Source organism: Monodon monoceros, unplaced genomic scaffold (assembly GCF_005190385.1).
Source record: "Monodon monoceros isolate NGI ecotype Baffin Bay Population unplaced genomic scaffold, NGI_Narwhal_1 Super_Scaffold_7, whole genome shotgun sequence".
NCBI lineage: Eukaryota > Metazoa > Chordata > Mammalia > Artiodactyla > Monodontidae > Monodon > Monodon monoceros.
The window spans coordinates 70,385,891-70,457,979 of record NW_021703784.1 but is presented as its reverse complement, the minus strand read 5'-3'; positions in this window follow the sequence as shown (position 1 = coordinate 70,457,979).

Sequence of the window (72,089 nt, the reverse complement as noted above, 5' to 3'; positions counted from 1 at the left end):
GTTGCGGCGAGCGGGGGCTACTCTTTGTTGCGGTGCGCGGGGCTTCTCATTGCCGTGGCTTCTCTTGTTGTGGAGCAGAGGCTCCAAACGCGCGGGCTTCAGCAGTTGTGGCACGTGGGCTCAGCAGCTGTGGCTCGTGGGCTCTAGAGCGCAGGCTCAGTAGTTGCAGCGCACGGGCTTAGTTGCTCTGTGGCATGTGGGATCCTCCCGGACCAGGGCTCAAACCCATGTCCCCTGCATTGGCAGGCGGATTCTTAACCACTGTGCCACCAGGGAAGCCACCCAGTACTGGTTTTCTTAAGTCTGGCCCCATGTCAGGAGCTGGTTTAGTACAGAGAACTGTAGGGCCCCAGCCCCACGGGTGTCCTCCTTCCAGCAACTCCGGCCTCAGGGAGCGGCAGGCCGAAGCTGAACCCAGGCCTGGGCCTGCACCTTTGCCCTCCCCCTCCTCAGCCGGCTGCCCAACCCATCACCATGGGGTTCACACACACCCTACCCGCCCTGCACTGGCCAAACATGGCAGAGGGAAGCCAGAGAAAACCAGACTGGCAGGCCTCACCAGGTGGCAGCCAGGCCTCACCAGGAATTCGGGGAGGAGAGGGTGACATGGGAGTCACTTGGGTTCCCTGAAGCTAGGAAGCCGTGAAGGGGAACTGCCCTCAGCGGGGACCCAAGGGCCATGAGTCTCATTCTTTTTTTCTTACCCAGTAGCCCTGTAAGAGTTGAGAGAATTATACCAGCTATAACAATGCTTTACACCTGTAGAGGGCTTTACAGTTTACAGCCCATGTTTACACAAGGTATCTACTCTAACAGAGATGCAGCAACAGAAGTGGAAATGGGCTCGCCCTGAAGAGCCAGGTCGGGCCCAATGCTCTGCCCCAAAGACTCACAGGGGCAGACGTGGCCTGAGCAGCTTCAGACCCTGCTGGCCTTGGGGACTTGAATTTCAGGACCAAGATTCAGAGGCTTTGAAGTGTGGGAAAGGAATGGGATAATAAAGATGATGGTGACGAGGATGAGCGCGTTGCTGACAATCCTAGGGCTCTTACCGTGTGCTGAGCACTCACTTGTGTTTGAGGACCTCGAAACAACCCCATAAGCGGGCACCACCATCTCACACGTGACGAAACTGAGGGTCAGTGAGGTTAAGCAACGTAACTGGTAGCAAAGTTAAGTTAGTAATCCTGTTAGATCCAGGATCTGAGACTGGGAATGACCATTCCAGAGGCTGATTTCATAGACACTGCCCTACACTGGCAGGAATAGCTGTCCTTACGACCATCCATGAATAACCACCCAGAAGTAACATGGGTCCCTTTGCTATCCTACTTCAAATTGGATCGCTTTCCAAACTTCACGGACGTCAGCCCCCCGCTGGCCAGTCAAGGGTGACACGAGCCCCACAATAATCATCGACTGCCACCTAGTGGCGCTATGTGGAATGTCACATTTCTTTTTTTTCCCCTCTTCATCCTATGTGATACTTCAAAAACCAGAAACCAAAATGTTAAAAGCTGGCTCTTTGCTTCTCCCTGCTTCGACAGCCTAAGAAGAACTGCAGGTAGATGCTACTCCAATTTTATGAATGGTGAAATGAAGACCCAAGGGAGTTAAGCAGCTTCTTAAAGATAACACAATGAGGATTGTATATAGAAGTTAAGGGTCAGAATCATTTATTGAAAGTGTGACCTTGAGTAAGACATTTTATTATTTGTTTTTGGTGGACACCAAAAAAACCCCTCTGCTACAATAACAATTTTTTCTTGGCTTTATTTAATAAAAAGTTCCTCCTTTACCCGTTTAGCTCCCATGCTAGCTCTACCGTATTTCAGTTTGGTATTTGAGTGAATCTGTTTCTGGGCTGTCTTTTCTAATCTGCTGGTCAATTTGTCTCTCCCTAGGTTTGTACCATATAGTCTTAACTGCTACAGCTTCATAATAAAGTGCAGATCCTCTCTCCTTATGCTTCTTTTTCAGAAGCATATTGTCTATTGTTGATGCTTCTTTGTGAATTTAAAAATCAGTTTATCAAAGCTTCACATAATCCGATTGAGATTTTTATTGGAGTTGCATTGACTATATAATAGAGAAATTGAAGAGAATTCATCTTTATAATGTTAAATTTTCCTATCCATGAACATATGCCATCACTTCATTTACTTAAGTAATCCTTAATGTCATTCAAAAAATTTTTCTTAAGTTTATACATTCTTTCAGATTTTTTCCCAATTACGGTTTTGATATTATAAATGGTTCTTTTTAAAATTATGTTTTTAACATTTTTGTACAACTACAAAAATGCAATAATCAATTTTTTTTTTTTTTTTTTTTTTTGCGGTACGCGGGCGTCTCACTGTTGTGGCCTCTCCTGTTGCGGAGCACAGGCTCTGGACGCGCAGGCTCAGCGGCCATGGCTCACGGGCCCAGCCGCTCCGCGGCATGTGGGATCTTCCCGGACCGGGGCACGAACCTGCGTCCCCTGTATTGGCAGGCGGACTCTCAACCACTGCGCCACCAGGGAAGCCCAATAATCATTTTTATAACTAAAAACTCCTGTGTACATCTTATAACCATAAATATTAATATATCAATAACTACATTTCTTCCTTTTGGTTAGTGTTTGCCTGGTGAATCTTTTTCCATTCCTTTACTTTTAATCTTTTTGTATCCTTAGGTTTTAAATTAATATCTCATAAATAGTATATAGTTGGATCTCAATAGATTGCATTAATGGTGTAAGAGAGCCAGTAAAGAAGTACGGGGGGCACTGCTGTTTACTCAGGACAGAAGATCCCAAGAAAAGACAGATCCTGCTCTCACCACAATAAATATCCATCCACCATACAAGGAATGTAGCCATGCTAAGCGATGGGCCATAGAGGGGTAAGATGGCGACAGAGCAAGGTGGCCATAGAGAGCTTGCCAGGCAGCCACAACTGGGAGCTGTGCTGTACCTCAATGATCAGGCTGAGGCTGGACACACACACACACACACACACACACACACACACACACACAGTGAGCTCCAGTTCTGGGCGCTCCAGTTCAAGGGAGCTGTGCAGATTACAGCTGCCCCTTCTGAAAAGAGCCACCAGTAGGAACAGACACTGAGCAGGACACACAACAGCTAATGTGTTCTGGGCCTGAGTGTTAGGGTTACCAGAGCAGGAGGATGACAGAGATGCAGCACTTGTGGCTGAGAGCCAGCAGGATGCTCAGGTCTAGCATGTAGGAGAAGCAGGTGGCATGGATAACAAGGGGAAGCAGTAGGAGCACAATTTTCATTCAAGACCTCATGGTTAAAGGAGAAGAGAAGCATACAGGAAAGGCGGAGGCTGTCAGCAGAGGAAAGGGATGGAGAAGCCCACTCCATCTGCCGCTTGACCACAGAAGGCAATAAGCTGAGTCAGCGAAATCCAGGCTCAAGACCCCTGGAAAGCCATCAGAAGGGGTCCTCTTTTTTTTTTTTTTTTTTGCAGTACGCGGGCCTCTCACTGCTGTGGCCTCTCCCGTCGTGGAGCATAGGCTCCAGATGCACAGGCTCAGCGGCCATGGCTCACGGGCCCAGCCGCTCTGCGGCATGTGGGATCTTCCCGGACCAGGGCACGAACCCGTGTCCCCTGCATCGGCAGGCGGACTCTCAAACACTGCGCCACCAGGGAAGCCCAAGAAGGGGTCCTCTTTATAGAGCTCCCCTAGGGTTAGAGTAGAAGCCATCAGAAGAACTCCCCTAGGGCCAGGGTGCTCAGGCAGGCTGCAGCGGCTGGGTCCACAGTCAGGGGCCTTCTAGCTATTGCTGGACATCCCTTAGAACACAAAACACATGGAAATGCACTGGAATCTTCTTGTCACTGTCTTCACAAAGTATACAGAGGTATTTACAAACATCAGACTTACTACCATCCTTTACTCATAAACCTCTGGTCCCAACAAGTAGCTCAGGCCCAACTCCAAGCATCCATTCCTCCAGAGTCAGCAAGGCTACTGGGAGCTACTCTCCCCAGCCCTTTCCCTTTTCCTTTGCCTCCACACGCTTGCTACCAAAGGACCAGATGCCCGCTGCCTTTGTTCTGCATGCTCAGTTTCCCTCATAGGGCCTGCCTGCACACCCTGGAGCTGACACCAACTTCAGGGAAGTGCCTGACTCTATGACTCCAGCTCTGGATCCAGCAGAAACTCTCCAGAGACCTTCCAAGTCCTGCCCCTGCTTCTCCCATGGTCCTCACACACCTCCATGGTCCCCAGACTGAGTTGTTAATGAGAAGAATGGGGCCCTAATGAGGACCGGCAGAGATAATCCCCTCAAACTGCTGAAGGTGATGTGAAGGTCTGGAAATGAGGGCATGGATAGGAGTGACATACGGAACCAGGGACAGAAAGAAGAAAAGCAGAAATAGAGGCGGGCAGAGATAAACAGAGAGGGAAGAAAGACGGCAAAAGACCTAGACAGAGTCAGAGACAGGCAGACAGGGAGAACCCATCCGGTGGGCAATGGTATGGGCAAAGAGTCATCACCTTGATAGCGACACAAGAGGCTCCTTGGTCACATGGCCACCAGGGTCAGTCAGAGCAGCAGTTTGGCTGCTGACCGACCCGGGGGCGGTCCTAGTGCCTCCAGTGGTCAGTGACCACATCCTCAGACAGTGCCCCTTTTCTGAAAAAGGTGAGATTATCAGTGCAGTTCCCTCCCCAGCCAGATCACCCAAAGGTGGAGCAAAGAGAGGGCTTTGTGGCGAGGCGGAGGGGGCAGTGCCAGCCCCAGGGAGGAGCCTACAGTTCTGTTCCCTGATCTGTGTCTCACCTTGACATGGCACATGCCCTCCCTGACTCTCAGTTTCCCCAAATGCAGTGTGGCCGCTAATATCCCCTCCCCCTGTGAGATCTGGGCACCTTTGAGCCTTGGAGAGAAACTGACGGAGTGAAAGAAACAAATGTGGGTCAGCACAATGCCGGGAGCTTCAGGAAAGAAAGGAACACCAATGCCTTTCACAGCACAGAGGTTGCTAGCACTGAATTGAATACGACCAGATCAAACAGGAAAAATCAGCCAGAGTTGTACTCAGTTAATCCAAGCCTACTGACTACGCACACACGTGTGTCCAGAATGTAACTTTTAACAGGCACTGGGATTTCTGTCTGTGATGCTCACTCCTTATAATCAGTGACTACCATAGTGCCCTGCACAAAGTAGCCATTCAAGAAATATTTGTGAATGAATTTATGTGATGCTTGGAGGAAAAAGAAATTCCAACGAGGAAAACTAGAGCATTGGTTGTCCCAAGTTTTTCATTCCCAGAATCCCCCCAGACCATGCTCCCTGACAGCAGATCCGAACAGCTGACAGATGGAAGGACACGGTATGAAGGACCAGAGAGGAGCTGGCTCTCCCCACTCAGATGAACCTGGCCGCAGGCTTCCCTGACCACTCAGCTGCTAGGAGCCCTGGAACTTCTGCCTCCACGATCCTCTGACTTTCTGAGGAGCCCCTGTCCGAACAAGAGCAGATTGACCTAAATGACAAAGGATGGGAAGAAAGGAATTCAATAAGCCTTCTTTCTCCTCTACTCCAGTAGAAAGTCAGCTCAGAACTGCCTTGAAGCAGGAGGTCCTTCCTGGAGCCCCTGACTCTGTAGTAAACTTCTGGTCCTCTGGCTGGGAGAGCCCTGGAGAAGTTGCTGCCTTATCTGGTGTTGCCAAGAGTCTGAGAAGCCGTGTGATTTCCTATTCAAGGATCATGGTTGCTCTCACAAGGGAGGCTCCGACCTCTTGCCCTCCTCAACTCTCCCCGGCTTAACTCCTCTTTCCCTCGCTGAAGTCATATAACTGTTTCTCCTTCCATCCAACCAGTTCAGACTAACTTTGATCCAGTCCTCCAGCACCCCATGGCAGGGCCACCATAGATCAACCGTCATTCTGATTACGCACCCTTAGTCTTCCATCCCTGGTCAAGAAGAGACAAGAGGGACTTCCCTGTTGGTCCAGTGGTTAAGACTCTGTGCTCTCAACACAGGGGGCACGGGTTCGATCCCTGGGCAGGGAACTAACATTCCACATGCCGCACCACACAGCCAAAAAAATAAAATAAAATAAGGCTACAATCTTTAAAAAAAAAGAAGAAGAGACAAGAGATTGGTGAAGCCCATTTTCCAAAGGGGTTTTTATAGGAAGGATCCTGCAACCCAGGGACCTTTCTGTCCCCACCTCCAACCCCAGCGTATTCTGCTTCCACTTTCCTGGACCCCCCTGTGACTCTCCATGTCACTGTGGCCTGCTCCCCCACTCTCTCAATACACTGCTTCCCAAAGAGTACGGGCATTGGGAAACTAATCTAAGTCAACTACAGGTACATTCTATTTCCCACAAGGGCTGGGCTTCTTAACTGTTGGGTACATTTTAAAGTGGACTTTAGCCTGTCAAGTTTTCTTTGCCTTCATTTTGTTTTGCTCTTCTATTGGCAGATGTTTCTCACAGTGAAGCTTTAAAAGTTCTCTGCCCAGAATGACTTCCCAACCTTCACCTCTCCAAGTCATCTATTCAATCACTAATTCACTCATGCTTACAGACACAAGTGTATGCACTTCAAAAAAAAATTGCTGAGCATGGGGTCAGGCACTATCCCAGGCCCTGGGACTCAAAGACATGTTCGTTATTCTCAAAGAGCTCGTAGTGCAGTGGGAGAGAAATCATGTCCTCAGGTGCTTCAAGTACTGTGTGATAAATGCTTTGATATGGACACATTTATGGCTGTGTGAGCAAAGGACAGGCCCAAATGAAATTCATTTTGGCAAAAATGGGACATTATTGGTTCAAATAACTGGATGTCTGCAAGAGAACCTGGCTCCAGGCATAGTAGGACCCAAGTTCAAATGACATCATCAGGATACTCCCCCTCTCCTGGTTTCATTGCACCTGCTTGGCTTTCAGTGGCTGGTGATAACTGTACGGAGTGGAATGAGAAGAGGCCCAGATCAGCGATGAGCCACCCACCCCCTTCCAAAATATGTATCTGTGCAAGCTCATGTAGTAAAATCAGCTACACACACACACACACACACATACCCTCCCCGCAACACATACTCCCCAACAAAACTGTCCTTTATAGGGACTTTCTAAATGACACTGCCCTGCATTCTCAATTCTAATGGAAAGAATTCATAACACAAAATTTGGGGCCATGGAGAGGGGCCTACATTGATGAGAATATCACAATGATGAAAAGGGAAGCCTCCAGGAGCCATAAAGGACCTAATGAATGAGAGTCATCCTGGGATCAAGTTTGGCCTCAGAGAGATCCCCATTTGAGGTCTCCACTCTCTTTGGAACAAAACAAATCCAAGGAGAGGGGAGGGTACATGAAGGCAAGAAGCCTCCACAGGTACCAGGGATTTCATTTTAGACTCATCACAGCTGGAAAGCATCTCATTTTAAGGATAAGGAACTATGGCAAAACAGGTTCCACAATTAATAATTATCGAACTGGAAATATATTACATATTACAAAACAGCATAAATAGTTGTATACTTTGTATGTATGTATCATAGTATTCATGCAGTTGTTTCCACGTGACGAGAGAATTATAGTTTCATCTATATTCTATATATTCTCCTCCCAGCAGCCTGAGAGACTCTTCTGAAGTGCAGAGCTGATCAAGTTACTTCCTTGCTTAAATTCCTTAAATGGACCCCCTTTGCTCTCAGAAGGAAACTCATATTTCCTAGTATGACTACTACAAGCCCTGCATGATCTAGCAAGGGTAGAAGATAAAGTTTTAGGACAACCCAAAAGTGGGAAGTCTAACAGGGGTGCCCCATGAAAAACTGAGACCTCAAAGACTAAACCTTGGTGTATTTCTCATTAGTGAGAAATAAAACCACCAAGAAATTGTTTGACCAAGCTTGGATGTAGGTGAAGAGAAATTTTCTCTTGAGAATTTGTAGCCACAAGACACACTGTGGTCCAAACTCACGCAACCTGTTGTCTCCCTAAAACTTCAAACGACAGATGAGGTTTCTGGGGACATCCTGATAGATGAGAGCCATGTTGGGAAGTTTCCCGAGTCAATCAGCAAAAAAAACCCCACAAGTCTTCTCTAGAAGAACTCAACTATAATTCAGACCTCAAGGAATTCCCACAAATAAAGTCCCAAGGAAAGTGAGCAGCTGACAGTCTAAAATTACAAATTCACAAAGAAACAAGGCACCATATGAAAAGATAGAAGAAACAATAGACAGTAAAATCAGACATAGATAGACTTTGGCACTGGAATTTTCAGATGGAGAATTATAATATTGCTATGCTTAAATAGGGTCAAAGACATAAAAGAGAATTGACAATGTGAGCCAGCATCAAGACCAAGCCAAAAGCTGCCCAAGCAAATTTAAAAACAAAATCTCAAGTAGAACTTCTAGAAATTAATAATATAAAAATTGAATTTAAAATTCAGTGGATGAATTAAACAGAAGATTAGACACAGTGGAAAAGAGACCAGAAACTTAGAAGATCCATCTGTAGAAATTACCCAGAAAGCTGCCTAGGAGCCAGAGAGATGGAAAATAAGAAAAAGGTGTTAAGGGATATGGAGAGTAGAAAGAGAAACACTAACATATGTTGAATGAAACTTCTAGAAAGAGATAATAATAAAAATGATCATAGGAGCCAATAAGTATATAGTGCTTACCATGTGTCCCTGTTCTGAACTATTACATAATTAACTCACTAATGTTCACAACAAACCTATAGGTAGGTCATAATGTCATCCCCATTTTTTTTTTTTTTTTTTTTTTTTTTTGCGGTACGCAGGCCTCTCACTGCTGTGGCCTCTCCCGTTGCGGAGCACAGGCTCTGGACGCGCAGGCTCAGCGGCCATGGCTCACGGGCCCAGCCGCTCCGCGGCATGTGGGATCTTCCTGGACTGGGGCACGAACCCGTGTCCCCTGCATCGGCAGGCGGACTCTCAACCACTGCGCCACCAGGGAAGCCCTCATTATGTTTTAATTTGAATTTCCCAAATGACTTATGAAATTGAGCATATTTTCATATGCTTATTGGCTACTTGTTTTTCTTTGAAGTGTCTGTTTACCTTTTGCCTGTTTTCATTCTTTCCCTTTTTCATTATTTATTTGTAGGAGTTTTTATATGCTAAATATAAGTCCTTCGTGAGTTATGTGTATTATAAATATTCATCTAGTTGGTGGTTTGCCTATTCATTTTTAATAGATTTTCTATTTTAAAGCACTTTTAGATTTATAGAAAAATTTTTCAGAAAATACACGGGGTTCCCATATACTCCCTCTCCCCATCCCCACTCCACTACACAGGTTTTCCTGTTACTAACATTTTCCATTAATGTGGCACATCTATTGAAACTGATGAACCAATATTGACACATTATTATAAGCTGAATTCCATAGTTTACGTTAGGGTTCAATTTTTGTGTTGTAAAGTTCAATGGTTTTGACAAATGCAGAATATCATGCATCTACCATTACAGTATCATACAGAATACTTTCTCTGTCCCCAAAATGAATTGAATACCTAGCATATTAATCACAGTAATTTAAAATTCCCAGTCTGATAATTCCAAATATCTCAGCCATATTCTAAATTCTTATATGGAGAATCTTATGTGGGGAATCCTATCTTACATGGGGGATCAATTGATTCTGTTGTTAATACTGATAAATTAAAAATTAGAAATATAAGTTTACTATTCAAATCTATAACCACTACTGATAGAATTTAGAAAAAAAAAAACTAAAACAAGTTGTTTCTTCTGGAGAATAGGATTCAGGAAGACTTTTACTTTTACCGTTTAACTGAAACTGGCAAGAAATTGTAAACCTGTATGCGTTACTACTATGATGAAGAGAAAGGGTGGGACAGGCCATGGAGAACCTTGAATGACAAGGAAGGAGGGTGTGTTTTATTCTTGGCGTTGCTGTCCAAACACACAGTTGGGCAGCAAAAGGCTCCACAACAACAGTCCCTTGCAGGGACCAGCACTGAATGCGGTGGGGATGGGCAAAGGCTGAGAGATAGGAGAAGAGCTGGACCAAATGTTGAGAAACATCTCATGAGGGATCATGACTCAGAGAACTCCACGCTCTCATTTGCCAGCAGGTCTCTCTACAGGAAATCACAGGGACTGTGCAGCATCTTGATAAGTCTCACCCGGGCACCAGGCTTCACCCTTGCCCCTGCTGGCACCTCTCCAAGGCAGAGAAGCATCCTCTAGAGATTGTCAATCCCATGAGACTCTTCCCTACATCACGGGTCAGCATGTCACCTCCAGCAACAAGAATGGAGGAAAGGTACATTTATCAAATATTTATTTCCAAAGCCAGCGTTGGGTTTTTCCTCTTAGTACCCATTCACATAACTCCACCTGGGGGTGGAGTATTCAGGAAGCCACAGGGGCTGCAACAGGAAAAGGCAGGAGACAGGAAGCTCCCTCCTGGCAACTCTGGGTGCTGTCAGCCTCAGCCATGAAGATCTGAATTGATGAACCAACACTGTTTATTAGACTTTATCCCTACTCTCCCCTCCTTCTCAATCATTCAAATGTGCTATCATGGTGAGAAATCTGCTGTTGTCCTTAATTCAGGGAGCAAGATAGGGCACATGCATGCATCCCAAAGCTAAAGTGATGTGAATAACCCAGTCATCTGTTTTACTTCCTTTTCAAATGTTCTTTTCCTTTCTGTATCTCTCAGGCTCCCAGCAGGAAACAGATGGCCAAATATGTAATGATTAAAAAGAGTTTAATTAAAGGACAATTTACTAATATGAGCGGATTAGGGAAAGTTACATGGGATGATGACCTCTCCCCACTGAGGAAAGTAACAGAAGGGAGCCGTAGCATCACCAGGCTTGAAAGACAAGGGAAGGAGAAGTTACTAGAACTCAGGGAGGGCTCTGGGCTGTAGCTGTAGTTGTCACTGTGGCTGTAGGAAAGGGCCACCAGACAGGGGCTACATCCCTGTATGTAGAGTCACATCATCACAGCCTGGCAGGAGAAAGCCAGGAAGCTAAAAGAATCCCCAAATCGCTCTCCTCCTGCCTTCCAATCACTGTTAGTGTCTCCCTTCCACTGAAAGCAACCAGGAGCCAGAGGGAAAGGGAGGCCATCGTGAGACAGAGAGAGATCTCCCAGGATATAGAGAAGGAAACAGAAGATGTAAATGAGAGTTCATGGCAAATGGAGAAAATCCACCTCGTCTTACACCTCATCATAGTTGGTATTTCCTGGGACTTCCTCTATCTCATTGTGATTGGATCAATCTCTCACTGTATCTCCGCAGTTTGTTTCTTTGACTGTTTGTTTGTACCTCTATCTGTGTCACTTCTTTGGAATAATCTCTCACTACCATCATAAATGCCTTGAGAATGGAATGCAGATATGCTTTAAAGAGGAAGGAGTACACAGGGACGTATAAGTATTTTCAGTTTGTGATTTGAGCTTAAAGAAATTCATTGTAAGATTGACTTAAGAGAGAAGTTACTAGGACTGGACTGGTGCCTCCAAGGCCTTAGACACCAAGGCTCTTTTAAATTGCTGCTCCCATCTGTAGAGAGGTTTAGAGAGGTGACTTTGTCCCTGAGGTCCTGCGTAGCTCCTGGACACATCAGCATTCCATCCAGAGGAGAAGAGGAGGGGGAAACGCACAACCCGGGAGCTGGTCACATCACTTCTGCTCACCTCCCATTGGTCAGTGCCTAATCACATGCTGCCATACAGCATTAAGGGAGGCGGGGATAAGGATCCTTTTTCTGATCTAAAAATCCCGGAATTATTATGTGAGAGAAGAAGAAATGGATATTTGGAGCCACCAGCAGTTTCTACACCTCGGAATATCACATTGTGAGCTCACATGAAGATTTTTTCCTGGGGGCTCCTTCCATAATAAATGATGTGGTAAAGAACAGTGGAAAAGCCTCAGGCAGGGCTCAAGGAGCCCAGAGCTGGTGTTGGACCTGCTATTCACTACGTCATCTCAGGGAAATCCCTTGACTCTTTAAGCCTCGGCTTCGTCCTGTGTTAAACGGGAGCATTATAACAGGTGGTCTCTCAGAGAGGGACATGTGCTAGATGCTGAGGATACAATAGTGAACAACAACAACCAAAAAAACCCAGGCAGATCTAGGTGTTACTGAGCACTGACTTTAACAAGGGAGATTAAAAAAACCCCAAAAGACATACACTTAACAATTAGAGCTGCGGGCTTCCCTGGTGGCGCAGTGGTTGAGAGTCCGCCTGCAGATGCAGGGGACACGGGTTCGTGCCCCGGTCTGGGAAGATCCCACATGCTGCGGAGCAGCTGGGCCCGTGAGCCATGGCCGCTGAGCCTGCGCATCCGGAGCCTGTGCTCTGCGACGGGAGAGGCCACAGCAGTGAGAGGCCCACGTACCGCAAAAAAAAAAAAAAAAAAAAATTAGAGCTGCAACCTGTGTTCAGTGCCATGAATAAAAAGTACATAGTGAAGAGCGGCCAAGATGGCAAAGTAGAGAGACCCTGAGCTCACCTCCTCTCACAAGCACACCAAAATCACAATCATCAGTGAAAAAGACTGCAACCTACCCGAAAAAGATCTTCTACAACTAAAGACATAAAGAAGGAACCACAACGAGATGGGTAGGAAGGGGAGACTCACAATGCAGTCTAATCCCATACCCGCCAGGTGGGTGACCCACAGACTGGAGAATAATTATACTGCAGACGTTCTCCCACAGGAGTGAGAGTTCTGCACCCCAAGTCAGGTTCCCCAGCCTGGGGGTCCAGCACTGCGAAGACAAGCCCTCAGAGCATTTGGCTTAATTGCAGGAGCCCCACAGGACTGGGAGAAATAGAGACGTCACTCTTAAAGGGTGAACACAAAATCTTACATGCACCTGGACATAGGGCAAAAGCAGTAATTTGATAGGAGCCTGGGCCAGACCTACCTGCTGGTCTTGGAGAGTCTCCTGGAGAGGTGGGGGGTGACGGGGGGGGGGGGGAATGGCTGTGGCTCACCCTGGGGACATAGACACTGGTGTCAAACATTTTTAGGAACATTCAACTGCATGAACATTGCTGCTGGTGGCTGATATCTTGGCTCATTAGCACCAAGACTGGCCCCACCAAACAGCCTGTAGGCACCAGCGCTGGAACGCCTCAGGCCAAACAACTAATTGGGCTGGGACACAGCCCCACCCATCAGCAGACAGGCTGCTAAAAGACTTCCACAGCCCACAGCTGCCTCTAGACATGCCCCTAAGCACGGCTTGCCCACCAGAGGGCCAAGCCCCAACTCCACCCACCAGTGGGCAGGTACCAGACACAAGAAAACTACAATCCAGCAGCCTATGGACAGAGTCTGCTGACAGTAGGCCAGAGCCTACCCTCGGGCCAGCTGGGCCGTGGCCCCGCCCACTAGCAGACAAATGCAACCTTTGGGATACCCTGGACCCTATACCCATCTGTGTTAGGAACTGGCCCCCTGACATCAACAATCTGAAACAAGCTCTGGGATCCCCGGGTCCAGCAGCCAGACTCCAGGAACCAGCTCTGCCTGCCAGGAGCCTGGCACTAACCCCAGGACCTGCGTCATCTGCCAGTGGGGGGGCAGCAGTGCCAGAGTCTTCAGGACCCTGACTCCCCCCACCAGTGAGGCAGCATTAGCCCCGGGGCCACCTAGGATCCAGCAACTAGCCACCTCATTACCAGGCACCAGTAAACAGTAGCCACAGCAGCATCCACGCAAGGCCCGGCCCGGCAACTAATCAGACGACTGCCCATATAGTCAGCCCACCACAGCAGAAGGACCCCTGCAGCCCTCTTAGGGGAAACCCCTAGAGCATGTAGCTTGGGTGACAAGAGGCGAGTACACTGCTGGGACACATAGGTTGCCTCTTATAGGGGGCCACTTCTCCAAGGTCAAGAAATGTAACTAACCTACCACATACATAAAAACACAAATAGCAACTTAGACAAAATGAAGCAGCAGAGGAATATGTTCCAGACGAAGGAACAAGATAAAACCCCAGAAGAAGAACTAAGTGAAGTGGGGATAGGCAATCTACCTAAGACAGAGTTCAGAGCGATGATGAGTATTATTGGTTGTAGGTTTCTCCCTTTCATCACTTGAAATATATGGTGCCACTCCCTTCTGGCCTGCAGGAGAATGGAGGCACAGAGTGAGAAGTTATAAGTTTTTAACAAAAAGTTAGAAAATATAAAGAACAACCAAACAGAGATGAAGAACACAATAACTGAAATGGAAAACAAACTAGAAGGAATCAATAGTAGACTAAATGATACAGAAGAATGGATGCGTGAGCTGGAAGACTGAGTAGTGGAAATCACTGCTGCTGAACAGAAAAAAGCAAAAAGAGTGAAAAGAAATGAGGACAGTTTAAGAGACCTCTGGGACAACATCAAGTGCACTAATATTCACATTATAGGTATCGCAGAAGGAGAAAAGAGAAAAAAGCAACCTGAGAAAATATTGAAAGAGATAATAACTGAAAACCTCCCTAACCTGGGAAAGGAAACAGTCCCCCAAGTCCGGGAAGCACAGAGGCTCATGCAGGCTTAACCTAAAGAGGAACAGAACAAGATACATTGTAATCAAAATGACAAAAATTAAAGGTAAAGAGAGAATACTAAAAGCAGCAAGGGAAAAGCAACAAATAACATACAATGGAACTCCCATAAGGCTATCAGCTGATTTTTCAGCAGAAACTCTGCAGGCCAGAAGGGAGTGGCACCATATACTTAAAGTGATAAAAGGGAAAAACCTACAACCAATAATGCTCTACCCAACAAGGTTCGCATTCAGATTTGATGGAGAAATCAAAACCCTCACAGACAAGTGAAAGCTAAAAGAATTCGGCACCACCAAAACAGCTTTACAACAAATGTTAAAGGGACTCCTCTAGGCAAGAAAGAAAAGGCCATAACTAGAAACAAGAAAATTGCAAAAGGAGAAAGTTCACCAGTAGGCAAACATACAGTAAAGGCAGGAAATCATCTACACACAAAGTTAGTAAGGAGGTTAAAAGACAAAAGCAGTAAAATCATCTGTACCCACAATAAGCAGTTAAGGTATACACGGAACAATTATATGTAAAATATGGTACTGAAAACAGTAAGCGTGAGGGGAGCAGAATACAAATGCAGGATTTTTTTTTTTTTTTTTTTTTTTTGCGGTACGCGGGCCTCTCACTGTTGTGGCCTCCCCCGTTGTGGAGCACAGGCTCCGGACGTGCAGGCTCAGCGGCCACGGCTCACGGGCCCAGCCGCTCCGCGGCATGTGGGATCTTCCTGGACCGGGGCACGAACCCATGTCCCCTGCATCGGCAGGCAGACTCTCAACCACTGCGCCACCAGGGAAGCCCCAAATGCAGGATTTTTAAAGTGCATTTGAAATTAAGAGATCAGCAACTTAAAACAATCATATATATATAGATATAGATAGATAGATATAGATTTATAGATATATATATAGACTGCTATACAAAAACCTCATGGTAACCACAAACCAAAAATCTATAATAGATACACACACAAAAAAGGAAACAGAATCCAAACATAACACTAAAGATAGTCATCAAATCACAACAGAAGAGAAGAAAAGATGAAAGGGGGAAAAAGACCTACAAAAACAAATCTGAACAATTACCAAAATGGCAATAAGAACTTAGGTATCGATAATTACCTTAAATGTAAGTGAACTAAATGCTCCAACCAAAAGACACAGACTGGCTGAATGGATACAAAAACAGGCCCTGTATACATGCTGCCTGCAAGGACTCACTTCAGATCTAGAGACACATAAAGACTGGAAGGGAGGGGATGGAAAAAGGTATTCCACACAAATGGAAATCAAAAGAAAGCTGGAGTAGCAATACTTGTATCAGCCAAAATAGATTGTAAAATAAAGATTGTTATAAGACGCAAAGGACACTACATAATGCTTAAGGGATCAATCCATGAAGAAGATATAACAATTATAAATATATATGGACCCAACATAGGAGCACATTAAAGTATAAGGCAAATATTAACAGACATAAAAGGAAAAATCAACAATGACACAATAATAGTAGGGGACTTTAACTCCTCACTTACATCAATGGACAGATCATCTAGACAGAAAATCAATAAGGAAAGGTAGACCTTAAATGACACATGAGACCAAATGGTCTATAGAAAGCATTCCATCCAAAAGCAGCAGAATACACATTCTTTTCAAGTGCACATGGAACATTCTCCAGGATAGATCACATCCTAGGCCACAGAACAGGCCTCAGTAAACTTAAGAAAACTGACATTATATCAAGCACCTTTTCTGACCCAACAGCACTATGAGATTAGAAATCAACTACAAGAAAAAAATGCAAAAAACACAACATTTGGAGGCTAAACAGTATGTTACTAAACAACGAATGGATCACTGAAGAAATCAAAGAGGAAATAAATATCTAGAGACAAATGAAAACAAAAAACAAGATGATCCAAAACCTATGGGATGCAGCAAAAGCAGTTCTAAGAGGGAAGTTTATAATGATACAAACTTACCTCAGGAGTGTATCACCTCACACCAGTCAAAATGGCCATCATCAAAAAGTCTACAAACAATAAATGCTGGAAAGGGTGTGGAGAAAAGGGAACACTTCCACACTATTGGTGGGAATGTGAACTGGTACACCCACTATGGAGAACAGTATGGACGTTCCTTAAAAAACTAAAAATAGAGCTACCATATGACCTAGCAATCCCACTCCCGGGCATATATCTGGAGAAAACCATGGTTCGAAAGGATACATGCACCCCAAAGTTCATTGCAGCACTGTTTACGATAGCCAAGACATGGAAACAACCTAAATGTCCATCGACAGATGAATCGATAAAGATGTGGTACACATATACAATGGAATATTACTCAGCCATTAAAAAAATGAAATAATGCCATTTGCAGCAACGTGGATGGACCTGGAGATTATCAAACTAAGTGAAGTAAGTCAGACAGAGAAAGACAAATATCATATATATAGCTTATATGCAGAATCTTAAAAAAAATGATGCAAATGAATTTATTTACACAACAGAAACAGACTCACAGACTTAGAAAACAAACTTATGGTTACCAAAGGAGAAAGGTGGGGGGAGGTATAAGTTGGGAGTTTGGGATAGACATACACACACTACTATATTTAAAATAGATAACAAACAAGGAACTACTGTATAGCACAGGGAACTCTGCTCAATATTCTGTAATAACCTAAATGGGAAAAGAATTTGAAAAAGAATAGCTATGTGTATATGTATAACTGAATTACTTTGCTGTACACCTGAAACTAACACAACATTGTTAAATCAACTATACTCCACCATAAAAATTTTTTTTTAATTTAAAGCACTATATATTGGTCAAAATGCTTTTGGTTGGGAAGGAAGACAAAAAAATAAAATAAAAAACTTACCTCAGGAAAAAAAATCTCAAATAAACAATCTAACTTACACCAAAAGCAACTAAAGAAAGAAGAACAAGAAAAACTCAAAGTTAGCAGAAGGAAAGAAATCATAAAGATCAAAAAAATAGAAAAGATCAATGAAACTAAAAGCTGGTTCTTTGAAAAGATAAACAAAATTGATAAATCTTTAGTCAAAAGGGGAAAGGGCCCAAATCAATAAAATCAGAAATGAAAAAGGAGAAGTTACAACTAACATCACAGAACTACAAAGGATCATAAGAGACTACTACAAACAACTACACACCAATAAAATGGACAACCCAGAAGAAATGGACAAATTCTTAGAAAGGTACAATCTCCCAAGACTGAACCAGGAAGAAATAGAAAATATGAACAGACCAATTACCAGTACTGAAATTGAATCAGTAATTTTAAAACTCCCAACAAACAGAAGTCCAGGATCAGATGGCTTCACAGGTAAATTCTACCAAACATTTAGAGAAGAGTTAACACCCATCCTTCTTAAACTATTCCAAAAAATTGCAGAGGAAGGAACACTTCTGAACTCATTCTATGAGGCTGCCATCATCCTGGTACCAAAACCAGACAAAGATATCACAAAAAAAAGAAAATTACAGGCCAAAGTCACTGATGAACGTAGACGCAAAAATCCTCAACAAAATACTAGCAAATCGAATCCAACAATACATTAAAAGGATCATACACCACGATCAAATGGAACTTATCCCAGGGATGCAAGGATTTTTCAATATCTGCTAATCAATCAATGTGATACACCACATTAACAAACTGAAGAATAAAAACCATATGATCATCTCAATATGTGCAGAAAAAAAGCTTATGATAAAATTCAACATCCATTCACAATAAAAACTCTCCAGAAAGTGGGCATAGAGGGAACATACCTCAACATAATAAAGGTCATATATGACAAACCCAATGCTAACATCATACTCAATGGTGAAAAGCTGAAAGCATTTCCTATAAGATCAGGAACAAGACAAGGATTCCTACTCTCGCCATTTTTATTCAACATAGTTTTGAAAGTCCTAGGCACAGCAATCAGAGAAGAAAAAAAAAATAAAAGGAATCCAAAATGGAAAGAAAGAAGTAAAACTGTTACTGTTTGCAAATGACATTATACTATACATAGAAAGTCCTAAAGATGCCACCAGAAAACTACTAGAGCTCATCAATTAATTTGGTAAAGTTGTAGGATACAAAATTAATATACAGAAATCTGCTGCATTTATACACACTAACAATAAAATATCAGAAAGAGAAATTAAGGAAACAATCCCATTTACCACTGCCTCAAAAAGAATAAAATATCTAGGAATAAACATACCTAAGGAGGCAAAAGACCTGTACTCTGAAAACTATAAGACACTGATGAAAGAAATTGAAGATGACACAAACAAATGTAAAGATACATAATGTTCTTGAATTGAAAGAATCAACATTGTTAAAATGACCATACTACCCAAGGCAATTTAGAGTGAACGCAATCCCTATCAAAATACCAACGGCATTTTTCACAGAACTAGAACATAAAAATTTTAAATTTGTATGGAAATACAAAAGACCCCAAATAGCCAAAACAATCTTGAGAAAGAAGAACAGAGCTGGGGGAATCGCACTCCCTGAATTCAGACTATACTACAAAGCTACAGTCATCAAAACAGAATGGGCTCAATAACAAAAAAAAAACAACCCAATCCAAAAATGGGCAGAAGACCTAAATAGACATTTCTCCAAAGAAGATATACAGATTGCCAACAAACACATGAAAGAATCCTCAACATCATTAATCATTAGAGAAATGCAAATCAAAACTACAATGAGATATCATCTCACACCAGTCAGAATGGCCATCATCAAAAAATCTAGAAACAATAAATGCTGGAGAGGGTGTGGAGAAAAGGGAACACTCTTGCACTGCTGGTGGGAATGTGAATTGATACAGCCACTATGGAGAACAGTATGGAGGTTCCTTAAAAAACTACAAACAGAACTACCATATGACCCAGCAATCCCACTACTGGGCATGTACCCTGAGAAAACCATAATTCAAAAAGAGTCATGTACCAAAATGTTCATTGCAGCTCTATTTAAAATAGCCAGGAGATGGTAACAACCTAAGTGTCCATTATCGGATGAATGGATAAAGAAGATGTGGCACATATATACAATGGAATATTACTCAGCTATAAAAAGAAACGAAATTGAGTTATTTGTAGTGAGGTGGATGGACCTAGAGTCTGTCATACAGAGTGAAGTAAGTCAGAAAGAGAAAGACAAATACCGTATGCTAACACATATATATGGAATCTAAGAAAAAAAAATGTCATGAAGAACCTAGGGGCAGGACAGGAATAAAGACACAGACCTACTAGAGAATGGACTTGAGGATATGGGGAGGGGGAAGGGTAAGCTGTGACAAAGTGAGAGAGTGGCATGGACATATATACACTACCAAACGTAAAATAGATAGCTAGTGGGAAGTAGCTGCATAGCACAGGGAGATCAGTTCGGTGCTTTGTGACCACCTGGATGGGTGGGATAGGGAGGGTGGGAGGGAGGGAGACGCAAGAGGGAGGAGATATGGGAACATATGTATATGTATAACTGATTCACTTTGTTATAAAGCAGAAACTAACACACCATTGTAAAGCAATTATACTCCAATAAAGATGTAAAAAAAAAAACAAAAAAAAAACCAGAATGGTATTGGCACAAAAACAGACACATAAATTAATAGTACAGGATAGAAACCCCAGAAAGAAACCCATCACTATGGTCAATTAATCTATAACAAAGGAGACAAGAATATACAATGGAGAAAAGACTGTCTCTTCAAGAAGTGATACTGGGAAAACTGGACAGTTACAGGTAAAAGAATGAAATTAGAACATTCTCTAACACCATATACAAAAATAAACTCAAAATGTATTAAAGACCTAAAGTAAGTAAGACCAGATACTATCAAACTCCTAGAGGAAAATATAGGCACAACACTCTTTGGCATAAATATTTTACATTGAAGCAATATTTTTTTGGATCCATCTCCTAAAGCAAAGGAAATAAAAGCAAACGTAAAACAAATGGGACCTAATTAAACTTAAAAGCTTTTGCACAGCAAAGGAAACGATTGAAAAAATGAAAACACAACCTACTGAATGGGAGAAAATATTTGCAAATGATATGACCAATAAGGGGTTAATATCCAACACATATAAACAGCTCATACAACTCAACATCAAAAAAACAAACAAACTGATTAAAAAATGGGCAGAAGAACTGAATAGACATTTTCTCATAGAGGAAATGCAGATATCCAACAGGCACATGAAAAGATGCTCAACATCACTAACCATCAGGGAAATGCAAATCAAAACCACAGTGAGGGACTTCCCTGGTGACCCAGTGGCTGGGACTCCGTGCTCCCAAAGCAGGGGGCCCAGGTTCCATCCCTGGTCAGGGAACTAGATCTCGCATGCCATAACTAAAGATCCCGTACGCAGCAACGAAGATCCCGTGTGCCGCAACTAAGACCCAGCGCAGCCAAATAAATAAATAAATAAACAAATAAATAAATTTTGTTTAAAAAACCACAACGAGATATCATCTCACACCTGTCAGAATAGCTGTCATCAAAAAGTCTACAAATAGCAAACGTTGGTGAGGATGTGGAGAAAAGGGAACCCTCATACAATGTTGGTGGTAATGCCTCAATAAATTGGTGCAGCCACTGTGGAAAACAGTACGGAGGTTTCTCAAAAACTAAAAATAGAACTACCACATGACCCAGCAATTTCACTCCTGGGTATATATCCAAAACAAAAACAAAAACAGACACTGATCCAAAAAGATACATGCACCCCAATGTTCATAGCAGCATTATTTATAATTGCCAAGACATGGAAACAAACTGAATGTCTATCAACAGATGAACTGATAAAGAAGATATGGTATGTGTGTGTGTGTGTGTAAATACTATAAGATATCACTTATATGTGGAATCTAAACAGTACAACAAACTAGTGAAGTGAATATAACATAAAGAAAGCAGACTCACAGATATAAAGAACTAGTGGTTACCAGCGGGGAGGGGTGAAGAATCAATATAGGTGTGCGAGAGTGGGAGTACAAAGTACTGGGTGTAAGACAGGCTCAAGGATGTACTGTAAACATTAGGAATGTAGCAAATATTTTGTAGAAACTGTAAATGGAAAGTAACCTTTAAAAACTGTATAAAAATCAAAAAACTTTTTTAATTTAAAACAGAGAGAAAGGAAGGAAGGAAGGAAGGGAAGATGCCATTAAATATGATGCATCATTCATTGTAAAATGAACTGTAGATTCAGAAGCATTAAAATGTTAAAGACGGGCTTCCCTGGTGGCGCAGTGGTTGCGAGTCCACCTGTCGGTGCAGGGGACGTGGGTTCGTTCCCCGGTCCGGGAAGATCCCACATGCTGCGGGGCGGCTGGGCCCGTGAGCCATGGCCGCTGAGCCTGCGCGTCCGGATCCTGTTGCTCCACAACGGGAGAGGCCACAGCAGTGAGAGCCCTGCGTACCGAAAAAACAAAACAAAATAAAACAAAACAAAACGTTAAAGACTTTAAGAAAAAAAAGAGGCACATACAGGCACATCTTATGCTGACAGGATGCTAACATCACTCTGATATTCGTATTTGTGGTTCTCTCTAGTGTCAGCCTGACCCTGCTAATCATATTCCTGTATGGCTCCCATTGGATGCAAATGACTAGGCTGTGTGTGACCAACCTGTGCACAATGGTGATCATATTTTGGTGGCCTGCCTGCTGGCATCCACTCATTCGTTGGATGGGGGATTCAAACTGGTTACAATTCCTTCTTTTGTTTCCTTCATTGCACTGTGTTTATCCTGCTCTGTGTTAATGGCTGTGCCAATCTCATCATTCACTTCTTCACTGGCTTCTTTAGGCAGTGGCAGAGATGGCAAACCCTCAAATTGGTTCCCCAAAGCGCTCTGCAGGATATTTCTGAGGTGGATGGACACGGAGGAAGCCTTCTTCAGGAAACCCTGGAGATGTCCAGAAGCAGTCTAGGGCGGTGCTGAAGAGCCTCTGCCCTGGTCAGTCACAAGTGACTTTGAGAGGGACTTCCCTGGTGGTGCAGTGGTTAAGAATCCACCTGCCAATGCAGGGGACATGGGTTCGAGCCCTGGTCCAGGAAGATCTCACATACCGTGGAGCAACTAAGCCCATGCACCACAACTACTGAGCCTGTGCTCTAGAGCCCGCAAGACACGACTACTGAAGCCTGCACGCCTAGAGCCCATGCTCTGCGACAAACAGAAGCCACCGCAATGAGAAGCCCACGCACCGCAATGAAGAGTAGCCTCCGCTCGCCACAGCTAGAGAAAGCCCACGAGCAGCAATGAAGATTCAGTGCAGCCAAAAATAAATAAATAAATAAAAAGAAGTGACTTTGAGAGGCAATGCTGCCCTGCCAGACTTGGCAATTATCCACTCTTCTCTCAGCCTTATGCCTCTGAAATGCCTCAGTGACTCCCCGGTGCCTTCAAACTGATTTTTTAAAACCTGGCTCTTCTGTTATTCTCAGAAAAGCGTTTTTCTGAAAGTAGAATATCTGTATCTCTCTGTACATTATAAATACATTTCTCACGTTATCTTCTTTGAATCTTTTCTTATTCAAAGCTTTCTACTTCTAGTTTCATTTCAATGGGAAAAAATATTTGTCTAAAATCATAAAACCCTGTCTATAATTGTTTTCTACTTGATGATAGAGAAAAAGAAGAATCCTTATTTTTCTCTGAGACTCTGTTCCTCTAAGATTCATGTTTGGGCCTGTGTTTGGAAGCATGCTGCAGATAAAAAAAAACTTCATTCTAAATGAGTATCTAGAGTTCATTGGATTCTCTGGTCTTTGGGAAAAGAATGTCCTTAGAGTTAGATTCTGCCTGCATAAGAATAGTCCAGGAAATCAGGTTTAGGAAAGGTCCTCTGGAGATATTTGTCCCTGACATGGTGACCAGTTTGCCATGGGTTCTAGGAGTGAAAAACACGGCTTTTACCTTTGAAAACTTATGAGTGGTTATTTAGCTTTTGCTCCAACCAATGGAGAGTCAAAAAATATGCCCACTAGTTCTAATTTGGCCATTGCAACTTCAGTGTCGATTTCAAAATAGAAATTACCTTGGAAACCATTTATTACTGGCTTTTGGAACACTCTGTAAGCCTCAAGGTTTTGTACCAATTGTTCTGGCTGTGACTTTTAGTCAGTTTCATGGCCAGTCCCCAAGAGGAGCGGGATTGAAAACATTTGAACCGTCATGTCAATCGTATTAATAAAAAAACTTGGGTTTGGTACAGAATTCTTAACTGTTCTCGGCCAGTGGTTACTCATTCCTCACAGCATTCGGGCAGACAGGGAGGGGTCGCCATGAGATGGTGTGACAACACCCCCCCAGAAAGGAGAGCTAACAAATAAACTCTTGATACTTAGGAGACAATACAAGGTAGCTAGGAAAATAATACCATTTATAGTTTACAGTTTTTCCAACCCAATATATTGATCATTCCTAGAACACAGCTCAACACTCAGATCTCAGATCCAGATCCAATGGTCTTCCCAGACCAGCACTCAGCTGTATCCTATATGCAACCCTTGATTTCCAAGTGCCACAGCAGGGCTTGGCTGTAGGTGAGGGCTCCTTAGCTGGGGCACAGGGTGGTGGGAGGAGACAGGAAGACAGCGCTGGTGGCCTATGCACCAGGTAGGGTGCCTTGATGCTGTGCCACCAACTTAGACGGGTTCGTATGAGAGTCATTCCTGTGAGTCCTGTGAGTTTATTAATTGTACAGCTTTGGCTGGGTTTTGAACATCACGAGAGCCCTGTGGTGGGAGAGGAAAAAATGGCTCACCTTTAAATTAAATTCAACATTTTAAGCCTTACAGAAAAATTCAGTTCTGAACATTTTTATACCCTGACATGCATGATAGCTTAAGAGTTGTGTAACCAGTGATCAGAAGCTTTACTTTTAAATTCTACAAGTCATGTTGCATTCCTCTTGAAATGCATTTTGTGGAATATCTTGATATTTAGATAAACCTTCTATTTTGACATCCTGTCATGCATATGAGAGAAAAAGACACATCAATTTCAGAAGAACTGAAGAGTGACAGATCCAAGTGAGCTGCAGGCTTGGGCTATAGTTGTATCTTTAGTTTTAGTTTTATTTATTCGTTTTTAAAGAGAGATTGGCAAATATAATAGAACTTCAATATATGCTTGATTTTGAGGTAGGTATGTGAATGTTTATTTTCTGGCCTAAGTACCTGGTTTATAGTCATCTCCAGCACCACCCCAGCCTCACTCTGGGGACTCGAATATCCGTTTAGATGGTTAATCCAACATTCTAACCTCTCAGCTGTCTAAACACCTCCTTCCTTTAACCTTGTCTCCCACTGCATTCTAATCATCCAGTCCTGGATCTCGTCATCACCCACAATAGCATCACCTCCAAATTATGTTTCAAGTTTGCACTGCCTGCCCTTCACCTCTGATCTGCACAATTTATTTTCCCTAGTATCCCAAATCCAATGACCAGCAAATACCATCCTGACCTCCCATCTCTTGACTCAACACATCTCATTGCCCATGATTCCCTCATGCCCTCACTTCCATTCCTGCCATGTTTAGATTCCATGACCTGTTGCTATAATCACTGCTTTGCACACACCCTCCTGGCCCTTATCACACTCCCCTCTGCCACACTCGTCAGAAAAAACCCGATTCTGGTTAAATCTGTCTCTCACTCACTCATGCCATACTAGTTCCTAGAGACCCAAGTATGGCTGGTATGTGTGCTAACTTCTTTACATCTCAAAGGGAAGTCAATTTATCCAGTTTAGCACAGATCAATTTTAAAAACAGAAACCGAATTTTATTGTTCAAAGCTATAATAATAACTAATGAAAGATTTAAGAATAATAACTAACAAAGTGTTGCTTTTGGAGAATAGGATTCAGAAAGACTTTCATCTTTTATTTGATATACTTCTGTGCCATTTGGAAAGAAACTGTAAACATGCACACATTACAACTATGATAAAGAAAAAGGGTGGGACAGGCCATGGAGGGCCTTGAATGATAAGTAAGGAGGGTATGCTTTATTCTTAATAGAAAGTCGCCCAGTGCAGGCTTACTTTGCTTGGCATTGCCGCCCAGACACGCAGTTGGGCAGCAAAAGGCTCCACAACAACAATCCCTCGCAGGGACCAGCACCAAATCGGGTGCGGATGGGCAGAGGCTGAGAGATAGGAGAAGAGTCGGACCAAGTGTTGAGAAACATCTCACGAGGGGTCATGACTCAGAGAACTCCACACGCTCATTTGCTAGCAAGTCCCTGAACAGGAAATCGCAGGGACTGTGCAGCACCTTGATAAGCCTCGCTTGGGCACCAGGCTTCACCCCTCCTCCTGCTGGCACTTCTCAAAGGCAGAGGAGCGTCCTCTAGTGACTGTCAGTCCCAGGAAGCTCTTCCCTTTAGCATGGACCAGCTTGTCAATTCCAGCAAGAAGAATGGAGGAAACATACAATTATCAAGTATTTATTTCCAAAGCCACTGTTGGGTTTTCCCTCTTAGTACCCATTCACATAACTCCACCTGGGGTTGGAGTATTCAGGGAACCACAGGGGCTCCAGCAGGAAAAGACAGGGTAAAAAGACATAAACTCCCTCCTGGCAACTTTGAGTGCTGGCAGCCTCAACTGTGGGAGATCTGAATAGGGAAAACAACACTGTTCCCTCTTCCTGGATACTCTCCCTGTCCTCCCCTCCATCCCAACCATTCAAGTTTGCTGTCATAGTGAGGAATCTGCTGCTTTCCTTAATTTAGGGAGCAGAATAGGGAACACTTATGCTTCCCAAAGCTAATGTGCTGTTAATTACCCAGATTTCACTGCTTTTCAAAAGTCTTCTCCTTTGTGTATCTGGCAGTGTCCTAATATAAAATAAGTGCCCCAAATAGATGGAATAATTGAAGTGAGTTTAATTAAAGAGGTATTTATGAAGATGGGTGGGCTAAGGTAAAGTTTAAAAGGAATGGTGACTGAGAAAACCATAATTCAAAAAGACACATGTACTGGGACTTCCCTGGTGGCGCAGTGGTTAAGAATCCGCCTGCCAATGCAGGGGACAAGGGTTCAAGCCCTGTCCGGGAAGATCCCACATGCCACGGAGCAACTAAGCCCGTGCACCACAACTACTGAGCCTGTGCTCTGGAGCCCGCGAGCCACAGCTACTGAAGCCCATGCACCTAGAGCCCATGCTCTGCAACAAGAGAAGCCACCGCAATAAGAAGCCCACGCACCAGAACAAAGAATAGCCCCCGCTCGCTGCAACAAGAGAAAGAAGAAACACGCCCAGTCGCAAAGATCCAACACAGCCAAAAATTAGTTAATTAATTTTAAAAAAACATTATTGAACTTTATGCTGTCTATAAGAAACTCATTTAACATCCAAAGACACAAATAGGTTGAAAGCAAGAGGATGAAAAAAGATGTTCCAGGGAAACATCCAATTTCCAGTTTTGCATGTAAGGAGCTTAGAAGTCACCACTCTATCCTAAAAACAAGTAAAACCTGATTACATTGAAAAATCAACAACCCTTTGGATCAGTAAGAGAGAGGACAACACAGGGTAAACTATAACCCCCAAGACTGGATAGACAGACAGGCAAATACAGGGAGTCACAAATTACTGGAGCAGAGGCTCATGAGTGGAAACTGCCACAAGATCCCTGTGCCAGGGTAGGAAAACCTGAAGTGTAATTGACAAATGCCTGGAGGCTCAGCCTGGACAAAACTGAGGGTTAAAAATGCCAGGGGGATCCAGTCATAAGTGAGCACCCACACTTTTATGAATTTTACTTCCAGAAGCTTGACCAGGTCTTCACAGTAAATCTCCTTGTGCTTCTAGCAGGGTGAGAGGAAAAGAAACCATTCTGAAATACACCAGAGTCTGTTCTTCTGTCAGGGCCTGGCCTCACGAGAAACTATTTAGCCAGAGCCTAAACTGCTGGGGTATTATCAGAGCCTAACTGACCTGGGAAAAAGGTAATACCCAACTCCAGCCCACTCTAGCCATCCTGTCGCAACCAAGCAAAGGGGGATGACTGAGAAGCACTTGTGAAGTTCAGAGCCCAGAGGCTTGGGCTCACTAAAAGAGGGGACTGGGGCTTCCCTGGTGGTGCATTGGTTGGGAATCTGCCTGCTGATGCAGGGGACGCAGGTTCAAGCCCTGGTCCGGGAGGATTCCACATGCCGTGGAGCGGCTGGGCCCGTGCGCCACAGCTACTGAGCTTGCATTCTGGAGCCTGTGCTCTGCAGCAGGAGAGGCCACCACGATGAGAGGCCCACGCACCGCAGCAAAGAGTAGCCCCCACTCACCGCAACTAGAGAAAGCCCATGCACAGCAATGAAGACCGAACGCAGCCAACAATAAATAAATTAATTAGTTAAAAAAAAACCAAACGGGGACTTAATTGTGGACTATTGACCACTTCTCCTCCCACACCTCACCACCACATTACTAACAGCTTATTTACAGCCATTCATTTTATACAGCACAACATGTCTGGCAATCAAAATAAATAAACTATAATGCATACTAAAAGGAAAAAAAACACAAACTGAAGAGACAAAGCAAGCATCAGAACCAGACATGGCAGGGGTGTTGGAATTATCAGACTAGGAATTTATTTTATTTTTATTTTTATTTTTTTTGTGGTACGCGGGCCTCTCACCATTGTGGCCTCTCCCGTTGCGGAGCACAGGCTCGGGACGCGCAGGGTCAGCGGCCATGGCTCACAGGCCCAGCCGCTCCGTGGCATGTGGGATCTTCCCGGACCGGGGCACGCACCCGTGTCCCCTGCATCAACCACTGCGCCACCAGGGAGGCCCCAGACTAGGAATTTAAAACAACAATGATTAATATGCTAAGAGTTCTAATGGATAAAGTAGACAGTATACAAGAATAGATGGGCAATGTAAGCAGAGAAGTGGAAATTCTAAGAAGGAACTAAAAAGAAAGGCTAGAGATCAAAAACACTGTAACAGAAATGAAGAATGCCTTTCTTTGATAAACCTATTAGTAGACTGAACACGGCTGAGGGGGAAAAAAAATCTCTGACCTTGAGAATATATCAATGGAAACTTCCAAAACTGAAAAGCAAAGAGAACTAAGACAAAACACACACACACACACACACACACACACACACACACAAACAATATCCAAAGACTTTGGGACAACTATAAAACGTGTAATATACAGATAATGGGAAGAACAAAAGGAGAAGAAAGAGAGAAAGGAACAGAAGAAATAGTTGAAACAATAATAACGAGAATTTCCCCAAATTAATGTCAGACACCAAACCACAGATCCAGGAAGCTCAGAGAACACCAAGCAGGAAAATGACAAAAAAAAAAAGCACATCTAGGAATATCGTTTTCAAACTGCAGAAACATCAAAGGCAAAGAAAAAAATCCTGAAAAAAGCCAGAGGAATAAAGAACTTCAGTGCAGAGGAACAAAGATAAGAATCTCATCTGACTTCTCTTCAAAAACCACTGACTTAGAATTCTGTATCCTGTGAAATTATCTTTCAAAAGTGAAGGAGAAATACACTTTCTCAGACAAACAGAAATTGAGGAAATTTCTAACCCATAAACCTGACTTGCAAGATATGTTAAAATAAGTTATTTGGAGAGAAGAAAAATAATATAGGTCAGAAACTTGGATCTTCATTAAGAAAGAAAGAACAATGAAGAGGAATATGTGAAGGCAAAATAAAATCTTTTATTTTTCTTGTTCTGAATTGCTCTAACACAAAACAGCTTGTTCAAAATAATAATACAACGATGTGTTCAATTATGTATGCTTAAGTATGTATCATCATACATACATGTTTATGTATGCTTATAAGTAAGTGAAATGAATGGTAGCAATGTTACAAGGGACGGAGGGAGAAATTGGAATTATTTTGTTATTATAAGCTATTCAAACTATCTGTAAAGTGCTATAGTGTTATTTGAAAGTGGACTCGGATTAGTTGGGACTGTATATTGCAAACTCTATAGTAACCACTATTAAAAAAAAAAAGTTTTTAAAAAAGTAAAGGATAGGGGTGGAGCGCAGGGAGAGGACTGGGGGCGTGAACACAGCCTGAAGGGGTTACTGCACCACGGCTAGCCGGGAATGAGTCCAGGGAAAAGTCTGGACCTGCCGAAGAGGCAACAAACTTTTTCTTCCCTCTTTTTTTCCTGGTGCGCGAGGAGAGGGGGTTAAGAGCGCTGCTTAAAGGAGCTCCCGAGACGGGCGCGAGCCGCGGCTAAGAGCGCGGACCCCAGAGACGGGCATGAGACGCTAAGGCTGCTGCTGCCGCCACCAAGAAGCCTGTGTGCAAGCACAGGTCACTATCCCCACCTCCCCTCCCGGGAACCTGTGCAGCCCGCCATTGCCAGGGTCCCGGGATCCAGGGACAACTTCCCCGGGAGAACGCACGGCGCGCCTCAGGCTGGTGCAACGTCATGCCGGCCTCTGCCACTGCAGGCTCGCCCCACATCGTGCCCCTCTTTCCCCCCGTTCTGAGTGAGCCAGAGCCCCCAAATCGGCGGCTCCTTTAACCCCGTCCTGTCTGAGTGAAGAACAGACGCCCTCCGGCGACCTACACACAGAGGCGGGCCCAAATACAAAGCTGAGCCCCGGGAGCTGTGAGAACAAAGAAGAGAAAGGGAAATCTCTCCCAGCAGCCTCAGAAGCAGCGCATTAAAGCTCCACAATCAACCTGATGTACCCTGCATCTGTGGAATACATGAATAGACAACGAATCATCCCAAATTGAGGAGGTGGACTTTGAGAGCAAGATTTATGATTTTTCCCCCTTTTCCTCTCTTTGTGAGTGTGTATGTGTATGCTTCTGTGTGAGATTTTGTCTGTATAGCTTTGCTTTCACCATTTCTCCTAGGGTTCTATCCGTCCGTTTTTGTTTTTTTTACTTAAAAATTTTTTTTCTTAATAATTATTTTAATAACTTTATTTTATCTTACTTTATTTTATTTTCTTTTATCCTCTTTCTTTCTTTCTACTTTTTCTCCCTTTTATTCTGAGCCGTGTGGATGAAAGGCTCTTGGTGCTGCAGCCAGGAGTCAGTGCTGTGCCTCTGAGGTGGGAGAGCCAACTTCAGGACACTGGTCCACAAGAGACCTCCCAGCTCCACGTAATATCAAACGGTGAAAATCTCCCAGAGATCTCCATCTCAACACCAGCACCCAGCTTCACTCAATGACCAGCAAGCTACAGTGCTGGACATCCTATGCCAAACAACTAGCAAGACAGCAACACAACCCCACACATTAGCAGAGAGGCTGCCTAAAATCATAACAAGTCCACAGACACCCCAAAATACACCACCAGACATGGACCGGCCCACCAGAAAGACAAGATCCAGCCTCATCCACCAGAACACAGGCACTAGTCCCCTCCACCAGGATGCCTACATAACCCACTGAAACAACTTTAGCCACTGGGGACAGACACCAAAAACAACAGGAACTACGAACCTGCAGCCTGCAAAAAGGAGACCCCAAACACAGTAAGATAAGCAAAATGAGAAGACAGAAAAACACACAGCAGATGAAAGAGCAAGATAAAAACCCACCAGACCTAACAAATGAAGAGGAAATAGGCATTCTACCGGAAAAAGAATTCAGAATAATAATAGTAAAGATGATCCAAAATCTTGGAAACAGAATAGAGAAAATGCAAGAAACATTTAACAAGGACCTAGAAGAACTAAAGATGAAACAAGCAACGATGAACAACACAATAAATGAAATTAAAAATACTCTAGAAGGGATCAATAGCAGAATAACTGAGGCAGAAGAACGGATAAGTGACCTGGAAGATAAAATAGTGGAAATAACTACTGCAGAGCAGAATAAAGAAAAAAGAATGAAAAGAACTGAGGACAGTCTCAGAGACCTCTGGGACAACATTAAACGCACCAACATTCGAATTATAGGGGTTCCAGAAGAAGAGAAAAAGAAAGGGACTGAGAAAATATTTGAAGAGATTATAGTTGAAATACTTCCCTAATGTGGGAAAGGAAATAGTTAATCAAGTCCAAGAAGCACAGAGTGTCAGGATAAATCCAAGGAGAAACACGCCAAGACACATATTAATCAAACTGTCAAAAATTAAATACAAAGAAAAAATATTAAAAGCAGCAAGGGAAAAACAACAAATAACACACAAGGGAATCCACATAAGGTGAACAGCTGATCTATCAGCAGAAACTCTGCAAGCCAGAAGGGACTGGCAGGACATATTTAAAGTGATGGAAGAGAAAAACCTACAACCAAGATTAGTCTACCCAGCAAGGATCTCATTCAGATTTGATGGAGAAATTAAAACCTTTACAGACAAGCAAAAGCTGAGAGAGTTCAGCACCACCAAACCAGCTTTACAACAAATGCTAAAGGATCTTCTCTAGGCAAGAAACACAAGAGAAGGAAAAGACCTACAATAACAAACCCAAAACAATTAAGAAAATGGGAATAGGAACATACATATCGATAATTACCTTAAATGTAAATGGATTAAATGCTCCCACCAAAAGACACAGACTGGCTGAATGGATACAAAAACAAGATCCATATATATGCTGTCTATAAGAGACCCACTTCAGACCTAGAGACACATACAGACTGAAAGTGAGGGGATGGAAAAAGATATTCCATGCAAATGGAAACCAAAAGAAAGCTGGAGTAGCAATTCTCATATCAGACCAAACAGACTTTAAAATAAAGACTATTACAAGAGATAGAGAAGGACACTACATAATAATCAAGGGATCAATCCAAGAAGAAGATATAACAAATTGTAAATATTTATGCACCCAACATAGGAGCACCTCAATACATAACGCAAATACTAACAGCCATAAAAGGGGAAATCGACAGTAACATATTCATAGTAGAGGACTTTAACACCCCACTTTCACCAATGGACAGATCATCCAAAATGAAAATAAATAAGGAAACACAAGCTTTAAATGATACATTAAACAAGATGGACTTAATTGATATTTATAGGACATTCCATCCAAAAACAACAGAATACACATTTTTCTCAAGTGCTCATGGAACATTCTCTAGGGTAGATCATATCTTGGGTCACAAATCAAGCCTTGGGAAATTTAAGAAAATTGAAATTGTATCAAGTATCTTTTCCGACCACAACACTATGAGACTAGATATCAATTACAGGAAAAGATCTGTAAAAAATACAATCACATGGAGGCTAAACAATACACTACTTAATAACGAAGTGATCACTGAAGAAATCAAAGAGGAAGTCAAAAAAATACCTAGAAACAAATGACAATGGAGACACGACGAACCAAAACCTATGGGATGCAGCAAAAGCGGTTCTAAGATGGGAAGTTTATAGCAATACAATCCTACCTTAAGAAACAGGAAACATCTTGAATAAACAACCTAACCTTGCACCTAAAGCAATTAGAGAGAGAAGAACAAAAAAACCCCAAAGTTAGCATAAGGAAAGAAATCATAAAGATCAGATCAGAAATAAATGAAGAAGAAATGAAGGAAACGATAGCAAAGATCAATAAAACTAAAAGCTGGTTCTTTAAGAAGATAAACAAAATTGATAAACCATTAGCCAGACTCATCAAGAAAAAAAGGGAGAAGACTCAAATCAATAGATTTAGAAATGAAAAAGGAAGAGTAACAACTGACACTGCAGAAATACAAAAGATCATGAGAGATTACTACAAGCAACTCTATGCCAATAAAATGGACAACCTGGAAGAAATGGACAAATTCTTAGAAATGCACAACCTGCCAAGACTGAATCAGGAAGAAATAGAAAATATGAACAGACCAATCACAAGCACTGAAATTGAAAGTGTGATTAAAAATCTTCCAACAAACAAAAGGCCAGGACCAGATAGCTTCACAGGCGAATTCTATCAAACATTTAGAGAAGAGCTAACGCCTATCCTTCTCAAACTCTTCCAAAATATAGCAGAGGGAGGAACACTCCCAAACTCATTCTACGAGGCCACCATCACCCTGATACCAAAACCAGACAAGGATGTCACAAAGAAAGAAAACTATAGGCCAATATCACTGATGAACATAGATGAAAAAATCCTCAACAAAATACTAGCAAACAGAATCCAACAGCGCTTTAAGAATATCATACACCATGATCAAGTGGGGTTTATTCCAGGAATGCAAGGATTCTTCAATATATGCAAATCAATCAATGTGATACACCATATTAACAAACTGAAGGAGAAAAACCATATGGTCATAATAGATGCAGAGAAAACTTTTGACAAAATTCAACACCCATTTATGATAAAAACCCTCCAGAAAGTAGGCATGGAGGGAACTTTCCTCAACATAATAAAGGCCATATATGAAAAACCCACAGCCAGCATCATCCTCAATGATGAAAAACTGAAAGCATTTCCACTAAGATCAGGAACAAGACAAGGTTGCCCACTCTCACCACTCTTATTCAACATAGTTTTGGAAGTTTTAGCCACAGCAATCAGAGAAGAAAAGGAAATAAAAGGAATCCAAATCAGAAAAGAAGAAGTAAAGCTGTCACTGTTTGCAGATGACATGATACTATACATAGAGAATCCTAAAGATGCTACCAGAAAACTACTAGAGCTAATCAATGAATTTGGCAAGGTAGTAGGATACAAAATTAATGCATAGAAATCTCTGGCATTCCTATACACTAATGATGAAAAATCTGAAAGTGAAATCAAGAAAACACTCCCATTTACCGTTGCAACAAAAGGAATAAAATATCTAGGAATAAACCTACCTAAGAAGACAAAAGACCTGTATGCAGAAAATTATAAGACACTGATGAAAGAAATTAAAGATGATACAAATAGATGGAGAGATATACCGTGTTCTTGGATTGGAAGAATCAACATTGTGAAAATGACTCTACTACCCAAAGCAATCTACAGATTCAATGCAATCCCTATCAAACTACCACTGGCATTTTTCACAGAACTAGAACAAAAATTTTCACAATTTGTATGGAAACACAAAAGACCCCGAATAGCCAAAGCAATCTTGAGAACAAAAAACGGAGCTGGAGGAATCAGGCTCCCTGACTTCAGACTATACTACAAAGCTACAGTAATCAAGACAGTATGGTACTGGCACAAAAACAGAAAGATAGATCAATGGAACAGGATAGAAAGCCCAGAGATAAACCCACGCACATACGGTCACCTTATCTTTGATAAAGGAGGCAGGAATGCACAGTGGAGAAAGGACAGCCTCTTCAATAAGTGGTGCTTGTAAAACTGGACAGGTACATGTAAAAGTATGAGATTAGAACACTCCCTAACACCATACACAAAAATAAGCTCAAAATGGATTAAAGACCTAAATGTAAGGCCAGACACCATCAAACTCTTAGAGGAAAACATAGGCAGAACACTCTATGACATAAATCACAGCAAGATCCTTTTTGACCCACCTCCTAGAGAAATGGAAATAAAAACAAAAATAAACAAATGGGACTTAATGAAACTTCAAAGCTTTTGCACAGCAAAGGAAACCATAAACAAGACCAAAAGACAACACTCAGAATGGGAGAAAATATTTGCAAATGAAGCAACTGACAAAGGATTAATCTCTCCAAAATTTACAAGAGCTCATGCAGCTCAATAACAAAAAAACAAACAACCGAATCCAAAAATGGGCAGAAGACCTAAATAGACATTTCTCCAAAGAACATATTCAGAGTGCCAACAAACACATGAAAGAATGCTCAACATCATTAATCATTAGAAAAATGCAAATCAAAACTACAATGAGATATCATCTCACACTGGTCAGAATGGCCATCATCAAAAAATCTAGAAACAATAAATGCTGGAGAGGGTGTGGAGAAAAGGGAACACTCTTGCACTGCTGGTGGGAATGTGAATTGGTACAGCCACTACAGAGAACAGTATGGAGGTTCCTTAAAAAAGTACAAATAGAACTACCATATGACCCAGCAATCCCACTACTGGGCATATACCCTGAGAAAACCATAATTCAAAAAGAGTCATGTACAATAATGTTCACTGAAGCGCTATTTACAATAGCCAGGACATGGAAACAACCTAAGTGTCCATTATCGGATGAATGGATAAAGAAGATGTGGCACATATATACAATGGAATATTAGCCATAAAAAGAAACGAAAATGAGTTATTTGTAGTGAGGTGGATGGACCTAGAGTCTGTCATACAGAGTGAAGTAAGTCAGAAAGAGAAAGTCAAATACCGTATGCTAAAACATATATATGGAATCTAAGAAAAAAAATGTCATGAAGAACCTAGGGGTAAGACAGGAATAAAGACACAGACCTACTAGAGAATGGACTTGGGGATATGCGGAAGGGGAAGGGGAAGCTGTGACAAAGTGAGAGAGTGGCATGGACATATATACACTACCAAACGTAAAATAGATAGCTAGTGGGAAGCAGCCACAAAGCACAGGGAGATCAGCTCGGTGCTTTGTGACCACCTAGAGCGGTGGGATAGGGAGGGTGGGAGGAAGGGAGACACAAGAGGGAAGAGATATGGGAACATATGTATATGTATAACTGATTCACTTTGTTATAAAGCAGAAACTAACACACCATTGTAAAGCAATTGTACTCCAATAAAGATGTAAAACAAAAAATGGATAAAGTGTAACTTTTATGCTAAGAAAGGAGAGAAAATGCTAAGAAAGGCATGCTAAGTGACATGCTAAGAAAGTACAAATAGAATCACATAAAATGCTCAGTTAAAACCACAAAAGGCTGAAAAAGTAAAAGACAAAAATAGGAACAAAGAATAAGGGCAACAAATAGAAAACAGTAACAAATATGGTAGATATTAATCCAACTACATCAATAATCACTTTGAATGTCAACGGTCCAAATACACAATCAAAAGACAGATTGTCAGATTGAATCAAAAAACAAGACCCAACTATATGCTGTCCATAAGAAATCCACTTTAAATGTGCAGACACATGCAGATTAAAAGTAAATGAATGGAGAAAAATATACCATGCTAACACACATTTTTAAAATCAGGAGTAGCTATATTAATTTCACATCAAGCAGACTTCAAAGCAGGGAAAATTTCAGGGATAAAGAAGGGCATTACATAATTATAAAGGGGTGAATTCTCCAAGAAGATATAAAAATTCTTAATAGCTATATGCCTAAAAACAACATCAAACTACGTGAGGCAAAAGCTGATAAACAGAGGAATCCATTATTATAGTTGGATACTTTCACACCCCTCTATCAGAAATGGAAAGATTCAGTGAGCAGAAAATCAGTAAGGACAGAGTTGAACTCAACAACATCATAAATCAACTTGCTATCATGGACATCTATAGACTGCTTTATCCAACAACTGCAGAATACACATTCTTTTTATGTTCACATGGGACATTCATCAAGATGTGTCACATACTGGGCCATAAAAATACACCTTAACAAATTTAAAAGAATAGAAATCTTTCAGTGTCTGCTCTCAGACCACAATGGAATTAAGCTAGGAGTCAAAAACAGACAGGTAACTGGAAAATCCCAAAACACATAGAGATTAAACAACATACTTCTAAATAACACATGGGCCAAAGAAGAAAACTCAAGATAAATTTTAAAATATTTTCAAGTAAATTAAAATGAAAACACAACTTATCAAAATTTGTGGGATTCAGTGAAAGCAGTGCTTAAAGGGAAATTATAATGCTGAATGCATATATTAGAAAAGCAAAAAAAGAAGAGCAAATTTGGAACTTCCCTGGTGGTCCAGTGGTTAAGAATCCACCTTCCAATACACGGGACTCGGGTTTGATCCCTGGTTGGGGAACTAAAATTCCACATGCCACAGGGCAATTAAGCCCACGCGCCGCAACTACTGAGCCCATGCACTCTAGAGCCCACGCACCACAACTAGAGAGCTCACATGCCGCAACTACTGAGCATGCATGCTCTGACGCCTGCACACCACAACTAGAGAGAAGCCTGTGTGCTGCAATGAAGAGGCTACGTCCTGCAACAGAAGACCCTGTATGCCACAATGAAGATCTCACGTGCTGCAACTAACACCCAATGTAGCCAAATAAATAAATAAATATTTTAAAAAAGAAGAGCAAATTAAATATAAAGTAAGCAAAAGAAAAGGAATAATAAAAAAAGTAGATATCAATGAAACTGAAAATAGAGAATCAATAGAGAAAATCAATGAAACCAAAAGCTGTTTCTCAAACTCAAAGATATAGAGAAAAAACTTGTGGCTGCCCAAGGTGGAGGGGGGTGGTGGAGGGATGGACTGTGACTTTGGGATTAGCAGATGCAAACTATTATATATAGAATGAATAAACAAAAAGGTCTTACTGTATAGCATAGGGAACTATATTAAATATCCTGTGATAAACCATAATGGAAAAGAATATGAAAAAGAATGTATATAAATGTATAACTGAATCACTTTGCTCTACAGCAGAAATTAACACAACATTGTAAATCAACTATACTTGAATAAAATTTAAAAAAATTTAAAGCTATTTCTTTGAAAAGATCCTTAAAATTGATGTCACTAGCCAAGCTAACTAGAAAAAAAAAAGAGAGGACACAAATTACTAATATCAGAAACAAAGGAGGGGACATCATTACAGATCCCATGGACATTAAAAGGACAATAAAGGAATACTATACAACACTATGCCCACAAATTTGATAACCTACATGAAATGGATGAATTCCTTGAAAAACACAGTCTGCCAAAACTCAGATGAGAAGAAACAGACAATATGAATAGACATATATATTAAAGGAATTGAATCAATAATTAATAACCTTTCAAAACAGAAAGTGCCAGGCCCCGATGAGTTCACTGATGAATTCTACCAAACGTTTAAGGAAGAAATGTTACCAATTCTCTACACTCTTATTTGGAGGATAGAAGAAGAGGGACTACTACCTAACTCATCCTATGAAGCCATCATTGCTCTAATACCAAAACGAGACAAAGACATTACAATAAAAGAAAATTACAGACCAATATCTCTAATGAACATAGATGCAAAAATCCTCAACAAAATGTTAGCAAATAGAATCTAAAAAGGGCATTAAAAATTATGCACCGTGACCAAGTGGAATTTATTCCAGATATGCAAGGCTGTTTCAACATTTGAAAATCAGTTAATCTAATCCATAACATCAACAGAGTAAAAAGGAAAAATCACATTATCATTTCTATAGATGCAGAAAAATCATCTGATGAAACCCAACATACATTCATGATAAAAACTCTCAGTAAACTGGAAGTAGAGGGGAATTTTCTCAACTTGATAAGGACTATCTACAAAAATTGTACAGCTAACAGCATACCTGAAACTTTCCCACCAAGAAACTTGAAGCTGTCCCACTAAAATCAGGTACAAGGCAAGGATGTCCCATCTCACCATCCCTTTTCAACACTGCTGAAGTCCTTGCTAATGCAATAAGGTAAGAAAAGTAAATAAAAGTATATAGATTGGGAAGGAAGACATAAATCTGTCTTTGGTTGCAGATGACATGAATGTCTATACAGAAAATCTAAAAGAATTACAAAAAAGAAAACCCTCCCAGAACTTATAAGCAATTATAGTAAGGTTGCAGGATACAAAGTTAATATACAAATGTCAATTGCTTTCCTATACATCAACAATGAACAAGTAGAATTTGAAACTAAAAATATAATATTTACATTAGCATCCTCCAAAATGAAATACTTAGGTATAAATCTAACATAATATGTATAAGATCTATATAAAAAAACTACAAAACTCTGATAAATGAAATCAAAGAACTAAATAAATAGTCCATGTTCATGACTCAATATTGCTAAGGTATCGGTTCTCCCCAAGTTTACCTATAGATTCATCAATCATTTCTATAACACAGGTCAGTACTCAGAACTCAGGTACCCTGACTCCAGATCCAGTGCTTTCCAGCACTCTGTTGTCCAGCACTCTGCTGATTCTGTATCCTACATGCAACCCTTGATTTCTAAATGCTGCAGTGGGGTTTAGCTGTAGGTGAGGGCTTCCTCAGCTAGAATGCAGGGTGGTGGGAGGAGGCAGAAAGACACTGTTGTAGCCTATGCACCAGACAGGGTGCTTTGATGTGATGCCACAAACTTAGACTGAGGGTTCTTATGAGAGTCAGCCCTGTGAGCTGTGATTTCATCAACTGTATAGCTTTGGCTGAAAATGTCCATCATGAGGAGCCTTGCAGAGAAATTTCAAAATAACTTAGAGCTGGATGCTTAATCTCAGTCCCTGCAGCCCACACTGAACACACTTGGCTGCAAAATTCCTCTGTTATAACACTTATAATATTGTACTGTAATGATTCATTTATATGTCTCCCTCCTCCACCACACTGTGAGGTCTTTAGGGAAAAAAAGCACGTCTTTGAATCCATAGTGCATGGGACTGGACCTGCAATTTAGAAGATGCTCGGTGACTATTATTCTCAAGTAGCTCCCACCTGAACCCAGGGTTTTCCAGCATCTTGAAAGAATGGCTCAGTCACCAGGTCTCCTTCAGGCACCTCCCGCTCAAGAGGACAGAGAGTGTCCTCTGGAGTTGGTCAGTGTGAGGAAGGTGCTGCCCTTTCATTGCAGGTCTGCTTGCTGCCTCTGGGGAGAAGAATGGAGGAAAGAAAAGGGTTTGTTCATGAGTTGCCTTCTTTCCGAAGCCAGTGATGGTTTTTCCTCCTAGATTCACCTTAGGGTGGATCATGCATGATATTCAGGAGTTTTCTTCAGGAAGAGAGAAAAGATATGAAAGTCCCTCCTGGCACATTTTGGGAGGTGTCATCCACAACTGCATGAATTCAACAAACATTATCTAAACCTACCTGATAAAGCACTATGCTATTTCTTTGTAGAGAAAACACCTTTTAAGTAAATCTCTGGTTAATAGAATCTATCTGTTTAACCAAGCCTGTCCATTCCATTCAGAAAATATATTGATTGATGTCCAGTAAACACTGAGTCCTCAGGACCATTCACTGATTATCTAGTACACCTGGACATTATAGCACTGTGTTATCTGCTTCACAGGAACCAATTGGGCCTGTTTCCAACCCTCCTTATGCCAGTTGGACTTGTTCGTGTAATTATCTAATTTATCAAAGTACAGTATAAATCAATGAAATATGAATATGTAAAGAGAATTATACTTTTGATGAAAATTAATATGCATGCTTAAAAGGGCAATAAAAGCTAGTCTCAAGATTATTGTAATTTAATTAGGGATGAGCCTAACAACTATACAAGATTGAAAAAAATTAGCCATATTGAAAATTATCATCAAGCGGAATACTATACAATATGACGTTAAGATCTCTAATAAATCCAAACTGCAAATCATAGACAATGCTGAATGAATGTGCTTTCTGCAAGAAAGAGCAGAACTGTACCTTATGATCCATAATCAAAGGAAAATCCTTCTCTCTCCCTTATTTTGGTGAATGAATTCTAGGTTAAAATAAAATATTCCTATTACCAATGTATCCTTTTTTAAATAATTGCCCTTTAACGGACCATTGCAATTAACCTATCTACTGCTACTCTTGAAGATATCATTCAGCAGGCTTCTCATAGCAGACTCACTCAGTCATTCTTCTGTTCTCTTTATAAATAATAACTGAAGATCTTCAATGTTCCAGCCCCTGTACCAGGCACTAGAGGTTCAAAGACAACATATTCATCTTCAGGGAACTCAGTCTGTGGAAGGAAGGAGCCTAGTGTGGGACAGGCTGCCATACAATGTGATCCATGCTATCATAGAGTTGTTTGGGAGTCAAGGGTGCTCAGAAGAGGGGTCATTTAAAAATCCTAAATTGCTTCCATCCTGAAGAAGGATGTCACACCCAACTGCCCAGGTAAAGCATGGCAGTATGGATACAGGTGGCCCCCATGATGGACAACATCCTCAGCAAAAGGTTTACAGTTGATGAAATCATTAGACTCACCGTGCTGAATCTTCTAACAGCCTTCAGTCCACACTCTGACATCACACCAGTGCACAATGCATGAAAACATTTTTCAAGTAGAGTCCCTGCAGGTGCTAAGGCCACAGGCATGACACCTCCACTTATTCCCATTACCCTATATTCCAGCAGAGGAAGCCCTTGCCTCCAGCCAAGTCCACCTCAGCATCCAAATATCCTGGGATAGGCAGGAATGTAGAACCTGCAAGTGCTAGACTGGGAAGAACACTAGACCTGGAGTCAGGGAACCTGGATTCTCACGCTAAATCCATGAGCAACTTGGGTCACAAGCCCATCCTAGGCAACCCAAGCAGATGTTGAGGTAATAGGATTGCACCCGTCTGAGTTTTATGACATTTGTGGTTGGGTACCTGTCTTCAGAATAAGGCAGTAGGGTTTGACTTCACCGTGGACATGGACTGAAGGTAACTTCAGTTGTAAGTCAGGCAGCCTCAGAAGTTCATGTCTCTACACTCTGACTATAATCATGAGCATACACTCTTCTCATGTGAAGGTATATCTGGCAGCTATCTGGAATTCAGGAAGGTTGCTTAATGCTCTCTCTGTATGAGAGTAAGGTGTGTATTAGACACCAATATTGTCAATGTACCAACGCTGGCTGTAAAAATAGATGAGATTTGGTTCTTGTTCTCCAGGAGCTTATAGTAGAATAGGGAAGAAGGGATCTTATACACACCTAACATATTGTTATAATTGGCTCTGAATTCTTCCAGGATACAATCACAGAGATGGGGAGCAGAGAGGGAGAAGGCCTCGTTAATAAGTATGTACGTGGTGGCAAGTGGATCAGGGAAGGCTTCTTGAAATACCTGGAGTTTGAATCAATGATTCTACAGTTTGCCAAGCGAGTAACCTGTGCCCCTTTTGCCAGCCACACCAACCTTTTGAGGCAGGCAAGGAAAGATAAACAGGATCTGGACAGATGGAAATGTGAGAAAAAGCAATTCATAGTGGCATTGCTAGTAAAAGCACAGAGGTTGTTAGAAAATGGTGATCAGTATGTAAATAAGTTTTGTTCCCTGTGACACCCCAAGTATTTGGTCATGGTTGCTAGATCCCTTTTAAGAAGGGTCACAAGACTGGAGAGCTGTAAGCAATGAGCAATGTCTCTCATGGCCTGGAAGTGACAGAGGTTGGCATAAGTTTTGCAAAATTAGTTGGAGTCAATTCTACAATATTGTCAAGTCCAGAAAGAGCCAGCAAAGTTACCCCAGCAGGACAAGCCAAAAAAGCGAGTCCTGCTCTCCTGACCTTCCTCCCTGGAATATGTCCAACCCTCCGGGGTCAGAAATCACAGCTAGAAACAGTAGGAAGGTGGGACAAGGAGAAATGTGGGGAGCAAAAGAGAGAAGCAACAGAATGTACCCTCTTCTCTGCTGCAGACTTTTTGCCTGCAAAGGTCAAATTGGGAGCAGGGGAGATGGTTCATCTTTAAATTGAATTTGATGTTTTATTCCTCATATAAAAATTGAACTCAAAGTTTTAATAACTTTGATATGGATGATGGTGTAAGAGTTGGTAACCAATTATCAGAAATCTCCTACTTAAATTCTGCATGTCACTTGTACCTTTTTCAAAATGTAATGTCTATAGTATCTTGATATTTAGAGCAAAACTCCTGTTTTAATATCCTGTTACACACATGAGAGAATAATGCATGTCATCTTCAGAAGTTCTGAAGAGATCAATGACAGAAGAGATGCAGGTTTGGGCCTCCAGATGAATCTGTAACATTTTAGTTATTCACTTTTAAGGAGAAATTGGAAACAAATATGACAAAATTTTTACATATGCTTAATTTTAATGGTGAGTATGTGAATGCTTATTACATTATATTCTGGCAGTGCACTCGGTTTATAGATTTCTCTCCAGCATAACCCTGTCCTCATTCTGTGTCTTCAGTATCCATGTAGGTAGTCAATCCAACAAACTAACCTTTCAGTTTTTTTAACTTTTCATTCTGAATTAATTATAGACGAATGCGTTGCAAAAATAGTACAGAGAGTCCTGTGTACCAATAACCAAGCCTCTACCAATGGTGAAATCCTCATAAATAAAGTACATTATCAAAACCAAGAAACTTCCCTTGGTACAATAAAATTATCTACACTACAGATCTTACTCAGATTTCACCCATTTTTGCATGACTCATTTTTTATGCCACTATGTTTAATTCTAGAGCATTTTATCACATGCATTATATTGTATAACCACCACCACTTTCAAGATATGAGACTGTTTCTTCACCACAAAAAAACTCCCTTCAGCTATGTATTTATAGTCACACCGACCCCATTCCCCTTCCCAAACCCCTAGCAACCACTGATATGTTCCCCATCTCGATAATTTTGCCATTTCAGAAATGTTATATAAATGGAATAATACACTATCAAACCTTTTGATTTTGGATTTTTTCATTGAGCATAATATCCTCAGGAGGCACCCAAGTGACTGTATGTTTCAACAGTTTGTTGCTGATTTTTTTAAATTGTTGAGTAGTATTCCATGGTATAGATATACTACATTTGGTTTCAATATTCACCAGTGGAAGGATATCTAGTTTGTTTTCAGTTTGGCTATTATAAATAAACCTGTCATGAACATTTGTACATAGGTTTTTATGTGAACAAAAATTTTCCATTCTCTAGGATAAATGCCAGGAATAGATTGCGGGGTTGTATGGTAAGTGTATGTACATTTTTTAAAGAAAATGCAAAAGGGTTTTCCAGTGTGGCTGTACCACCTTACATTCCCACCAGCAACATATGATATGAAAGATCCAGTTTCTCAAATCCTTATCAATATTTGAAACTATCAGTATTTTTTATTTTAGCCAGTCTAAGAAGTGTGTAGTATGTAGTGTCATTGTGGTTTAAATTTGTACTTCCCTAATGGTGAGGAATGCCGAACATCTTTTCACGTGTTTATTTGCCACCCATGTAAGCATCTTCACTTGATGTGCCCATCAAGTCTTTTACCCTGGTTGAATCGGACTCCCACTAACTCCATGCCTGTTGCCAGGGAGCTGAGAATGGGTGAAAAACAACATCCAACTATGCCCAGCGGTTTCAATTTCAATGTATGTCCACACACCTCAGGTATCCACTTGGCTCTGCTGAGTGATTATGTAATGTTTCTATAATTACCCTCTCTCCGAGGGAAATATTTCTCACCATCTCTCCCCTGAAATCTCCTCTTCACTCTTTTATCACTCTCAGATGATGCTCTGCTGAAAATTTCTCCATCTCCTGACACCAAATCTATCAGCCAATCTGCCTCTGAGCTCATTTCTCTGCCTTTCCTGTCATGCCAGGGAACAGTTCTGCACACTCCTATCCTAAGCCGTCCTTTCTACCTGTGTGCCGGTTCCCACCCTGCTCCTACACAGAAACACCTTAGAGAATGATTATCTCTCCCACCTGCATCTTCAGTGATCCTTCTCTATTGGATCATCCCTGCAACATACAAACATGGTATTCTATCTCCTGGCTTAAAAACCACCCAGGTCTCCATTCTCCTCCATCCACAGCCTGATTCCTCTGCTTGCCTTTATAGCAAATCTCTTTTCTCTCTCAATCTATTTCTACATCTCTCTCCTCCTCCTTCTCCTCTTCCCTCAACTCCCTCTTTCTCTCTCTCATCTTTTTATATCTGTCTCCTCTTGGTTATATCATTATATTTATTTTCCTTGTTTCAAAATTTTATTTTTGAAATAGCAATACATTCATAGTTTTAAAAAAATTGTTTAATGCATACATTGAAAATGGTCATTCCATTCCAGGCCTTCAGGGATCTATGCCTTCCCCACAAAGACAAATATAGTTATTATGGTTATTAGTTTTTTTAAACCTTTCCAGAGATGTTTAATCTAAAACAAGTGTGTACCAATATATTTGTATGAGAAGGAATAGTATATGTAACACTTATATTATATATTATACATATATGTATGTGTATGTATAATATTTAGAATTATTCATACATATGAATATATGTATATATTCATACATATACTTATTGTTCTATGTTCTTTTTTTAACTTGCTATATCTTGGAGGTCCTTCCATATCAGGTTTGTTGCTCTTTTATACAGCTATACAGTATTCCATTGTATGCATTGACCATAATTTACACAGTATTGATAGCCATTTTGGCTGTTACTAATCCTTTTTATTGCAAATAATTCTGCATTTATGAACTCTGTACATATGTATCTTGCATATGTACAACTATAATCCTAAAATTAAATTCCTTGATGAGGAATTACAGGTAGAAAAATTATGACACTTCATATGTGTTTATATATGTTGCAAGTTGCCCTTCCTGGAAGCTATATCAATCTTCACTCCCACCAGAAATGTGAGAGTGCCTTGTCCCCAGACTATACACACAGTACACTGCCAAACTACTGGGTCTTTCATATTTCAATGAGTAAAAGATAACCCTGTGCAATTTTAATTTGCATCTCTCTTATTATATGTGTGGTTTCTCATTTTTCTGTATGTTTGAGCCATTTTTATTTTCTAGAAACTGTGAATTTGTAAGCTATAGTCATTTTCTTATTGGTTCACTGGATTCAGAATTATCATTTTACAGGAACTTTTACAAATAGGAGGAACTCTTTTATTTATAATTTATTTTTTTTAATTTTTATTCATTTATTTATTTATTGGCTGCGTTGGGTCTTCGTTGCTGCACCTGGGCTTTCTCTAGTTGCAGCGAGCAGGGGCTACTCTTCGTTGGCACGGGCTTCTCATTGCAGTAGCTTCTCTTGTTGTAGAGCACGGGGCTCTAGGCATGTGGGCTTCAGTAATTGTGGCACGTGGGCTCAGTAGTTGTGGCACACGGGCTTAGTTGCTCTGCGGCATGTGGGATCTTCCCGGACCAGGGCCTGAACCCATGTCCCCTGCATTGGCAGGCGGATTCTTAACCACTGCGCCACCAGGGAAGTCCCGAGGAACTTTTTTTTTTTTTTTTTTTTTGCGGTACGCGGGCCTCTCACAGTTGTGGCCTCTCCCGTTGCGGAGCACAGGCTCCAGACGCGCAGGCTCAGCAGCCATGGCTCACAGGCCCAGCCGCTCCGCGGCATGTGGGATCTTCCCGGACCGGGGCACGAACCCCTGTCCCCTGCATCGACAGGCGGACTCTCAACCACTGCGCCACCAGGGAAGCCCCCCGAGGAACTCATTTTTGATATGAGTTACCAATATTTTCCCAACTTGTTACTTATCTTTTAATTATGATGGTTCATGTCACGGCAAAAATTTTCATTATGTTCTTGTCTTTATTAATCCTTTCCTTAATGTCTTCTGAACTTTGTGCCATACTTTGAAAGTCTTCCCCGCTTGGATTTAAAAAGAATTTTCCTAAGGTTTATCCAAGTACTATCATATTTTCATTATTTATTTTTAAGTATTTAGTATATTTGGACTTAACCAAAAATCATATATAAGTATGTTTCAACTTTATTTTATTTTACGTGACCATCAGTTGCCTCAATCCCATTCATTGAATAGTTCATGTTTTACCCACTACTTTAACATACACCATTTGTCATAAATTTCCATATGCATTTGTGTCTAATTCTGAGACTTCTCCACTTATAAGTTGTTCTATGTATGGATCAGTACTGCAATATTGTACTCATTCAGGCTTTATGCTATGTTTCGGTCATCCTCAGTACTCTTCTCTTTCAGAAGATGTAAATGGGGTTTATATTCTGTTATTTCTTCTAACTGCTTATTTTTGCACAGAGAAACATAGCTGATTGTTTAAACAACAATATGTGGCTCGTCCACCTGTCCCAACACTCCCCTTGTCTGTGGTGGTATTTCAATTGGTGTCTGGGGGGTCCAGGAGTCCCATCCCACACCTGCTCTTCTCTCTTACACTCCCTCCGCTTAGTCCTTCAGGCCACTCTTCCACTACAACCACCTTGGTGAGATTGGCAAGAACTCCAATCTGTTAATCCAAGGTCAGTTTCTTACTTTCCTAGTTTTCCTCCTTCCCCAACACCTGCTCCTTCTCACGTTTTACTTTGAAAGCAACTTTTGTCACACACTAAATTCCCATATGCATTTGTGTCTAATTCTGAGACTTTTGTTCCATTGATCAGTCTCCCTACACATGCTTTGCTGCATCCAATGCCTCTTCCAGATGTCTAATGGATGGAGACCCTTCAGACCTCTTCTCTTTTCAATCTGTATTTACTTTCTGAAGAAGCTCATCTGCCCTTTTGAGGATAAGCTCCAAAAGGTCACGATCTAGTTTTGTTTATTTTTTAATTTTATTTATTTTATTTATTTATTTTTGGCTGTGTTGGGTCTTTGTTGCTGCATGCGGGCTTTCTCTAGTTGCAGCGAGAGAGGGGTCTACTCTTCATTGCATTGTGCGGGCTTCTCATTGAGGTGGCTTCTCTTGTTGCAGAGCACAGGCTCTAGTTGAGCAGGCTTCAGTAGTTGTGGCACGAGAGCTCAGTAGTTGTGGCTTGTGGGCTCTAGAGCGCAGGCTCAGTAGTTGTGGCGCACGGGCTTAGTTGCTCCGCAGCAGGTGGGATCTTCCCGGACCAGGGCTCGAACCCATGTCCCCTGTGTTGGCAGGCGGATTCTTAACCACTGTGCCACCAGGGAAGCCCCATGATCTAGTTTATAGTTGTTGTTCACACTGAAACTCCATTGCCTGAAATCATGCCTGGGACACAGTAGGTCTATATTAGTCTGCTAGGGCTGCCGTAACACAGTACCACTGACTGGGTGGTTTAAACAACCGAAACATATTTTCTCACAATTCTAGAGACTAGAAGTCTGAGATCAAGGTGTTGGGAGGGTTGGTATCTTCTGAGGCCTCTCTTCTTGGCTTGTAGATGGTATCTTCTCCTTGCATCTTCACATGGTCTTCCCTCTGTATGTCTGTGTCCTAATCTCCTCTTCTTATAAGGATGCCAGTCATATTGGATTGCTCACCCTAATGACTTCATGTTAACTAAACTACTTCTTTATAAACCCTATCTCCAAATGCAGTTATATCCTGGGAGATACTAGGAGTTAGGACTTCAGCATATGAATTTGGAAGGACACAATTCAGCCCATAACAATATCCTTATTAAATATTTGCTGAATGAATCCACTGAAGAACTTTTCTGAGTATTGGGAACAGTTCCTAATTCAAACATTTAAAAAAAATGACAAGCAGCTTAACTTGAGGAGTATGAAAGGAAGTCATAAAGACTTAAATTTTTAATATCTACACCAAATGAAAATAAATAAATAAGAATTTCATGAACTGGAGAGAGGAAGATAAAGAATGCTATGTGTGCTGAACTCCTTCCATTTTATAAGGCCTGTCAAATGATTCACTTGTTAATGCTAATAGATTAAAAACAGATATACAAGTTTACTATTCTGGGCCAATAATAATAAAAGAAATAAGAATGGAAAGTGGAATACATGGTAGCCTCTGGAGAATGGGACTCAGGGAAACTGCCACTTTGTATATATTTCTCTACCTTTTGTTAAGAAATTACACATATGAATGCATTACTGCTGTGATAAAGAAAACAAACAAAAAAGTGGGGTCAGGCCATGGTGAACTTTCAACCACCCTAAGATAGACTTTATTCTTTAGTTATAAAGCCTCACCATGCCAGTTCACGTTGCTTGACATTGTTACCCAGGCTCACAGCTATCAATTACAGGCTCCAGAACTGCAGTGACTCACTGGGAGGTAGACCAGACTGGGTAGGATGGGAGAGGCTGATAGGTGAGTGGAAGTGGGGCAAATGCTGAGAAACACCTCGATGAGGGATCATGTCTCAAACAGCCCTGGTCTCTGAAGTTCCCACAGGCCCTGCACAGGAAATTACAGGGTCTGTCCAGCATCTCGATAAGCCTTGCTTGGTCACCAGACTTCATTCCCACTCCTGTGGGCATCTCCCAACTTAGAGGACAGAGAAGTGTCCTCTGGCCTCGCTCTATCTCTGAAAGGCTCTTCTTGTCCAGCACAGGTAAGTTCTCCACCTCTGGCCAGAAGAATGGAAGAAAGGTAAGGATATATACTAAGAACTATCTTATTTCCAAAGCCAGTTATGCGTTTTGCTCTAAGTTTCCATGTCCTGTTTCCAGTTTGGGATGCTACATGCAGGGGTTCACGGTGCTTCCTTCAGGAAAAGGCAGGAGACATGGAGCTCTCTACTAGCATCTCTGGGTGCTGGTAGCTCCAACGGTGGGAGATGCAAATGGGGTCAACCAGAACTTCCCTCCCTTCTGATCCATCTCTCCACATTCTCCCCTTCTCCAACCATTCAAATCTGCTGTCTTGGAGAGAATGTTGCCTCTTACATTAATTTAGGGAGCAAGGGATCATGCAGACATTGCTTCCCGGAGCTGGGCTGCTGGTAACCCAGGTTCCATTGTTTACTGGCTTTTCAAAGTTCTCTTCTCTTGTGGATCTGGCAAAGTCCCAGGAGGAAACAGCCCAAACTGGTATAAGTGAGGAGTGTTTCATGAAGGGGGGCTAATGGCAAAGACAGGCAGGGGTAAGGGAAAGTGACAATGCATGGAGAAGCACCCTAAGGCAAGCAGTAGTGAAACACTGTTTCCACCCCGAGGCTTAAAAGGACCAGGGAAGGAGCAGTTACCCAGATAGTGTGCGACAGAAGAGGAGAACAGATGTTGGGGGCGGCCTGTGCACCCCCTGATTGTCTCTCACATTCTATGCTCACAAGATTTTTTTCCCAGGAGCTCCTCACAAATAATGAACGATGGAGCAGGGAATAGTAGGAAAGGCTGGGACAGGGCTGCAGGAGACCAGGGTGTTGGGCCTGCTCTTCACAGTGACATCTCGAAAATCCTTTGACTCCTTAGGTCTCACTTTCTTCCTCTATTAAATGAGGATATGACCATAGATGGTCTTTAGGGAACATGTTAGATGCTGGGGATACAACAGTTAATAACAACAGGCAAGACTTAGTCCTTATGGAGCTTGCAGTTTGATGAGGAAAAAATATATGTCACACCAAAGAAAACAGATTTACAAACTTTTAAGTGCTTTCAGTGGGGATAGCAGAGGTCCTGGTTTTCCTCTGATATCACTTCATGGTCAGTCAGGGCTGTGGGATCTTGTTCCTCTGAGAGAGCAAAAGATGGATGATTCTGCCCTTGATTCCTCCCTGGGCCACAGCAGAGGACGTACCCTCTTTCCAGTGGGAGGCCTCCTGCCTCTGGATTCCAGAGCAATGGCTGCCTTTGTGAACCAGGAAAGGACTCCTGGATTCTGCTATGTGCTTTTAGTTGGCTTCTACCCTCCTTCTTTGTTCCTTATATGATTGGCTTCTCTACCTCTCTGTGTTTCTAGAGTTTGCTTATGTTCGTTTTTTTTAGTTTTGTTTTTGGTTTTTTAGCCACAATACTGACTGCCATCTTGGATTTAACTTGCGAATCACTTCTCTGCTTTCCCTGCGTCCACATGTAATCAACACCACAGTGGTGGTGGGTTTGGAGGGCTGGTCAGAAGTGTGGACCCTGACGGAGCCCTGCCGGGTTCAGAGCCACACTGTGTGAGACCAGGAGCAAAACACTCATCTTTTTTGTGCTCCAATTCCATCCTCTGTAGAATGAGAACAGTACTAACCTCATAGGGCTCTTGAGAGGATTAAAGAAGACGATACTGATAAACTCTCAATCGGCTCTCACTCCCCCAGAGGTGAGCTAGTGCTCCTTCCCCAGGTGAATTCTGCAGGAGCGTCTCTGTGTTCCAAGCCCTGTGCTTTTTCTGTTTCCCCTCATAGACTCACAGGCTAACACAGAAACTTATTCAGCAAAGCAAACTCTCCGAACAATCCTCCAGGAGAGAGAATGGAGTAGGTTTACATTGCACACACCCAGCACCCCACTTCACAGTCCCCCACAGACATCCCCAAACTTCAAATTCCTCTTTTCAGTGGCACTCAGACCTCCTCCTCACTTACTCTTCCTCCCCCGTAGGCATCCCCGCCCCAAATCCTACCCCCAAATTGTGCACCAAAATGATTCTAGGTGCTCACCAAAGCCATGTGGAGTCCTCACTTCAAAGGTACCTCAGTGGCCAATGTAAGTTATTTGGGCACAAATATGTCATTCTTCCAAACGCATGCGCAGTTCTCCCCAAAAAGAATGAGATTTTCTTCATCTTGTTACACGTGTGTCCTAATGCCCTTAATTATTTATATATATATATATATATATATATATATATATATATATAACTTTTATTCCAAACCTTCCACTTCATTAGACTCCTGATTTACTCATTCATTCATTCATACACTGAATGAATATTTATTGAGAACACACTGCCACACACAGAGCTAGGCACTGGGGATATAAAAAGTGCTCCTGTCTTCACAGAGCTGACACACTGAGCCGTTTCTAACCCACCTGGCCTGGCCATCCTCACACCTGTCCTAGCAAGAGATCACATTCTTCTCACGTCCCTAAAGCTGGGTCTTCTTTCTCCTTAGTGAATGGGTCACTCTTAATGATGAGGGTGGCCCCCTATCATCTCTGTGTCTTCCTGATTTCATGCACCTGAGAGGAAATTTCTGGCCCAGGACAGAAGTAATGTTCTGGCCCATCACCCTCTCCTGGACTCTCAGATTCTATCCCATTTACCTTCGTTCTTCAGGAAATTCTGGGGACATGACATAACCTCTGGACAATGCATTCTGGTGGGGGGACTACAGCACGTTCCTATGTCAGTAGAGGGTCCGTGTTGCAGTAGAGAGAGCCCAGGGATTTGAGTCAGAGAGAACTGGGTTTGAATCCAGGTTCCAGGTCTGCAGGGCTGTGTGGACGTCAGTATCTTAATCTCTGCAAGGCTCCAGTTCCCTCCTCTGTAACACAGGGACAGTAATTCCCACCTAGCAGGGTGGCCGTGAGAATCGGTGATCGCACAGCAGGCGTTGCTATTTTGTGTCAGAAACCCCCAGCAGAGGGTTTCTCAGTTTGGATCCAACCACCCCAGCCTGGGAGACTGAACTCATACTAATGAATCACAGTGACCAGGCCCTTTCTAAATGTGACGTACTGACCCTGACCCTGCTCTTGCTGAATATCATCTCTGCCCTGGGAGGACTGGCAAGAAACTCAGTTGTGCTGTGGCTCCTGGGCTTCCGCCTGTGCAAGATCTTCACCATCTACATCTTCAACCTGACGAAAGCCAACTTCCTCTTCCTCAGCGGCCAGATTACAGGCTCCCCGGAGACACGCATCACATCCTGCCACAACCCTACCCCATCGTTCTCAGCCTTGCGCCTATCTTTGCCTACCTCTCAGGCTGGAGCTTTCTCAGTGCCATTAGCACCAAGTGCCACTTGGCTACCCTGTACCCCAACTGGTGCCGCTGCCGCCGCCCCAAACACATCAGCTGTCGTGTGTGTCCCTCCTGCTGAGCAACCTAGAAGGGAATTACTATGACCTGTTTAGGGATTTTGACGATGACTGGTATGCACTATTTGATTTCATCATTGCTGGGTGGCTGATTTTCTTATTGGTGGTTCTTCCTGATTTCATGCATCCTCTGTGAGTCCCAGCGGATGCAGCTGACCAGGCTCTACGTGGTCATCCTGCTAACAGCGTGGTCTTCCTCCTCTGCAGCCTCCTCTCAGGCATCCAGAAGTTTCTGCCAGACTGGCTTCAGAAGGATTTCAATGTGTCCTTATATTATTTTAATATAGGGATGATCCTGCCTAGCAGTGCCAACCCCACCATTGGCTTTTTCGTCGGCTCCTTCAGGCATCAGAGGCAGTGGCGGCTGCCCCTCAAGTTGGTTCTCCAGAGGGCTCTGGAGGACACAACTGAGGTGAAGCAAAGGGGAGAAAGCCTTCCTCAGGAAACCAGGGAGATGTCAGAAGTGGTTTCATGTAGTGATGCTGTATCAACCAGGGTTCAGTCAGAGAAGTAGTACTTATAGAAGATTCTCTATATAATTGTGTAAATATACATATATTTGACCCTACACAGTTGTAGGTTCTGGTTAAACTGTCTCTATAAGGCTGTTGTTTGTCTGATGCTAGAGCTTGAAGCCTGCAGGACAAGTTAGAACCCAGGAGCGTGAGCTAAAACCCATGAGAACCAACCGGAACTTGTGTCAGCCTCTCTCAGCACCGGCAATTTTACTGAAGTCTGCAGAAGTTGGCTCCCTTCATCATGGAGCTAACCACACACCTGGTCCAGGAGTCAGAGAACCTGCAGGAGTATCCAGGGGAAGGTAGAGCAGCTGCAAGGCCAGCTGCTGCCTTAGGCCAATGAGATGAGCCAACAGAGAAGCAACAACGCACATGAACTTCCTGGAGCCCCAGCACCGACCTTCCACACATAAAAACAATAGGGCTGCTGCCTCCTTTTCAGCCACCACATCTTATGCAAACTGTCTCTTGACGCTCACCCTAAGAGGAAACATACATGGAAGGAAGTTCTGGCAAATGTAGTTCAGCCTAGACAAGTTGACACTTTCAAACCCATCACAGTACATCCCTGTCAACTTGGCACCCATAACCACCTCCCTAAACCATAGTTAATTTTAAATGAAGATAATAAAGCAAAGTGAAGCTTCTCCCTAACATGACATACCTGTCCCACAACACCTGAAACATACTAACCTTTTCCCCAAAAGAGGATACAACTTTTTGTGGATTACTGACCATTTATTTCTCTTTTTTCTTTGAAGTATATTTTCTATCTATTTTTATTGGGTTGTTTATCTCTTTATATTGATTTGCTCAAGTTCTTCATATATTCTAAATAAAATCTTTTGTCAAATTTATGTATTGGAAATATTTTTCCTCAGTCTGGGACTTGCTTATTTATTTTTTAAATATCTTTTTTTGGGCAGTGGATTTTGTTTTTCATGAAATCTAAGTTATCAGTTTTCACGTTTTATGTTTAGTGCTTTATGCTTTCTAAGAAATCTTTGCCTACTCCCAAGGAAACAAAGGTATTCTCCAATACGTTTCTTCTGACAGCATTATAATGTTTGCTCTTATATTTATTAACTTCTGTGCAGAGTTTGAGGCAGGGGTCAAGGTTCATTTTCTCCCATCAGTTAACCAGTTGTTCCAATACTACTTGTTGAAAATACATCCCCCCCCATTTAATTATTTAGCCCCTCTGTCAAAAACTATACTTATAAGTATGGGACTATTTCTGGATGTTCTGATCTGTTCTATTAGTCTACTCCACGAGTCAGCAAACTACAATCTATATGCCAAATAGACAGTTCCTTTTTTTTTGTAAATAAAGTTTCATTGGAACATAACTATGCCTATTCATTTACATATTTCCTGTGGCTGCTTTTGTGCTAAAACAGCAGCGCTGAGTACTTGTGACAGAGACTACATGGCCTCAAAGACTAAAGTATTCACTATCTAGCCCTTTCCAAAATAAGTTTGCTGATCTCTGGTCTATTTTTATTTTATTATTATTTTTTATACAGCAGGTTCTTTTTTAACATCTTTATTGGAGTATAATTGCTTTACATTGTTGTGTTAGTTTCTGCTGTATAACAAAGTGAATCAGCTATGTGTATACATATATCCCCATATCCCCTCCCTCTTGCGTCTCCCTCCCACCCTCCCTATCCCACCCCTCTAGGTGGTCACAAAGCACCGAGCTGATCTCCCTGTGCTATGCGGCTGCTTCCCACTAGCTATCTATCTTATATTTGGTAGTGTATATACGTCCATGCCACTCTCTCACTTCCTCCCAGCTTACCCTTCCCCCTCCCCATGTCCTCAAGTCCATTCGCTATGACTGCATTTTTATTCCTGTCCTGCCCCTAGGTTCTTCAGAAACATTTTTTTTTTTTTTAGATTCCATATATATATGTTAGCATACGGTATTTGTTTTTCTCTTTCTGACCTACTTCACTCTGTATGACAGACTCTAGGTCCATCCACCTCACTACAAATAACTCAATTTCATTTCTTTTTATGGATGAGTAATATTCCATTGTATATATGTGCCACATCTTCTTTATCCATTCATCTGTCGATGGACACTTAGGTTGCTTCCATGTCCTGGCTATTGTAAATAGCTCTTCAGTGAACATTTTGGTACATGACTCTTTTTGAATTATGGTTTTCTCAGGGTATATGCCCAGTAGTGGGATTGCTGGGTCATATGGCAGTTCTATTTGTAGTTTTTTAAGGAACCTCCATACTGTTCTCCACAGTGGCTCTATCAATTTACATTCCCACCAACAGTGCAAGAGGGTTCCCTTTTCTCCACACCCTCTCCGGCATTTATTCTTTGTAGATTTTTTGATGATGGCCATTCTGACTGGCGTGAGGTGATACCTCACTGTAGTTTTGATTTGCATTTCTCTAATGATTAGCGATGTTGAGCATCCTTTCACATGTTTGTTGGCAATCTGTGTGTCTTCTTTGGAGAAATGTCTATTTAGGTCTTCTGCCCATTTTTGGATTGGGTTGTTTGTTTTTTTGATATTGAGCTGCATGAGCTGCTTATATATTTTGGAGATTAATCCTTTGTCAGTTGCTTCATTTGCAAATATTTTCTCCCATTCTGAGGGTTGTTTTTTCATCTTGTTTATGGTTTTCTTTGCTATGCAAAAGCTTTTGTTTCCTTAGGTCCCATTTGTTTATTTTTGTTTCTACTTCCATTTCTCTAGGAGGTGGGTCAAAAAGGATCTTGCTGTGATTTATGTCATGGAGTGTTCTGCCTATGTTTTCCTCTAAGAATTTTATAGTGTCTGGCCTTACATTTAGGTCTTTAATCCATTTTGAGTTTATTTTTGTGTATGGTGTTAGGGAGTGTTCTAATTTCATTCATTTACATATAGCTTTTCTCTGGTCTATTTTTAAACCAACACCCACTGTTCTGATGACTGTAGCTTTGTAGTAAGTCTTTTTTATTTTTTTGTCTGCATTGGGTCTTTGTTGCTGTGTGCAGGCTTTCTCTATTTGTGGCGAGCAGGGGCTACACTGCGTTGCAGTGTGCGGGCTTCTTATCGCGGTGGCTTCTCTTGTTGTGGAGCACGGGCTCTAGGCATGCAGGCTTCAGTAGTTGTGGCACACAGGCTCAGTAGTTGTGGCTCGCGGGCTGTAGAACTCAGGCTCAGTAGTTGTGGTGCATGGGCTTAGTTGCTCTGTGGCATGTGGGATCTTCCCAGACCAGGGCTCGAACCCGTGTCCCAGGGAAGCCCTGTAATAAGACTTAATATCAGGTAGTGTATGGGGGAGGGGGTTATTTTAGCTTTTGCACTTGCATATAAATTTTAGAGAAACTTCTCGATTGCTATAAAAATCCTGATGGGATTTTCGTTGTGTTGAATCAATTAATTTGGGTATAATTGACATCTTAGAATGAAGAGTCTTTGGGGACTTCCCTGGTGGTGCACTGGTTAAGAATCCACCTGCCAATGCAGGGGACATGAGTTCGATCCCTGGTCTGGGAAGATCCCACATGCCGCAGAGTAACTAAGCCTGTACGCTGCAACTACTGAGCCTGTGCTCTAGAGCCCATGAGCCACAACTACTGAGCCTGTGTGCTGCAACTACTGAAGCCCATGCACCTAGAGCCCGTGCTCTGCAACAAGAGAAGCCACTGCAATGAGAAGCCCACGCACCGCAACGAAGAGTAGCCCCCGCTCGCCGCAACTAGAGAAAGCCTGCACACAGCAAGGAAGACCCAATGCAGCCAAAATTAAATAAAATTTCTTTTAAAAGTCTTTGAATTCATAAGAATGGTATATCTTGCTATTTATTCAGATCTTCCTTAATTTTTCTCAGCAACGTTTTGTAGTTTCTACCATACAAGTCTTGCATAGCTTTTATCAAATTAGTATTTTATGTTTTCTGATGCTATTATATACATTATTTTTTACTTGATTTTTCTGATTGTTCATTGCTAGAATATAGGAATACAACTGAGAGCAAACTGACTGGATAGGAGGCTCCTGACTTTGGCTCCTCCCGCAGAGGATCAATTCCCTCTGAGAGAAATCCAGAAGTGAGTTGAGTGACTCCTACACATCAGGCAACTGAGAAAATGTGAAGAATTTATTTTTGCTCATGAAAAAGAAGGAAAGAAAAAGAGAAAAAAGATGAGGAGAGCTAGAAAGATGGCAGATGGCTAGCTGGGTACCAGGAAGCATAAAGGGCCAGTGAGAAGCCTCTAGTGAGGGAGGGCTGAAAGGATACTTTAGAACAAAAATGTATAATATTTACACATAGATGATTCGTTTATGTGATATAACATATGGCCTCTTTCCATGACCTCAAATCTTCAATGACATCTACACCACACTTACAAATATAAATGTGGGTACGGTAGTGAGTAGAGAGGGGAGCTGTGTGTGCGCACGTGTGTGTGGGTGTGTGTAAATCCAGTTAGATGAACCTCCCTATGAGAAGATACACTAGAGAAAAAAAAGAGACCAACTATAAACTAGATCCTAGAGACAGAGGTAATGTAAGAATGCAAGACCCCAGATGACACCTGGGTCATCCATGGCAGTATAAATTAAACATGGGGAAAAAAAAAAAAAAGACACAAAGAGTTGGGGACAAAGTGATACCAGAAATGAAGCTGAAGTGCTGATCATTCAAATCCCTTAGGACCGTCCGTCCAACATGAGGACCAAAGTCTTGTCAGTCACACATTCATGATACATAAATAGGCCATTTCCCAGGGGAACTGCAATTGTACTTTGCACCAAGATCAGATGTACTTTGCCCTCAGGACACTCTCCTAACTCAACATTCTCAACCACATCCTAAGAAAAGACACAAGCATGAGCTTCTGCAATGACTTCTGACACCAACTATCCGGAGTTAGGCCAGGCTTCACAGGTGAAGGGCACCGTCCTCACAAGACTGCTCTCATTTTGGACACCGGCCACAAGTTCAGAGGACCCCTGGCCAACATCACTCTTGGGGCAGCTGGCTAGAAATTCAGTGGTTTGTACTACCCCCTCAGCTTCAATAATTCTCTAGAATAACTCAGAAAACTCAGGGAAGTTCTATGCTTATGATTACATTTTTTTACAGCAAAAGGATACAAATCAGAATCGGCCAAAAGGAGAAGCATATAACGGGAGGTCTGGGACAGTCCCATACATGAAGCTTCCATCCCCCTCGAGAATGCGTCACCATCCTGGCACACCAATGGGTGGTAATATGCAGAGTATTGCCAACTAGGGATGCTCACATGAGCTTCAGAATCCAGAGTTGTCATCGGAGCTACATTATATAGGCAGGATTAATGGACTCATTGGCCATGTGGTTGAACTCAATCCCCAGGCTACTCCCCCATCCCAGGACTCAAAGCCCCAGCCCTCTAATCACATGGCTGGTCTTTCTGGCTTGGCCAGCCCCCATCCTGAGTCATCTAGTTACCATAAATTATCCAGGGCTTACCATGAGTCACCTCATTACCATAAACTATCAAGTATGGTCTAAAAGACCCACCATGAATAATAAATACACTGCTATCACTCTGAAAATTCCAAGCATTTAGATGCTACCTCCCAGGAGCCGGGGACAAAGGCCAGCCAAATTTTTATTACACAGCCTCTCATTGGTTACTTCTAACAACAGCTCTCAATCTAGAATGTTGGCACCAGACTAAAAGCACAAATCAGAAAAAAAAATCACTCTCAATGGAGAACTATAGCTGGCTGTTTATGCTGGAACAACTGAATCCCTCTCTCTAAATTATGGGGACAGGGCCTCAGCCCAGCCCCAGGACGGCATCTGGAAAGTGAAGTAGGAACAGGATTCAAGGTTAGCTCGGAGGAGAGTGTGCTAAGATCAAATATTGGCTATAAAGGTAGGGGATTAAGAGGTACAAACTAATAGGTATAAAATAAGCTACAAGGATATATTGTACAACATAAAGAATATAGCCAATATTTTATAATAACTATAAATGGAGCAAACCTTTACAAATTAAATTGCTATAGTGTACATCAACTATACTTCAATTAAAGGAAAATAGATCTATTGGCCCCTCATGCAACAACCCTTTGTGTAAACTTGGGTTCACCCCTCCCCTCTCTGGCTTCAGCATCCCCTTCCATAGAAGGAACGGCTTGGATGACAGAGCCTCCACATACCTTCCACTCAGGGATTAGATGGTTCCACACTTTCAGTGCTGGCAGAGAGCCGGATCTTAGAATATGTTGGCAGCTTAGACCTTCTGTCCCTTTGCCTGGCATCCAAGGAGTCAGATTTCCTCTTACTTGTTCTCCACTCTTTCAAGGCAGCCCCCTCCTTACACATATACTCACTTCTCCAGTTGTTGAGAGTACCTCTTTCTGGGTGACTACTCCTGGTTCTAGGTTTTATCTGCGAGTTCAAGCTGGACTGTAGATGAAGCACACTCAGAACGCCATTGAAAGCCTCCTTCGGGGCTTCCCTGGTGGCGCAGGGGTTAAGAATCCACCTGCCAATGCAGGGGACACGGGTTCAAGCCCTGGTCTGGGAAGATCCCACATGCAGTGGAGCAACTAAGCCCGTGCACCACAACTACTGAGCCTGCCCTCTGGAGCCCGAGAGCCACAATTACTGAGTCCGTGTGCCACAACTATTGAAGCGCTCACGCCCAGAGCCCGTGCACCACAATCACTGAAGCCAGCACGCCTAGAGCCTGTGCTCCGCAACAAGAGAAGCCACTGCAATGAGAAGCCCGCACACCGCAACGAAGAGGAGCCCCCATTCACCACAACTAGAGAAAGCCCGTGAACAGCAACGAAGACCCAACACAGCCAAAAATAAATTAATTACATTTCTTTTAAAAAAGCCTCCTTCATCTGGTTTCCCCAGCTTCCCTGACCTTAATTTCCCAGGTGATCACAGCCTCCAGTCACTTTATCTGTGCCTCAGCTCAGCCAGCTGTGACCTGTAATAGTTCATCTTCCTCTCTCACCTCTGTGTCAAACTAAGTTTAATGTGTCTTCATCCTTTATTCTAGTGCAGTCATCAACAAACATTTTCTGTAAATGGTCAGATAGAAAATATCTTAGGCTTTGTGGGTCATAGGGTCTCTGTTGAAATTACTCAACTCTGCCACTACAGCATGAAAGCAGCCGTAGACGATAACTAAGAAAAGGGGTGTGGCTGTGTTCCAATAAAACTTTATTTACAAATACAGTTTGTGGGCTGGATCTGGCACCCAGGCTGTCATTTGCCAACCCCTGCTTTAATGAAGCAGGTTCTCTGGGGATCATGGAACACACATTTGTTTGGGGGGGGAAATAATGATAACAGTTACCATTTAGTTGAATCATATGTGTCATCTCATTTCATCCTCATAATCACACTGAGAAATGAGTGGTGGGAACTAGAAAAGGCCTTGAGCTCTATTGCCAGGTTGGTATGAGTGAAAATCGTGAATACAGGGAGATCCAGGAGCCAGAGGGCAAGGGCACAGCTGGCATTTGGGCTGATAATAGACAACAATGATTGTGCAGCCAATATGTGCCAGGCACTAGGTACATTGTTCTCATTTCATGTCAATAATTACCCTAAGAGGTGGATGCTAATATCATCCTCTCTTTTTAGACAAAGAACTAGGCACAAAGCATTAACTGAGATCATACAGCTTTAAGTTTAGAGCCCAGATTTATTCCCAGACAGCCTATGTGCAGAATCCCCAACAGTCAGCACTACGCTCTCCTGCTTCCGCAACTGTCCTTCAGCTGGGCTACACAAAAAGGAAAAAAGTTATAATTTCTAGTCCACAATAAAACAAAATAGACAACCAAAATTATGTGGTGTGTATGTATTTGAGTGTTTATGTGAGTGTCTGTGTGTGAGTGTACGTGAGCACGTGGGGGTGGGGGGGAGGATGTTGAATTGACCAAAATGTCAATTTCAGACACACCATGGAAGAATGGTCAATAGCCTTGAGCTAGAAATAGGTGGATGCAAGTCATTGGGAAAAGGAAACAGTGTCCAGGACTCTTTTCTCCCTAGAAATGCAGCCATGGAGGCAATCAGCAAAGGACTGTCATAGGAAGGAGGCCTTGGGTGGAAAGAACATCACAGAGTCTGAGGACCAACAGTTGGCAGAAACAATGAAGGGCACTTAATGAGACCTTTTGGTGAGACAAGGTCATTCCTTAGAGGACTGGCCTGCTCACTTACAGTCCATGGTGTGAATTTGGGCAGCCAGCCTGAGAGTGTTGTACATATGCTTAGAACTATTCTGATGTCCCTGTGAGCACAAATAATTGTTGGTCATCTGCTGTATGAAATGTCCATTATTGTCCCCATTTCACAGATTTGAATGCTTGGAGGGAACGAAGCCATATAGAAAGGTGGACCAGAAGAGAGAAATGTTCTGGTTACCCTAATCAGATCTGGCACAGTCAAGGTTGCCAGCACCCAAAGCTGTCAGGGGGAAGCTTCCTATCTCCTGTCTCTTCCTGAGGGTGTGCCATGACCCCCACATACCCCACCCCCAGATGGAGTCATAAGGATGTGGACTAATTGCAAAACTATCACTGGCTTTGAAAGCAAGATCATTCTTAAGCAAATTCTTACCTTTCCTCTATTCTTTTCACCAGAGAGGGTGTGCAAACCCTGCTGAAAGGGAAGAACTTTTCTGAGATAGGCAGAGCTAATCTCAGAGGTTAGCTCTTTGCCTTCTCAAAGGGTAACTGTGTTACCAGCCAGGGTTCTTGGACTCCTTAATCAATAGAAACTGATAAGAGGCCAGACAAGAGATTCAGGCAAGGCTGTACTGGGACTCACGCTACGGCACAAGGGATCGAAAACAAGTAACAGGTTCCCTTGCTCGCTCACTGAAAGGGGGCGAGCTGGTCCCTTAAATGGGGTGAGGGTAGGGGTGGACCCATGAATCAGGCTAGAGGGATGGCTTAGGTGGTCTGCCCGCCCCCCTGGTGGTGCTATGTGCAGGGATCATGGGCAGTGCCCTGCTTTTGATCCCAACACCTTAGAAGTGGCAGTTGGGTTTTTGGTCTTTTTGTATATTGTTGTTCATAAGTTGCCCCAGCTACACATGCATGCAGTTATTTTCAGTCCCTCGTAGTTTCTTTGTATTCCGTTGCTCAAGGAGGCATTTGTCCAGGTGTGAGCACTGCGGCAAAGGGTCCCAGGTCCTAGCCTGTCTCAAATGCAGGAGCTGCAGTGGAATCTGGTGCCTGAGGAAGGCTTATCAAGATGCAGGGTAGCCCCTGTAACTTCCTTCCTAGGGCCCCACCGGTCACTAGAGGCCCAGATTTGCTGGACACACAAAACCTCACAAGATGTTAGTCAACTTCTACCTCTGCCCATCCCCGCCCACCCAGTACCCTTCTTGTAGAGAATCACTGTTCTAGAATCTTCAGTAAATAGTGAGTCTAGGCGGCCCTGCCAAGGGATATGAGCCTGTAGCAGGAGGTTCTATAACTAAAGGGTAAGTGCAGTCACCTTTGCTTGGCATTCAAGGCCCTCCATGGCCTGGCCCACACTATCTTTTGCTTTGTTTTGTTTGGACTGTTTTCTTTTTATCATAGAAGTAACATACACACAGATTTGAAATATTTTCTTAAAATGACACAGAATTGCATATAATCAGAGATAAAAGCCCTCCCGTTCCAACCCCCAGGGGGAATCACTGCTTATAGTTTCCATTCTTAATTTTTAGTAGTTATCTTTCTAACTTTAAATGATAATACAAGCTAAGTTCACAGTTCTCAGTATCAAGCACAGCCCACTGACTCTTCTTACAAAGGATAAAGGGTGCAGCACACACATCTTTCAACTCAGGATCCTTATCAGCACCACATTTTCAGTCTGTCAAGGGCCAGGAAACGTTTTCAGTCTTATGTCCTAGGTCTTCCCTTTAAGGACTTCAAGTTGCACCCTAATTAAGCTACTTGCCATTTTTAGAAATTTATTTAATAATTAAATATATCAAACTTTGAGAACTTTAGTCAAGTTTGACACAATAGACCAGGGGTCCCCAACCCCCGGGAACTGGGCCTCGCAGCAGGAGGTGAGTGGCAGGCGAGCAAGCAAAGCTTCATCTGTATTTACAGCCGCTCCCCATCGCTCACATTACCGCCCGAGCTCCACCTCCTGTCAGATCAGCAGCGGCATTAGATTCTCACAGGAGCACGAACCCTACTGTGAACTGCGCATGTGAGGGATCTAGGTTGTGCACTCCTTATGAGAATCTAATGCCTGATGATGTGAGGTGGAGCTGAGGCAGTGATGTTAGTGCTGGCGAGCGGCTGCAAATACAGATTATCATTAGCAGAGAGGTTTGTCTGCACAGAGACCATAATAAATCAATTGCTTGCAGACTCATATCAAAACCCTATCAGTGTGACTTCCCTGGTGGCAGAGTGGTTAAGAATCCACCTGCCAATGCAGGGGACACGGGTTCGATCCCTAGTCCGGGAAGATCCCACATGCTGCAGAGCAACTAAGCCCGTGCGCCACAACTACTGAGCCTGCATTCTGGAACCCACATGCCACAACTACTGAAGCCTGAGCGCCTAGAGCCTGTGCTCCGCAACAAGAGAAGCCACCGCAATGAGAAGCCCACGCACCACAATGAAGAGTAGCCCCCGCTCACTGCAACTAGAGAAAGCCTGTGCACAGTAACGAAGATCCAATGCAGCACGCCCCCCCCCCCAAAAAAAAGCCCTATCAGTGAGTGGCAGGTGACAATTAAGCTGCATCTGGTGGCAGGCTTTAAGTCAGAATCCAACACTTATTTCAGTCTATGCATGGCCCACCCATTGTTTTATTTACCACTTCTGTCCGCGACTCTTTCCTGCACTGCACATTTGTCTCAGTCACAGTTTTGGTAAGCTCACAAGCTAACCCTAGCCAAAATGAGTAAAAAACAAAGAAGCAAATGAGAGCTTCTTTGAAAAGAGGGAAAGACCCAATGATAAGACAGCAGGAGACTCTAATAAGACTGCCAACAAAAAGAAAGCTGCATTTAAAAGAAAATACCAAGAGTCCTACTTAAATTACAGATTCCTTGCAACAGGTGATTCACATTCTCCAAGCCTGCTTTGTATAATATGTGGCGACCGGCTATCCAATGAAGCCATGAAATCTTCAAAACTGATTTGCCACATGGAGACCAAGCACCTTGCATTAAAAGACAAGCCTTTGGAGTTTTTCAAAAGAAAAAAAATGTGAACACGAAGAACAGAAGCAACTACTGAAGGCCACCACTTCATCAAATGTGTCTGCAATGAGAGCATCGTTCTTAGTGGCTAACCGCATTGTTAAAGCTAAGAAGCCCTTTATTATTAGTGAAGAGTTGATCCTGCCTGCTTCTAAGGACATTTGTCGTGAACTTTTAGGAGAGGCTGCAGTTCAGATGGTGGCACGTGTTCCTCTTTCTCTAGCACCATAACTAGATGAATTGATGAAATAGCAGAGGATATTGAGGCACAGTTTTTAGAGAGGATTAATGAGTCACCATGTACGTAATCCAGGTTGACAAATCTACCGATGTTGACAGCAAGGCAACAATGCTTGTTTTTGTGCGATATATTTTTCAGGAGGATGTGCATGAGGATATGTTGTGTGCACTTTTGTTGCCAACCAATACCACAGCTGCAGAACTATTCAAGTCTTTGAATGATTACATATTAGGAAAACTGAATTGGTCATTTTGTGTGGGTATACGCATGGATGGAGCGGCTGCCATGACTGGACAGCTTTCTGGTTTCACTACTCTGGTCAAAGAGGTCGCTTCTGAATGGTGAGTGTATGCACTGAGTCATCCACAGAGAAATGCTGGCTAGCCGAAAAATGTCACCTGAACTTAACAACCTTTTGCAGGATGTGGTTAAAATTATCAACCACATTAAAGTACATGCCCTTAACTCACGTCTGTTCACGCAGCTCTGTGAGGAGATGGACGCAGAGCACACACGTCTTCTCTTATACACAGAAATGAGATGGCTTCTAGAGGTAGATCACTGGCCAGAGTTTCTGAGTTACTAGAGCCGCTCCAGAAGTTTCTTTTAGAAAAACAGTCACCACTGGCAGCACATTTCAGTGACACAGAATGGGTCACAAAACTTGCTTACTTGTGCGACATATTCAACCTGCTCAACGAACTCAATCTGTCACTTCAGGGGAGAATGCCAACTGTGTTCAAGTCGGCAGATAATTTGGCTGCATTCAAAGCCAAGCTGGAATTATGGGGGCGACGAGTGAACATTGGGATTTTTGACATGTTTCAAACATTAGCAGAGATTTTGAAAGGGACTGAGCCAGGGCCTTCTTTCTCCCAACTGGTGCACGATCACCTATCTCAGATTTCAAAGAGTTTGAGCATTACTTCCCAACCACAAAAGACCCCCGAACTGGGAAGGAATGGATCCACAACCCATTTGTGAATAAGCCAGGTGAATTGACTTTGTCCATGCTAGAAGAGGATCAACTGCTTGAGATTGCAAATGATGGTGGCCTTAAAAGTCTGTTTGAGACAACTTCAAATCTCCATACGTTCTGGATTAAAGTCAGGATGGAATATCCTGAGATTGCCACAAAAGCACGGAAAAGCCTGCTTCCATTTCCAACATCCTATCTTTGTGAAGCAGGGTATTCTGCAGTGACAGCAACCAAAACGAGATTACGGAGTAGACTGGACAAAACCAACACACTTCGGCGTCACTGTCTCCCATCACCCCCAGATGGGACCAGCTAGTTGCAGGAAAACAAGCTCAGGGCTCCCATTGATTCTGCATTATGGTGAGTTGTAGAATTATCTCATTATATATTACAATGTAATAATAATAGAAATAAAGTGCACAATAAATGTAATGCGCTTTAATCATCCTGAAACCATCCCCCCACCCCAGGTCTGTAGAAAAATTGTCTTCCACGAAACCAGTCCCTGGTGCCAAAAAGGTTGTGGACCGCTGCAATAGACCATATCCAGGCTCACGATACTTAAAGTCCCAATCAGTTTAAAAGGACTGAAAACTTACAGTGTATTTTCTCTGAACAAAAAAGAATGAAATTAAAAATCAATAACAAAAAGATATGTGGAAATACCCAGTATTTGGAAGTTAACATGGTTCTAAATAACCTATGGTCAAAGAAGAAAAAGTAAGGAAGTAGAAGATGTTCTGAACTAAATGAAAATGAAAACCACATATCAAAATTGCAGTATGCAGCAAAAGCAGAGCTCAGAGGGAAATTTAAATCAGTGAAGTTGAAAACGGATAAGCAATAGAGATAATTGATTAAACCAAAAACTGTTTCTTTTTTTAAAAAATCAATAAAACTGATAAATGTATGACTGATCACGGAAAAAAATAAAGGTACAAATAACCAATATTAGGAATGCAATATCAGTCCAACGTCCCTCGTGAAAAGTGATGCAAAAATCCTAAGAAAAATATTAGCAAATAGAATCCAGCTATATATAAAAGGGATGATATATCACAGTGAGTGTGATTTATTTAAAGGATACAAGGTTGTTTTGTCATTCAGAAAACAATCAATATACAGGGTTGGCCTAAGACCGGAGCTTAAGAAGGTCAACCCAGAACCACCCCAGCCTTCACTACTAGCCTTGAGCTCAGGAGCAAACAACAGTAAGGGGTTGAACAAGGCCATGCATAGTGACACTCCCTGTAGCACAAACATGGATATACATATAGTTTGTTTATATATATATATATATATATATATATATATATATGAAAGCTAAAGGAGTAGCAGGAACATTGAGAAAAAATCCACTGGCACCCCCAGATCCTATCCTTATATACAAGCACAAAGCAACAGCAGCCCATCATTACAGAAATTTGAAGCCTACCATGCAGTGAAGGTAACAATTACAAACATCACCACTGAAACTTAACTACTGTCCGCGTTGACTCAACCCCCAGATGCTAATGACAAGACAGAAGAAGAGAACACTTAATACTATTACCTTGGTCTCTACTGTTCTACACTAGAAGTCCAGCATTGAATCAAAAATTGTAAGAGGCATAATAAAGCAAATAAAAATACTCCAATATCTATACAGGCAGACTCAAACAGGACCCACATGTTGGAACTAACAGACAGTAACTTTAAATATATTAAATGATATAGACAGAAAGACATCCTGCATGGACACATGGAGAATTTCAGCAAGGAGATGGAAACTATCATATGAAAGGGTCAAATGGAAATGCTAGAAATAGAACATAAATGTCAGAGGTAAAGAATTCCTTTGACAGGCTCATCAATAGACTTGACACATCAGAGCAAAGAATCCGTGAATTTGAAGATGGGTCAATAGAAATTATCCAAACTGAAACACCAAGAGATAAGAGTGAAAATTAAAACAGAACATCTATGAACTGGAGGATAATATCAAATAGTCTAAATACATGCACCTGCAGTCTCATTAGAAGGAGAGGGACAACAACCAAAAGAAATATTTGAAGAGATGGTGGTTAAGAATTTTCCAAAAATGATTAAAGATGCCAAAGCTAAGATCCAAGAATCTCATAGAACCCCAATGAGGATAAATAAAATTTAAAATACCTAGAGATACCACACTGTCTTAGTCAGCGTGGGCTACCATAACATAATACCATAAACTGGGTGACAAACCACAGAACTTTATTTCTCACAGTTCTGGAGGCTGGGAAGTCCAAGATCAAGGTGCCACCTGATTTGGTTCTTGGTGAGAACTCTCTTCCTGGCTCACAGATAGCTGCCTTCTCACTGTGTCCTCACATGACCTTTCCTTGGTGCATGTACATGGAGACAGAGATCTCTCTCTTCTTCTTATAAGGCCAACAATACTATCAGATTAAGACCCCCCCACCAACCCTTATGACCTCATTGAACTTGAATTACCTCCTAAAAGCCCTGTCTCCAAATACAATCCCCTTGGAGGTTAGAACTTCAACTTATAAATTTGGGGGACACAATTCAGACCTTAACACCTACTATGCTGAAAATCAAAGATAAAGAGAAAATCTTGAAGGCAGCCAGGGAATACAGAAAGATTATATATAGAGAAACAAAGCCAAAGGTAAAATTTACAAGTCTTCTCCTCAGAAACTATGAGGACCAGCAGACAATGGAGTGACACTCTAAAGGACTGAATTCTGCACCCTATGAAAATATCTTTCAAGGAAGAAAGTAAAAAAAAAGACTTTTTCAAACACTTGAAAGCCGAAATAATTAATTGCCAGCAGATTTGCACTACAAGACATATTAGCCAGAGTTCATATAACAGTTCTATGACCCTAAATGGAAATTTTGATCTAAAGAGATCTAGAAATAGTAAAAATGAAAGTAAATGTAAAATACATGTTTTTATAATTTTTAATCACTCTTTAAATTTATCAATATAATTATCACATTAACAGATTAGAGGAGAAAATCATATAATCATCTTAATGCAGAAAGAGCATTTGGCAAAATTCAATGCCCATTCATAGTAATAATAATTATATATATATATTTTAACACAAAAACAGTAATGGAACATAACATCTAAATCTGATAAAGGACATTTATGTAAAATCTACAGCTAACATTATACTTTGTGGTGATATACTCAATGAATATTCACTTCTAATTTCAGAGATAAGACAAGAATATCCACTCTCATGACTTTTATTAACAATGTTCTAGAGATGCTAGCCAGTGAAATAAGGGGAAAAAATAAATGAATAGTATACAAATGGAAAGGAAGAAGTAAAGTTCTCTTTATTACAGACAATGTGCTATTGAGGTAGAAAGTCCTAAGAAAACTCCAATAGGCCACAAGAATTAATAATTGAATTTAGTAAGATAACATGCTATATGGCCAAAGAGGAAAAAAATCAATTGTATTTCTATATTCTAGCAACAAACAACTGGAAAATAAAATTAAAATACAATGCCATTCTCTCACCCATTGACACTCAGGAAAAAAGTGTGGCAGTTTCTTAATAAACAAAGCATACCTTTTTCACATAACCCAGCAATTTCACTCTCGGGGACTTATCCTACAAAAATTAAAGCTATGACCATACAAAAACATGTACACAACATATTTATAATTGCCCAAAACTGGAAACAACCCAAATGTCCTTCAGTGGGTGAATACTTACAAACTATAGTACATCCATACTCAGAAATAAAAAGAATGAACTACTGATACACACAATAATTTGCATGAATCTCAATGTGATTATACTGAGTAAAAAAAGGCAATCTCAAGGAGTTTTATGGTTTCCAGTCTTATATTTAGATTTTAACCCATTTTTAGTTTATTTTTGTATATGGTGTTAGGGAATGTTCTAATTTCATTCTTTTACATGTAGCTGTCCAGTTTTCCCAGCACCACTTATTGAAGAGACTGTCTTTTTTTCATTGTATATTCTTGCCTCCTGACTACAGTGCCTGGGTTTATTTCTGGGCTCTCTATTCTGTTACACTGATCTATGTGTTTTTGTGCCTGTACCATATTGTTTTGATTACTGTAGCTTTGTAGTATAGTCTGAAGTCAGGGAGTGTGATTTCTCCAGCGCTATTCTTCTTTCTCAAGATTGTTTTGGCTATTCAGGGTATTTTGTGTTTCCATACAAATTTTATAATTATTTGTTCTAGTTCAGTGAAAAATGCCATTGGTATTTTGATAGGGATTGCATAAAACTCCTAGAGGAAAACATAGGCAGAACACCCTTTGACATAAATCACAGCAATATTTTTTTGGCTCTGTCTCCTAAAGCAAAGGAAATAAAAGCAAAAATAAACAAACGGGACCTAATCAAACTTATGAGGTTTTGCACAGCAAAGGAAACCAAAAACAAAACAAAGAGACAACCCACAGAATGGGAGAAAATATTTCAAATGATATGACCAATAAGGGGTTAATATCCAACATATATAAACAGCTCATACAACTCAGCATGAAAAACAAACAAACAACCTGATTAATACTGGGCAGGAGAACTGAATAGACATTTTTCCAAAGAGGAAATGCAGACAGCCAACAGGCACATGAAAAGATGCTCAACATCACCAATAATCAGGGCAACGCAAATCAAAGCCACAATGAGATATCACCTTACACCTGTCAGAATGGCTATCCTCAAAAAGAACACAAAAAACAAATGTTGGCAAGGATGTGGAGGAAAGGGAACCCTCATACATTGAGGGTGGGAAGGTAAATTGGTGCAGCCAATGTGGAAAACAGTATGGAGGTTTCTCAAAAAACTAAAAATAGAACTACCATATGACCCAGCAATTCCACTCCTGGGTATGTATCTGAAAAACCAAAAACGCTAATTCAAAAAGATACGTGCACCCCAATGTTCATAGCAGCATTATTTACAACTGCCAAGATATGGAAGAACCTAAGTGTCCATCAACAGAAGAATGGATAAAGATGATGTGGTATATATATGCAATGGAATACTACTCAGCCATATAAAAGAATGAAATTTTGCCATTTGCAGCAACACGGATGGACTTGGAGGGTATTATGGTAAGTGAAACAAGTCGAACAGAGAAAGACAAATACTGTACAATAACACTTATATGTGGAATCTAAGAAATACAACAAACTAATGAATATAGAAAAAAAGAAGCAGACTCACAGATATAGAGAACAAACTATGGTTACCAGTGATGAGAGGGAAGGGGGAAGGGCAATGTAGGAGTAGGGGAGTAAGAGGTACAAACTATTATGTATAAAATAAGCTACAAGGATATATTGTACAACACAGGGAATATAGTCAATATTCTATAATAACTATAAAAGGAGTATAAACTTTAAAAATTGTAAATCACTATATTTTATACCTGTAACTTATATAATATTGTACATCAACTATACTTCAATTTAAAAAAAATTTAAAGCCAATCTCAGATGGCTATTTATGATACCATCTATATAATGTTCTTGAAATGACAAAATTATATAGGTGGAGGAGAGATCTGTGGTTACCAAGAATAAGGCAGAGGGAAGAGAAGGGGAGAATTGTGACTATAAGGATAGCACAAGGGATCTTTGTGATGATGGAATAGATCTGTATCTTGATTAAGGGGTGTTTTGACTCTTTTGTTGTACTTTTAATTTCTGAGTCATGCTGGGGTTTTGTTTTCATGGTCACTTCTGTCCCCTGAGCCCCTCCTTTCAATTTTTTTCCTCTCGTTTTCACACATCAATTCACATGTGCAGTAAGCTCATACAGAATATTCATTAGTGTAATAAACTTTAATTAAGTTTTGGTGTCCATGGTGGTTTGTCCCACTGTTCATCAGATAGAAAAAAGCTAAGATGCAATTTGATGATGACGATAGTAGTAGCAACACCTGTGTACCACTATCAGTGTTCGAATCACCTTGTATATGAACACATTTAATTCCCTGACAACTTTCTGAGCTAATGTAAATGCATGAGTTATATACCTGTGCTAATATTATCTTTTG